General features: G+C 46.7%; 1 protein-coding gene across 1 annotated transcript; it reads right to left on the bottom strand.

Moving 5' to 3' along the window:
* Positions 1–41,724: 41,724 nt before the first annotated feature.
* On the bottom strand, positions 41,725–61,639 carry LOC120986504 (protein kinase C delta type-like). Its single transcript, XM_040415129.1, has 6 exons — positions 61,237–61,639; positions 48,033–48,316; positions 44,277–44,462; positions 43,156–43,299; positions 42,367–42,492; positions 41,725–41,853 (listed from the first exon to the last, which is right to left on the bottom strand). Exons 1-6 carry the CDS (start codon positions 61,637–61,639, stop codon positions 41,725–41,727), a joined length of 1,272 nt encoding a protein of 423 aa, XP_040271063.1.
* Between the last annotated feature and the right edge of the window lie 10,450 nt (positions 61,640–72,089).

The following is a 72,089-nucleotide window of genomic DNA, read 5'->3' as shown; positions in this document are numbered from 1 at the left end:
GGTGGGCCTCGACTTTAGATAACAGATATGGAGATCTCTTTTTATTGGCTAGACATGCCTTTAACCACCTCCGGACCACCTAACGCAGGATCGCGTTCCGGAGGTGGCAGCGCTGCGCACAGTCACGCATATACGCGTCATCTCGCGATGGCCGAGATTTCCTGTGAACGCGCGCACACAGGCGCGCGCGCTCACAGGAACGGAAGGTAAGAGAGTTGATCTCCAGCCTGCCAGCGGCGATCGTTCGCTGGCAGGCTGGAGATGTGTTTTTTTTAACCCCTAACAGGTATATTAGACGCTGTTTTGATAACAGCGTCTAATATACCTGCTACCTGGTCCTCTGGTGGTCCCCTTTGTTTGGATCGACCACCAGAGGACACAGGTAGCTCTGTAAAGTAGCACCAAGCACCACTACACTACACTACACCCCCCCCGTCACTTATTAACCCCTTATTAGCCCCTGATCACCCCATATAGACTCCCTGATCACCCCCCTGTCATTGATTACCCCCCTGTCATTGATCACCCCCCTGTAAAGCTCCATTCAGATGTCCGCATGATTTTTACGGATCCACTGATAGATTGATCGGATCCGCAAAACGCATCCGGACGTCTGAATGAAGCCTTATAGGAGCATGATCAATGACTGTGGTGATCACCCCATATAGACTCCCTGATCACCCCCTGTCATTGATTACCCCCCTGTAAAGCTCCATTCAGACGTCCGCATGATTTTTACGGATGCACTGATAGATGGATCCGATCCGCAAAACGCATCCGGACGTCTGAATGAAGCCTTACAGGGGCATGATCAATGACTGTGGTGATCACCCCCCTGTCATTGATCAACCCCCTGTAAAGCTCCATTCAGATGTCCGCATGATTTTTACGGATGCACTGATAGATGGATCGGATCCGCAAAACGCATCCGGACGTCTGAATGAAGCCTTACAGGGGCATGATCAATGACTGTGGTGATCACCCCATATAGACTCCCTGATCACCCCCTGTCATTGATTACCCCCCCTGTAAAGCTCCATTCAGACGTCCGCATGATTTTTACGGATGCACTGATAGATGGATCCGATCCGCAAAACGCATCCGGACGTCTGAATGAAGCCTTACAGGGGCATGATCAATGACTGTGGTGATCACCCCCCTGTAAAGCTCCATTCAGACGTCCGCATGATTTTTACGGATGCACTGATAGATGGATCCGATCCGCAAAACGCATACGGACGTCTGAATGAAGCCTTACACGGGCGTGATCAATGACTGTGGTTATCACCCCATATAGACTCCCTGATCACCCCCCTGTCATTGATCACCCCCCTGTCATTGATCACCCCCCCCTGTCATTGATCACCCCCCCCTGTCATTGATCACCCCCCCCTGTCATTGATCACCCCCCCCTGTAAGGCTCCATTCAGACATTTTTTTGGCCCAAGTTAGCGGAATTTTTTTATTTTTTTCTTACAAAGTCTCATATTCCACTAACTTGTGTCAAAAAATAAAATCTCACATGAACTCACCATACCCCTCACGGAAACCAAATGCGTAAAATTTTTTAGACATTTATATTCCAGACTTCTTCTCACGCTTTAGGGCCCCTAGAATGCCAGGGAGGTATAAATACCCCACATGTGACCCCATTTCGGAAAGAAGACACCCCCAGGTATTCCGTGAGGGGCATATTGAGTCCATGAAAGATTGAAATTTTTGTCCCAAGTTAGCGGAACGGGAGACTTTGTGAGAAAAAAATTAAAAATATCAATTTCCGCTAACTTGTGCCAAAAAAAAAATAAATTCTATGAACTCGCCATGCCCCTCATTGAATAACCTTGGGGTGTCTTCTTTCCAAAATGAGGTCACATGTGGGGGATTTATACTGCCCTGGCATTCTAGGGGCCCCAAAGCGTGAGAAGAAGTCTGGTATCCAAATGTCTAAAAATGCCCTCCTAAAAGGAATTTGGGCCCCTTTGCGCATCTAGGCTGCAAAAAAGTGTCACACATCTGGTATCGCCGTACTCAGGAGAAGGTGGGGAATGTGTTTTGGGGTGTCATTTTACATATACCCATGCTGGGTGAGAGAAATATCTTGGTCAAATGCCAACTTTGTATAAAAAAAAATGGGAAAAGTTGTCTTTTGCCAAGATATTTCTCTCACCCAGCAAGGGTATATGTAAAATGACACCCCAAAACACATTCCCCAACTTCTCCTGAATACGGCGATACCACATGTGTGACACTTTTTTGCAGCCTAGGTGGGCAAAGGGGCCCACATTCCAAAGAGCACCTTTAGGATTTCACAGGTCATTTACCTACTTACCACACATTAGGGCCCCTGGAAAATGCCAGGGCAGTATAACTACCCCACAAGTGACCCCATTTTGGAAAGAAGACACCCCAAGGTATTCCGTGAGGGGCATTGCGAGTTCCTAGAATTTTTTATTTTTTGTCACAAGTTAGTGGAAAATGCTGATTTTTTTTTTTTTTATACAAAGTCTCATATTCCACTAACTTGTGACAAAAAATAAAAACTTCCATGAACTCACTATGCCCATCAGCGAATACCTTGGGGTCTCTTCTTTCCAAAATGGGGTCACTTGTGGGGTAGTTATACTGCCCTGGCATTCTAGGGGCCCAAATGTGTGGTAAGGAGTTTGAAATCAAATTCTGTAAAAAATGACCTGTGAAATCCGAAAGGTGCTCTTTGGAATATGGGCCCCTTTGCCCACCTAGGCTGCAAAAAAGTGTCACACATCTGGTATTGCCGTACTCAGGAGAAGGTGGGGAATGTGTTTTGGGGTGTCATTTTACATATACCCATGCTGGGTGAGAGAAATATCTTGGCAAAAGACAACTTTTCCCAATTTTTTATACAAAGTTGGCATTTGACCAAAATATTTATCTCACCCAGCATGGGTATATGTAAAAAGACACCCCAAAACACATTCCCCACCTTCTCCTGAGTACGGAGATACCAGATGTGTGACACTTTTTTGCAGCCTAGGTGGGCAAAGGGGCCCATATTCCAAAGAGCACCTTTCGGATTTCACAGGTCATTTTTTACAGAATTTGATTTCAAACTCCTTACCACACATTTGGGCCTCTAGAATGCCAGGGCAGTATAACTACCCCACAAGTGACCCCATTTTGGAAAGAAGAGACCCCAAGGTATTTCGTGATGGGCATAGTGAGTTCATAGAAGTTTTTATTTTTTGTCACAAGTTAGTGGAATATGAGACTTTGTAAGAAAAAAAAAAAAAGAAAAAAATCATTTTCCGCTAACTTGTGACAAAAAATAAAAAGTTCTATGAACTCACTATGCCCATCAGCGAATACCTTAGGGTGTGTTCTTTCCGAAATGGGGTCATTTGTGGGGTGTTTGTACTGTCTGGCCATTGTAGAACCTCAGGAAACATGACAGGTGCTCAGAAAGTCAGAGCTGCTTCAAAAAGCGGAAATTCACATTTTTGTACCATAGTTTGTAAACGCTATAACTTTTACCCAAACCATTTTTTTTTTTACCCAAACATTTTTTTTTTATCAAAGACATGTAGAACTATAAATTTAGAGCAAAATTTCTATATGGATCTCGTTTTTTTTGCAAAATTTTACAACTGAAAGTGAAAAATGTCATTTTTTTGCAAAAAAAATCGTTAAATTTCGATTAATAACAAAAAAAGTAAAAATGTCAGCAGCAATGAAATACCACCAAATGAAAGCTCTATTAGTGAGAAGAAAAGGAGGTAAAATTCATTTGGGTGGTAAGTTGCATGACCGAGCAATAAACGGTGAAAGTAGTGTAGGTCAGAAGTGTAAAAAGTGGCCTGGTCTTTCAGGGTGTTTAAGCACTGGGGGCTGAGGTGGTTAAAATAGATGTCCAAGTTTGGCTTCAGTGTAATGGTGGATTTTCAGGCAGATTATCGGGGACAAACATTAAAGATGCAGCCGATGAACGAGTGAAACGCGCGTTCATCAGGTGAAACTGTCATGAGTGCAGGGCAGCAGATCGTGCTGCCCAGTAACAATGCAGCTCTATGAGAAGCGATGGCTCATACTGTGTAGGTTACATGCAGCGCTACACCCCCACTGAACGAGCAGTCAGTTATCAAGAAGAAAGCTTCGTTCCAGATAATTTGCTGCTCCTCAGCCCGTGTAAACCCACCTTAAAGAGGACCTTTCACCTGGAAAAACATTGTGAACTAAGTATGCTGCCATGGAGAGCAGCGCCCGGGGATCTCACTGCACTTACTATTATCCCTGGGCGCCGCTCCGTTCTCCCGTTATCCCCTCCGGTATCTTTACTCACTAAGTTATAGTAGGCTGTGTCTTCCCTTGTCCTGTGGGCGTCTCCTTCTCCTAGGCTGCAGCGCTGGCCAATCACAGCGCACAGCTCACAGCCTGGGAGGTTTTTTTCTCCCGGGCTGTGAGCTCTGCGCTGCGATTGGCCAGCGCTGCAGCCTAGGAGAAGGAGACGCCCACAGGACAAGGGAAGACACAGCCTACTATAACTTAGTGAGTAAAGATACCGGAGGGGATAACGGGAGAACGGAGCAGCGCCCAGGGATAATAGTAAGTGCAGTGAGATCCCTGGGCGCCGCTGTATATGTCATGATACTTAGTTCACAATGTCAGGATCGGTGAAAGGTCCTCTTTAAGGCCCCTTGCTCACGAGCAAGTTCCAAGCATTGGACTTGCAGCATGTGTCAGCGAGAGCACCCGTCCTGTCCTCCCAGCACTGATGGGGTTGCATAGAATTATATTGATTTATGATGGTATGTAACCCTTACAATTCTGGAATGTATTGGATAACACTGACATAATGCCGTCAGTGTTATCCAATACATTCCAGACCTCTAAGGGTTACACCGCATCATAAATCAATATAATTTTATGCGACCCAGTCAGTGCTGGGAGGTCAGGACGGGTGCTCTCGCTGACACATGCTGCGAGTCTAATATGTGGAACTCGGTCATGTGAAGTGGGCCTAATAGTATCAACCTGCAGAATAAAGTTAAAAGGGTTGTGCAGTCAAAAGATATTGATGACCTGTCCTCAGGATAGGTCATCAATATATCAGGTCGGCAGGGGTCAGAATCCTGGCAGCTTCACCCATCAGCTGTTTGAAAAGGTAGCATTGCTTGTGCGAGTGCCGCTTCAAAATTACCTGCCTGTAAGTTCACTTGTAGAGGGAGGACAGTGTAATTACAACTGATCATCTCCTTTAACATGTCAATTATACCACACAAAGAACACAGTAATTAAATATTTTTTTTTATAAAATGACAAAACACAATTGACATATTTAGTCCATCTCTCTGCCCCTCCCAAAAAAAAAAAAAAAAAAAGTGATCATAAAGTCATACCTGCCTTTATTGAATTAAATGGAGTATATGTTTGTATATTATTTTTGAAAATTCAAATGTATGGCAAAATGTTGATCTCTGACTTGCTTGCCGGTGATTCAGTGTTTCATCCTGGATAGTCTACCATGCTAATCTGTCTGTCAAAAATAGACAAACAACTGACCTCCAATGAGGAGTCGGCACCTACCTGTCCTGATTCCTCTGGTTGCCTCCCCTCCAGTCTTCAACAATAGGTGGTTGGCTTTCTGGCATTTTCAAATATTCCTGATACTCAGCATCCTGTGCTGTGAAGCGGTGAGAAAACATGTTCTCATACGTCTGCTTTATATCAGAAGTGTCTGTCATTCTGAGAAAGAAAAAGATGACCAGATTAAGAAATAAAGTTCCCAAACCTTATTAAAGATCAGGCTTCTGTAGCAACCCCTCAGCACCCTGTGATCACATAGCAGGGGGGGGGGGGTCCAATGGGGTAACAGAGGAAGCGTCCTCCCTCTCTCTAACCACTTAAATGCTGCAGTCAGCATTTACCACAGCATCTAAGTGGTTAAACAAACAGAATTGAATTCCCTCTGATCCCAGCTGTGTAATACAGCCAGGACCCGATTGTACAGGCACAGCTCCTGCGCCATCACCGTGCCGCAATAGTACAGCGCTGTGCGTTAGCAGCCTTAACTTCCTTCCAGGAATGCCTTTACTGCCACCTTCCTTTCCCTGGCTGCTAGGACCAGAAGTAATGTCGGCTATCTTTTTTAAAGGGGTATTCTCATCAAAAAATTCTGGGCATACCCACAGCATAGATACACACCCTAACCCAGCTTATGTGGGAGTCACACCACTGGCTCAGCTGCTCCCACAACTTATAAATTAGCCAAGAGAGACATGCAAGGCCACCTCTCCATTCTGTCTTTACCTGGAAGTGGCCTCATCAGGCAGGGATGTGCGGCTCCCGGAGGTGGGACCTGCATCTATCAGAGATTTATGGCACATTCTGTGGCTATGCTAGAATATCTGAGATGGGGATACCGAGACATCGGATCCCCAAGCAGCACTGAGACTTTTATATTCATGGCTGACTCTCAGGATAGACCATCAGTATTTGATGGATCAGCTGCTCTGCATTGTGTAGTGGACAGTGCTGGTAACTGCAGCGCTTCTCCCTCAATGGCCGCTCCATCCCCAGGACTACTGCAGGCCAGCAGATTGTGGGGTTGACTATGTTGAGCCCAGGAAACCTCTAAGGCCCCATGCACACAGCTGTGCCCGTTCTGTGGTCTGCAAACCAAGGCTACCACAAAACATGGCTACGGACCACGTGGATCAGGTCCCACACTATTGTAGTAATGCAAGTTTTGGAGGAGCTGCGGAACAGACATACGGATGCAGACCGCACACGCTGTGTTGTCCTCAAATGAATTGGTCCCAGGTTGTGTACATGGGACCTAAGGCCTCCTGCACACAAACGTTTTTTTTTTTTCGTTTACGGGCCATTTTTTGCGTTCCGTATATGGAACCATTCATTTCAATAGTTCCACAAAAAAAAAAACGGAATGTACTCCGTATGCATTCTGTATTTCTGTTCCAAGTGAATGGGTCCGCGATCCGTGATGTGGAATGCAAACGGCCGCTGCCCATGTATTGCGGACACGCACCATGTCTCATGCACACGACCGTTGTTTTGGTCTGCATCGGAGCCGCGGTTTTTGTGACTCGGATTCGGACCAATTCACTTCAATGGAGCCGCAAAAGATGCGGACAGCACTCTGTGTGCTGTCCGCATCCGTTGCTCCGTTCCGTGGTCCGCAAAAAAATATAACCTGTCCTATTCTTGTCAGTTTTGCAAACAAGAATAGGCAATTATATCAATGGCTGTCCGTGCTTTTCCGCAAATTGCAGAACGCAGACGGACGCCATCCATGTCCACAGGCTATAACCGGTGCTCAAGGTGAGGCCATTCTCTTGAATGGGTTAGAACTAAAACACCAGATATAGCTCATTATAAAAAAACAAAACACCTTTTTCCCCAATCCTGAATAATTATTTTCAATTTATCACCAAGCGCATATAGTCTGTCATTCCCAGGAACCACCAAACCGAGCCATTCAGTGCCACCTATGTAATGAATGATGAAGGCTGCACACGACCCTCTACTCCCCCCATTCATCCCCCTAGAAAGTAAGAAGAGATACACGGCGCTGCAGTGTGAACACTGCCCTACCTGCGATGTAAGGAGTACCGGGCGGCTTTCCCTCAGACGTGCAGCTCAGCTCTGCAGAACAACAGTGTACTCTCACACAGCAGAGGTCTAAAGGACCTTTGATGACGTCGTGAGCATGTGATCAGTCTCGTGTGTGTGTGTGTGTGGGAGGAGTCAGGACCTAGGCTGAGCCTGAGGAGTACACATCGGTGTTGCGACACAGTTAAACACACTCACAGCCCTGCAGAACAATGGAAATACTTGCACAGATGTGAAAAAAAGCCTAATTCATGTGTGAACTCCCACTGTGGTCACCCTTCAATCCCCACACAGAAATTGCCATTGAAGATCAATGGGGGAGATTTATTAAAATTGGTGTAAAGAAAAACTGGCTTAGTTGCCCCTAGCATCCAATCAGATTCCATCTTTCATTTTTTTAGAACCCCTTTGGAAAATGAAAGGTGGAATCTGATTGGTTGCTAGGGGCAACTAAGACAGTTTTCCTTTACACCAGTTTTAATAAATCTTCCATATGGTTTTAATGCAGACTTTAACACTGAAAACGCAGAGAAATCTGCTTGGGTAATCCACCGTGTGAACATGCTCTAAGGCCCCTTGCAGACGAGCGGGTGTCACGCTGCGGACTCGCAGCGCAGCACCCGTCCTGAACTTCCAGAACTGTTGGGGCCGCATAGCATTATATTGATTTATGATGCTATGTAACCCTTAGAGGTCTGGAATGTATTGGATAACACTGACAGCATTATGTCAGTGTTATCTAATACAGTCCAGAACTGTAAAGGTTACATAGCATCATAAATTAATAGAATGCTATGTGACCCTGGCAGTGCTGGAAGTTCAGGACGGGGTGCTGCGCTGCGAGTCCGCAGCCTGACACCCGCTCGTCTGCAAGGGGCCTAAGGCTTGTGAAGTGCACACATCTCTGTAACCTAAATATAAGAGCAGTGTCATAAATTCAAGAAAGAACTACAGGAACTCAGCAGCGCAGTCTGACAGCCCCCGCACATAGGTTCTATAGCCCCCAAGGATATAGCATTCTGAGTAAAAATGAACTAAATTGATCAGATTAGTCCCAAATTTCACAAACATTCTTCTGCCAAACGATTCTGAAGTGTGGGTGACTTACTTAGGACAAACTTTTAAAATGTGAGGGAAACAGGGCAGGGAGGATGAAGACAGAGGATCACATGACCTCCGCAGGGGCCCTGGCTGACCTGGGCTAGCCGCAGTGCTTTGCAGGCAGCCTGCCAGCCAATCAGGAGTCAGGATATTGGCTGGTCTATCAGGCTGTGTGCTAGGTGTGAAGCACAGACACCATAGTGAGCTCAGCCAGTGATGTGGGAGGATGTGTCTGCCATGTTTGTGACACCAATTACAGAAAATGCAGCCATCTTAGGGTCTTGCAGGGAAAGTGTGAGGATATATTCAGTAAAGTAGATTGAATTACCAGGTTGAAACTCAGGTTTTATCAGTAGGGACGGCATAGGAGCAATTAGTGTACTGGGACTGGGTGTCTTACAGGGAAAGCAGCTGCTGGAGCTGTTCATGTTTTGCACAGCCTGTACTATGTATGAGCCAAAATTTAAAGGGGTTTTCTGAGATTTTGATACTGATGCCATTGGTCATCAGCATCTGATCGGTGAGGGTCTGACACCTGGGGCCCCTGCCGATCAGCAGTTTGAGAAGGCATCGGTGCTCCTGTGAGTGCCACGGCCTTCTCACGGCTCACCAAGCACAGCGCCGTACATTGTATAGCTAATTGAAGTAAATGGGGCTGAGCTGCGATACCAAGCACAGCCACTATACAATGTACGGCGCTGTGCTTAGTATGCTGTACATTTCATATACACATAAGTGTACCAAACGTGTGACTTGTTTAAATAGGTCTTATAATAAAATATCTGGTAAATAACAAAACACCATTTCTGCCAATAAAGGAAAATTTTTGGAATGTTTTTTAATTTTAAAAAGCATAAATCCAAAGGCGCAGTGTGTTTTTTAACATGCTGTTTAACACTATCAACCATGCACTTTACCCATGGCAATATTTGTCAGTGTCACAGAAAAAAAAGAGAGAAAGATTAGATAGAAAAATATGGGTCCTAAGTGTCAAATACCAATTTCCAGGCCAATTGGAGCACTTTTGATTCAGGTAGAATTGCGTTTGACCTGAAACCATTTTTCTTGACCAATTCATTCAGATCAAATTGGACCCAATCTCAAATTCTCTTTCAAAAAAATTATATTTAAAAAAAGTAAAGACGTAATGTACAACCTGTATACTTTCTCTCATTTTATCATCCACACATGGTTTTGGCTTCAAAACCTGCTTAAAACCTGCACAAATAGATATAACCGTATGTATAACAGTCTTAGGGCTCATTCACACGACCGTATGAATGTGTCCGCATCCGTTCCACGACATTTAGGTGTGCTGAAAACCGAAAGCATACGCTTTCAGTTACGTTCTAGGTCCCCCGTGCGGTGATCGGGGGAGCCGGAGCTTGTGTGCAGCAGTCCCTGTCTTTGTAAATGACAGGAGGCTGTTGTACAGTCTTTCCTATGGAGCCCTTGCCTGTAATAGGGCTCCATAGAAAAGTAGTAAAATCATCATAGACTCCAATGCTAGTGCATTGGAGTCTATGATAATAGCAATCACATGATTGATTGTTATAGTTCCCTATGGGAACCATAAAAAAGTGTAAAAAAAAATATTAGTTTTTACAAATAAAAAAATTCTAAAAGTTGAAATCACTCCCCTTTCCCCAAAATGAGACAAATGTAAAAAAAAAAAAAAAATCACTGCATGCATAAATGCCTGTACTATCAAAATATAAAAGTATTAATAACATACTGAAAAAGGCGAAACAAAAAAAGGGTTAAAATGGCTGATTTGCCATTTTTTGGTTGCTTCGCCTCCCACAAACAAATTAAATTAAACGTAATCAAAAATCTGAATGGCATCGATAAAAAGTACAGTTTGCCACACAAAAAAAAAAAATCAGCCCTCATACAGCTCCGCACACGTAACTACAAAAAAAATTATAGCGGTCAGAAAATTCAATATTTCTTTCAAGTTTTAAAAAAAATAATTCAGCATTAAAACGCAATGCAAAAAATACAAATGTCATATCGCCGGATTCATAGTGACCTGGAGAATGAAGATCACAAGTCAGTTTTACTGCATAATGAATGCCGTAAAAAAAAAAAAAACGTAAAACTGTGGCAATATTGCATTTTTCCACTTCCAACTACATTCTATTTAATATTAAATGGTGTAGTTGAAAAGTACAACTTGTCCCGCAAAAAAATAAGCCGTCACACAACTATGTGAACGGAAAACGAAAAAAGTTATGGCTCTGGTAAGGCGGGAAGCGAAAAATGAAAATGCGAAGTCAAAAAAACTTCCGGGGTAGAAAGGGTTAAAAAACCTTATTCACATGCTGCAGAAAATGTCCAAATCCACACATAACTTGACATCAGTGTGGATCTTAAGGCTAGGTCTACACGACGACATTTGTCGCGCGACAATAAGTCGAGTGACAAATAGGGCGCAACATTTGTCGCGCAACATTTTGTTGCACCAATGTCGCGCGACAATTTTTATAATGGCAGTCTATGGTGTCGCACTGCAACATGCGACATGCTGCGACTGCGACGCAACAGTCGCAGAAAAATCTATCTCGAGCCTAAATCTACAGTGTGTAAACTTATTTCTCGGATCTGCAGCCAAATTTGATGTAGAATCGACATGGAATTCATGCAGATTTTTCACTACAAAATACCAGTGTGGACCTAAAGTCCCAGGGCAGTTGCGCCCATTTGGAATAGCATGAGGCACATTTACTAACTCTGGCCATTGCGAAACGCTTGCCAAACAATGCTGAAGCAGTATTCCAATCTGCGCAAAAGTTTTTAGTTTTTTTACATTTCCCTCCCCCTATGGATGTGCACTTTCAGCTTACACACGGCTGCACACCTAACGGACTAATGAAGCCACCAGGGAGATACACAACTAGGGACCTTTGTGATGTCATAGTCCCTGGATGCTGAGGGGCCCAATTGTGACACGCATAGTGTTCCCTCTATGCACTTTTTTTTATCGGGGATGCCATACTGAGGCAGCCACATCGAATTAGCACTCTGGAGAATGGATTGGATTTCAACAACAGAAGCCAGCAAAGAGGCACCCTAGTCTCCATACATGATTACTTTTAGCTACACCAATGTGCTGGGCGGGGTCCTGCTATCGGAAACCTGGACCCGGTAGGGCAGATGCAGTGGTCCTGGTGAAGTGTGGTACTAGTACAGTGCATAGATTGTACAGACATGCTCATTCTCCGTGTCCCTGGATTAAAAATTCATAGAATGTATAATATCCCACAGAACGGTGGGGGGTACAAGCACTAAACTTATGTGAATCTGCAACCTATGGGCCAAGAAGCAACAAACAGGAATTTTTCCCCACTAGAAGTCGTTGCTCTAGCTCCCTCATTTAAGGGGCAGGGGCAATCCTAGGAATGGACTGGGACCCATAACACATTTTTGAACTGAGCACTGAAGGCAACTACCCTACCCCAGGCAACTACTCAAGAACCCCTCCAGCAGTGAATCAAGACCACCAACATTCCCCATACAACTTCACAGTAGGTTTGCCCCCTTAGTCCCCCCCACATAGTAGTTATGTCCCCTTAGTGTCCTCACACGATAGTTATGCCCCCTTAGTGACCCCTTCACTGAAGTTAGTGCCCCCACATAGTAGTTATGTCCCCTTAGTACCCTCACACAGTAGTTATGCTCCCTTAGTGCTCCTTTAAAGTAGCATGCACCCTAAGTTTCCCTCTTCACAGTAGTTTTGCCACCTTAGTGCCTCCACAAATTAGTTTTGCCCCCTTAGTGCCCCCACATAATAGTTATGCTTTCTTAGTACCCCCATAGTAGCATGCCCCATTAGTTCCCCCTTCACAATAGTTTTGCCCTGCTGGGCTGAGAGATCGCACAATCAGGGGAGAGGGGAAATGATCCTCGACTTCTACACGCTTCTACTCAGTCACTGCATCACGCCTGCTAGGGGGAGCACAGGCCGGGAATGAAGCCCAGGCTTTAATGGATGCCAGACACCTATTACAGTCTGGGCTCCCCTGCCACTGCAGGCTCTGTACCAGCCGTTTGCTGCTACGCATAGTTCTGCCCCTGGACAGGGGTGTATCTGTGCACTCTCGAAGTCCAGAGGGCCACTCCGTTAGAACACTGGTGAGGTGACTTTTTCTTTACTTGTCAAAATACACTGCCCCTGTAGTCCAATCTGCACGAAAGCACCTTTTTGTACCATATGGATGCACACCGTCGTCTGACACTCACAATAACCCCCTCGCCTGCTGAGCTAAGAGATGAATGAAGCTTTTATTGCTGCCACCAGAGAAGTAAACAACCGGGTACCCTTTGTGATGTCATCGTCCTTCGATGCTGGGGGGGCCCTCCTGTGACACGTGCAGTGCTCTGACTATACACATGTAAATAAGGAATGCCATACTGATTTTCTAGAGGCTACCACTTTGATTTGCATTTGGGCAGACCTTGTGAATCCATTGAATTAGCTCTGTGGTGACTGGTTTGGGTTCCAACAACAAAAGCCATCAAGGAGGCATCGTAGTCTCCACGCATAATTGATTTCAGTTGCAGTGGCGGTGTAGTGTTTCCAGGAAAGTGTGCACAGCACATGGATCGTACAGATATGTTCATCCTCCTTGGCCCAAAAATCCATAGAATTTACGGTATCCCACCGAAGGTTGGGCAGCACAGCCACAAAACTGATTTGGATCTGTAAGCCAGGGGCCAAGAAGCAAATGACATAATGGTCACTCAGGCATCCTCCTTGAAGCAACAGGGGGATGCATTGGTGCACTCTCTAAGTCCATAGAGCCATGCTATCGGAAACAAGTAAGATGGCTTGTCTGTTCTATCTTTGCCTATATATGCCATACCTGTACTCCAATCTGCACAAACGCACCTTTTTGGACCATATGGAAGCGGACCCTCAGTTGACACCCACATACACCCACAAACTTGCCCTTACCTGCTGATGTGAATGGTTGCACACCCAAACAACAAATTAAACTGAAAAAAAACAAATCCGGCACAATGGATGCTTTGCAGTAAAATCTTCCGTTTATTTCAGCAACATAACTCCACGTACAGACAATGCAGACACAAGCGGTATGCCAGTTGACGCATTTCGGACAGAGTCCTTAGTCGTAACACAGGTGGATGCTGAACTGAGACAATATATATGCTTCCTATAGAAACTCGGCCCCCTTGTAGTGGGGGTGGAAGAGAAATTGACTCAGCCAGCATCAGACACCTGGAGGCAATCCCATGCGGGTGTGGCACTGACTAGCATACCAAGGAACAAAATCTGCAATGGCAAATGGCTAGGTCAGTGCAGCAAAAAACCGCATGGTGTGAACAGACACACAATAAGACAATATATAAATTACATATTAAAATCAAAAGTGAGTCTATTGACAAACAATGGCATGATGTATTCCAGAAAATAATGTATTCCATGAAGATAGAAAACAAATTATTGATAAAGGTACATAAGTTCTCTTTTTAAATTGAGACCTGAAGGCATTCTGGTGTTCAGTCTAAATATCCAAAAGGCTTCCCTTAGCAGAATTGTTCCTTGGTATGCTAGTCAGTGCCACACCCGCAGGGGATTGCCTCCAAGCGTCTGATGCTGGCTGAGTCAATTTCTCTTCCAACCCCTACTACAAGGGGGCGGAGCTTCTATAGGAAGCATATATATTGTCTCAGTTCAGCATCCACCTGTGTTACGACTAAGGACTCTGTCCGAAACGCGTCAACTGGCATACCGCTTGTGTCTGCATTGTCTGTACGTGGAGTTATGTTGCTGAAATAAACGGAAGATTTTACTGCAAAGCATCCATTGTGCCGGATTTGTTTTTCATCATTATGTCTTGGATTCCCTGGTCCTTCCGTGCACGCGGAGTATTCATGCATAAGGTGGGCTGGAACCGCAACTTAGAAAAAACTGTGTATATTGCAATAAATGATAAATATTGGCACTCCCATTGGCAGTTTGGAAATAACAGAAGTAATGGGGGAGCTTAAAATATAACTTTTACTAATATAGTTAAAACATAGCGCCAGATACAAATAAATGGTGATAATGATAAATATAGCTTAAGAGATAAGGAACAGTCTTGCCATTCCGACGCAACACTGGTTGGGATCAACCGAGCATGGTGAAGAGGATGCACCACGTCTAGGCTGGTATTTAGGTATGGTCGTTGGTAATTGCTAGGTGTAGACAGCGCAGGGAACCGATGTCCCTAGAAATCCCTGGTTGGGGATGGGGCCATCGCTAATGCGGAACCGCAACTGTGACAAACTGCCATTTGCCACTGGGCATTGTAGAAAACTTATGGCTAGCCTCCTGCCCTACAACTATGGCCCCGGGACATATTACCCTTCAAGAACAGTGTAACAGAACTATGCCGCATGTCTGGACTGTTAATAGGACCGAACGCGGTTGGAATTTGTGACAGACCCATCCGTATGGATTAAACAAAATGGCACCCAGATAGCTAATTTTATTGTATTTGTGTACTCTGAGCGGCATTCACCTAATGATATGCCCTCAGACTTGAGCCATCTGGGAATAGGTTAAATGTCTGTGTTTGCTGTGAGGGTGTGACATTGTGTGTTGGGTGGTGATTCCTGTCCTGTTGTTCCCACATGTGTATTGGTGATTTCCCTTTGTCCTGAGAGATAATTGAATTGCTCTTCGGGTGTCTCCAGGGCAGAGAGGAGGAAACCATGATGCATTGTGGGGATGTGTTGTGTCTGTGTATCCTGAGTGCTACGTGTCTGTCTTGTGTCACAGTCCTCCTTCTGGTCCCCTAGGGGCGTGTCCACCGGATGGGGACATGCATAAATACGGGCGGGTAGCCCTCAATAAAGTGTTCATGTTTTTCTAACCCTTCAAAACGAAGCCTTGTCTCGTTATTGGAGGGAATTGCTGTATCACGCTGGGGATTGCTGTGCTTTGCATATTACCTGGAGGAGAGATCTTTCCCACACGGTCCTGAATGCTGGAGGTTCATTCAGGGTGGAAGGAAGACGGCGCGGCTCCAGTTAAGCTACAGCGGTTGTGGAGTCTGCGGTGGTTGTGGTGTCCAGTGCAGTGCTTGTGGTCCTCGGCGCAAGCTAGGAAGCGCCCATTAACGGAAGCGGATCCGTTACAGCAACTTACTTTCAACAAATTAAACTGTCATGGCTGCTGCCAGGGAGGTAGACAGCCAGGGCCCCTTGTGATCTCATCATCCCTGGATTCTGAGGGGCCCCACTGTGACACGTGCAGTGTTCCATCTATGCATAGCTTTAAGGGGGAAACCATATCGATTTTCCATAGGCTGCCACTTTGATTTGCACTTGGACAGACCTGTCAATCCACTAAATTAGTGCTGTGGTGAATGGCTTGGATTGGAACAGTGGAAGCCAGTGAGGAGGCACTTTTGTCTCCTTGCATGATCAGGGCTGCATCTGCCATGGGCATCGTGCCACAGGCGGCTGAACTGCCTCTATGGAGGCAACAGTTTATGGTGGGGCACGGGAGTCTATGGCCACTAGGCCTAAAGCCTCAGTAGAACAGTGCAAGAGGTTGCAATGACATCATCATGACCTCCTCTGGCAGGTCTCAGGCAGGGCAATTATGTGGTCACGAACGCCTGAGATCCAGAGCAGGAAGCGGCAGTAATGTCATCGCATTATGGAAGTTGGAAGAGAACGGGAGTCCACTGAGTATTTAGATTTTTTTTTACTATATTGGGACACTACAGGCTGGAGCTCTTGTGGGGCTTGGCATTACAGGCTGATGTACTACAGAGAGGCTAGGTGCATCTCTGTGCATGATTGTTGCAGCTACCCTGGAGCTTGGACCTGGATCCTGCTTTTGTTTTCTAGTGATTTATACTGTGTTACAGCATAGGCTGTAAGCTAAATCATAGATTAAATCCTGTCTCTGAGATACTGTTTCAAGAGGGAGGTGGACCTTAAACTCTTGGGCTTGGTTTCCTGTCTGTGAAGCCAGTGACCCAGATTTAATAATGTGTCTGTGGCAAAAATGCAGTATGCCAGACAGCAGGGGCAATATGTGAGTGTAATGGTGCGCCTAATGGGTGTAGTAGTTGTACTCACTTTTCTGTTGTCCCCTGGGCCGGCGTGCAGAGGAGGGGAAGACAGCACTAAATCATCCGGGGCACTCTCTATTGCAGGGAACACCAGCCAGATGGAAGTTGAGGTGTCCTTGATGGTAATGGGTATTTAAGGTGCTTTTGTGGCTGGGCCTCTGTGTTAGTGATGCCAGCACCGTTAGGTGCAAATGTTGAGTGTAGTAGGGGAAATGATGAGGAGTCAGTTGTTATGAAACAGTTGAACATTTACTAAATCAATTGTCTTCAGATAGTCAATACAGACACAGTTCATTTGGATGATATAAGTGATGACTCAGAAATAGGTTAAGTAGTATTCCTTTTATCAGGTTTAGGCAATTGTCAGTTGAGGAGTTCTCTTTAGGGTTGACACTTTACAGGCAAGACTTCTGTAATTATTCTGAGTCCAAACTAAAGCACTCTGGTACTAAATATACGGTTTTCTACTTATCTTGAGCTATCCAATAAGGGCGTTTCTCCCTCGCGGCAGGCAAACTCTTTGCATCATTATTTTCAGGATGCTCTCCTGAAGTATTCAGGTTTTCCACTATGTCCTGGAAGGCATTTAGTGAAATGGGATAATTCTGCGCACTAATCATCCGTTCGTGTCCCGGCACTTGGAAAGTTGCTCTCAGGCACTGGTGCTTGTAAAGGCCATAGGCTGGGTTCAGCCTTAATCTTCACTAGGCTTGCTTTATATTTAGTTATAAACTCACTGTTTGGTGCTATGCTACTGTAGATAGATGTTTTCTGTACTCCCTTAGCCCGGCCATGACCAAGGGGTAGAAATAGCAGACTACATGATGGAAGATACCTGTTTCTCTCCTTCATACATTCTCCTCTGATACACACACTACTTCACTTCCTGTTCTTCTCTCTTCCTCTCTACAGTTCTAACACCCCCCCCCCCCCAAGCTATGTAAATTAGTGGTGCCAGCACCACCTAGGGGCGAATTGGTGAAATGACATTGCCAACCTGATAAATAGGAAATACCATACAATGCAAATAATACATAAATAGGCAGATGTTTAAAGTGTCCCTTTTACACACATATGTGGGACGCTGCATACACCACTGCTAAAAGATAAGTCGTCCTCGACATTTGCATTGATTGAAGATGTGGATCTCTACGCCGACACCTAAAATACACCAAACAACCTCCTCACACACAAATATGCATATGCTCATTACAATGTACTATCATGAAACTTTGATAACCTCCTGTAATAAAGGGTTACATGGGTGTAGTAACCCTCAAAAATCTGGGGGGGACAGCATTTGTGCTCGCCGGGTATAAACTTACAGTTCTGAAGACTCAGGGGTGCTGGCTTGGCCGGGCAGAAGGAGTGTGGGAGACTGTGAGGCCTTTTTCTCCAAGCTGCTCCGGATCAGTGCTCTGGGCTCCGGGCTGGAAGTGGGCACAATAAGAAAAAAATATTTTTCATTACACCTCAGGTCAGACCACCAATCAGACCCCCAATGTTAATCAGACCTCAGCTAACAGCCCCAATAAGATCCCCAATGTTAATAAGACCTCAGATCACACCTCAGCTCAGACTCCAATATGAATGACCCCCAATCAGACCTCAGATAAGAGCCCCATGCCTCATAGCAGCCCCCAGTGCCTCTCATCAGCCCCCCAGTGCCTCTCATCTGCCCCCCAGCGCCTCTCATCAGCCAGTAATAACAGCCCCCCCTCAATCATGTGCCAGTAATAACAGGGCCCCCCCAATCATGTGCCAGTAATAACAGGGCCCCCCAATCATGTGCCAGTAATAACAGGGCCCCCCCAATCATGTGCCAGTAATAACAGGCCCCCCCAATCATGTGCCAGTAATAACAGGCCCCCCAATCATGTGCCAGTAATAACAGGGCCCCCCCAATCATGTGCCAGTAATAACAGGGCCCCCCAATCATGTGCCAGTAATAACAGGCCCCCCCAATCATGTGCCAGTAATAACAGGCCCCCCCCCCATCATGTGCCAGTAATAACAGCCCCCCCCCCAATCATGTGCCAGTAATAACAGGCCCCCCCCAATCATGTGCCAGTAATAACAGGGCCCCCCCAATCATGTGCCAGTAATAACAGGGCCCCCCCAATCATGTGCCAGCAATAACAGGGCCCCCCCCATTATGTGCCAGTAATAACAGGGCCCCCCCAATCATGTGCCAGCAATAACAGGGCCCCCCCCATTATGTGCCAGTAATAACCAGGCCCCCCCATTATGTGCCAGTAATAACCAGGCCCCCCATTATGTGCCAGTAATAACCAGGCCCCCCCCATTATGTGCCAGTAATAACCAGGCCCCCCATTATGTGCCAGTAATAACCAGGCCCCCCCATTATGTGCCAGTAATAACAGGCCGCCCCCCCCCAATCATGTGCCAGTAATAGGGCCCCCCCATTATGTGCCAGTAAAAAAATAATTAACACTTATACTTACCTCTTTGGAGCGATGCGATGCAGGACTCTTCTGGCCTGTGTCCCGACTCCAGCGCTGTACGGCTCAGGCGGCGCGATGACGTCATTGCGCCGCCTGCGCCGGCCTCTGATAGGCTGCCGGCCTAGTAGTGCCGGCAGCCTATCAGAGGAACAGGAAAGGGACACACCTCCCTGCCCTGCTCCTCCGCAGCCTTCTGTTTGTATCGATGTCCTGAGGACGGCGATACAAACAGTCAGATCACTATGGAGATGAGCGCTTCGCTTCCACAATGGAAGCGCTCATCTCAGTGCCTGCCCCGCCGCCGCCGCACACACTGCCGCTGGGGGGGATTTGACCAAACCTGTCCCCCCTGCATTATTTCCTGGGGGGGATCTGTCCCCCCCGCTTCCTACGCCCATGAAGGGTTATGCACAACAATACAGATTAGGCAATTTATCACATATACATTCTGCATATTATTGCATTTTTAAGTTAATTCTGGTGGCATATTATTGCATAGGATAACCAAAAGGGATAATGGGCGTCGTTCTTCTTAGTTACTTGACGGGGATAAAATGGGCTGTGATCTCACATTTGGGGCAATGCAGTCCATGACATAGTCCTGAGACAAAGTCCATCCCTGATTTGGGGGTATAAATATTTTTTTTTAATCCATTGGGTAAAGTGCAAATGTTTTTAAGGCACATAAAAATGTCTTTCTGGGTACAGTTCCTTGAACGTTGCATACATTTTATTCAAAGTCCCAGACAACCTGAGAAGGGGGTAAAATACGATGCAGCGGTATAGCGCAGTTCGACGCTGTGACCTGCCAGGACCTACGTGGCGTCCCACGTGGTTCACTGTTCGGTCATGTGATTTTGAAATCTTTGAGCGGAGAATCGGATCACTCTGCGAACTGCCTGAGCGCCTGCACTGCTGAACACAGTGAAAGCAGCCCCCACTCCTGTGTGCTCGTTTCTATCAGGAGCCGGGCCTGCATTCCCTGTGTTCAGCAGTGCAGGCGCTCAGGCAGTTCGCAGAGTGATCCGATCCTCCGCTCGAAGATTTCAAAATCACATGACCGAACAGTGAACCACGTGGGACGCCACGTAGGTCCTGGCAGGTCACAGCGGCGAACTGCGCTATACCGCTGCATCGTATCCGTAGGAGCGGATATCTCACCTGGAAGCTTGTCCGGACGATTGTGAAGATATATACCACACTACACAAAGTAACTGGCGATAACAGATGAAGATTTGGTAACGTAAAACAAACCAATACAATAGCATCAACTCTGTTATTTATACTCCATGCCAGTACATATGAATGTATGACTCTGAGACCTAGCTTTATTGAACTGATACCAACCCGACACAAATTGGATTGATACACTTCCTGGGTTATTTTTACCCCCCCTCATATTATGGGCATCGGGACATTGCTTTGATAAGTGCGGTATTTTTACCTTTTATGATATGTTATAATCTGTATGTGACACTTTTATGTTTTATGCTTATTTGCTATAAATTTTATTGTGGATACCAATCAACCATGTGTATGCTTGATATTGAGTGACCCCCTACCAAAGCCTTTTACTCTATTCTCTACGAACCAGCATTTGGGAGTGCTGTGGGGTAGTGCACCTTTCCAAAAGTGGAACAGTGAGAGAGCCACCATCTTTTTTCTTTTTTGGATGACAAGAAAGCAGACAACCTCCAGAGTTCCAGGATGAAAGCATTCCCTGAGAGCCTATCTGTGAGTCAAGTCCAGAGACCTAGGAGAAGCCATATCCTCCTCAGCCAGTCTGTCCCCACAAGCAGAAGATATAGAGAAGCGCAGAAGATAAATTCCTGCCACAGTTACAGAGCTACTAAGCAGATGTCTTCTCCTGCAAGCTCCAGATTTATAGTGCAGAAGATTTATTCCTGCATCATTTCTGCTGCAAAATTCCTCTATTACTCCTACTATCACTACACTAAAATTTATTGCAAGTGAGCCAGGAGCCAGGAGTCCAGCCGTACCCAGGTAGGAGACACCGTTGACACAATTATCACCACTTATAGAGACATTATAGGCCATTACACCCCTCTGGCATTCCTAACCTGGGATGTACGTTATAACACCTTGGGAGGACCCTGTGATAGTACATTGCGCATGCTGCAATTGGCGTCACAAACAAACTACAAACTATTATCCACCCATATCCTGACCCACTGCATAAGTGGCGTCAGCGCGTACCTGTATCCTGCTCATTGCATTTTTTGACATCACGAACAGGATCGGATTGTGTGCCTATCCCTGCCATAGCAGGATTGAATTGTGTGCCTAACAGGATCGGATTGTGTGCCTATCCCTGCTACAAGGCCTACAGAACTGTGCCAAAACCCTGAAAATTGACTTTGTTGCTTTATTGCAGTGCCAGACAGCGCTAAACCGTGCGCACCAGCACTTCAGGGGTTAATTTTCCATATTTGTGTAATGGCGCAGCTTCTTCATGCCTTTTGGAAGCGGGAAAACTCAAGAACGCCCTCTCAGGAGCGCAAAAATGATGACTATGCCCCCCTAGAAGCGGGAAGACTAAAGACTGCCCACCAAGAACTTTGCAATGTGAGCCAAAGGAGTGAAGACTCCTCCCCATGAGCTCCACCCTAATTTCCTGCACTGATTGAGAGAGAGGACGCAAAGAAGATGGTGCAGCCCCCAAAGCCAAGATGGGACCAGATGGTCATCGGAGGAGAGCAAGTGTATGAAGACCACCCGCCAGAGGTTAAAGTCTCCCAGCTGGTGAAGAACAGTGGCCCCTCTGTCTTTGCCGCGACCCCGGAGGCAGTGGATCCCTCCGCAGCTGCCAAACCAGCAACCAAGATGGCCGTCGCACCTAACCCCGCTCCCGCGGAAGACGTTACCTGCCAAGCCATCCAGACACCGCCAAGTGCTTCGTCATCAATGACCAACGTCCCAGCCCAGGAACCAGTTTCGTCCTCAGAGGAGTTGTCCATTTCCGCAGACAGCCGCAACCGCCCGAAGATGACCAGCAGGAGGCACCGGAACCGTCCGGCTGGCCGCGACATGAGGTAGTAGCATACCCACTCCGTGAGGCCCCGATCCAAGCCAAGATGACCAGCAGGAGGCACCGGAACAGTCCGGCTAGCCGCGACATCAGGTAGTAGCATACCCACTCCGTGAGGCCCCGATCCAAGCCATAGCTGCCCCTGCACCGCACCCGGTAGGTCCCGTCACTGCCACTAGGCCCGAACAGGCTCCGCTCCGCACACCTGCTGGTGCGGCGGAGGCAGCCAGAGCTTCCACTCTGTCGCCGAGATGAGACAGCCCCAGGCCAGGCCACCTTAACCCAGAGGTCCCGCTGGAGATAACCGGTCATGCCAAGACCCCATGGGAAAACAAAACCACAGTAGAGGAGTGGGTCAAGCAGGTCCTAGATGATCCCCGGCCTGGCGACCCTAAGCTCACCAGACGCACAGGGTCAGTCCTCTGGTTTTCTGTGGAACGAGGAGGGTGCTCCCTCTAAGACAATTATTCTGGAGCTTAAATATTTGTGGGCCGCTCCGTTAAACGTCCCTACCTGCCCCAGGCCTGCCACAGGCTGTATGTGGGGGCGATCAAGTGGAGTACACCTGTCATGGTCTTACCTGCTTGCTGCTCTCCTTCGTTTGACATGTGCTGGCGGCCATCTTGGGTCCTGGGTTTCTTGTAGCCTTCCACCCTGCGGCTCCTCCTTCCCCTGGGAGGAGCTGGATGCCTAGCTCACATATATAGGAGGTCTGTGGCTTCAGTTCCTTGCTTGGTCCTCTTGTGTTCACATGCTTCTAAGACTGCTGCTGCTTCTGGTTCCTGATCCTGGCCTCGTCTGACTACCCTGCTGGTTCCTGATCCTGGCTTCGTCTGACTACCCTGCTGGTTCCTGATCCTGGCTTCGTCTGACTACCCTGCTGGTTCCTGATCCTGGCTTCGTCTGACTACCCTTCTGGTTCCTGACCTCTGGCTTCGCAAAGACTCTGCTCGGTTTCACCATCCGTTTGGACTTTTGCTTCACAGCTTTATTTTCAATAAAGCCTTCTTATTTTCACTCTCTCTTGTTGTACGTCTGGTTCATGGTTCCGTGACATTAGGACCAAGCCATGAATTCTGACGGTACAGGGCCATCCTCGCTACCCACGCTGGTTGCCAGACTTGATCAGCAGGATCACCTGTTGGGTCGGTTCGCTGTGGCGTTGCAAACCCTGCTTGAACGCACGGCTCATTTCGCTCCCGTTGCCGATGGGTCGGTTGTCGCTCCTGGGCTCGCTCCTACTGCCGCTCCGGTGGTTGCGCCAGAGTCTACCCCGACACCTGTTGTTGCGCCTGCGGTGTTTCGGGGTATGACCGGTTCTGCCCCTCTTCCACAGCGCTTTGGGGGAGAGCCAACTCAGTGCCGAGGTTTCCTTAACCAGGTGGGCATTTATTTCGAGTTGCTGCCACATGCCTTTCCTACTGAGAGATCAAAGGTGGGCTTCTTGATCTCGCTGCTCTCGGACAAGGCCTTGGCCTGGGCCAGCCCTTTATGGGAGAACAACAATCCGGTGGTTGCCGAGTTTTCCGGTTTTGTTGCTTCTCTTCGGAAGGTATTCGATGTGCCGGCTCGTGCTGCCTCTGCTGCGAAGCTCCTTATGTCCATCAGACAGGGTTCACGATCCGTAGCTGAATACGCCATTGAGTTTCGTACCCTGGCAGCAGAGGTGGGCTGGAATAATGAGGCTCTGGTCGCTGCTTTCTCTCATGGTCTCTCGGATGCCTTGAAGGATGAGGTTGCAGCTAAGGACCTACCAGTTGAGCTCGAGTCTCTTATTTCTTTCCTGATTTTGATTGACACCAGACTCAGGGAGAGACCTTCCTTTAAGGAGAACCTGCGGAGGTCTTCTAACAGATTGGTGCCTACGTTTGCTGTCCCACCCGTGCCTCCCTCTCCTCCCACGCCTCCTGGGGATGACTTGTCTGGGGGTGAACCCATGCAGCTGGGGTTTGCTCGCCTGTCCGAGGGGGAGAGGGCACTCCGGAGACGCGAGGGCCGATGCATGTACTGTGGTCTCGGTGGGCATTTTCGGTTGGCATGTCCGAACCGTCCGGGAAACGCTCGTACCCTGAGATCCTGTCGGGGGCAGATCTTGGGTGGAGTCTCCTCGTCCCCGGTTTCCCGTGTTGACAAACCACTGATCACTGTTGTCCTCTCCTGGGTCGGGGGCTCGGTGACGACCCAGGCGTTGGTGGACTCTGGTGCTGGTGGTTTGTTCATTGATAGTGTGTTCGCTGCCGCCAATTCCATTCCTCTGCAGGCTCGAGGTTCCCCACTGGCTCTTGAGGCGATAGACGGCAGACCCCTTCTGCCGCCACACGTGACTCATGAGACCCTTCCAGTGGGAATAGCCATTGGTGCCGTTCACAGAGAGTCGGTCTGCCTTCAGGTTATTTCGTCTCCACACTACTCGGTGGTCTTGGGGTACCCCTGGCTCCAGAAGCATAATCCGACTTTCGATTGGAGATCGGTCGAGATCCTCTCGTGGTCACCGCAGTGTGGGGCTAGTTGCATCCATGGGTCTGTCAAGTTGCTGTGTACTTCCTCGGACTCTCTGTTGCCTCCTGAATACGAGGAGTACCGGGATGTATTCGATAAGGTGCGCGCGGTTGCCCTACCTCCGCACCGCCCATACGATTGTGCCATAGAGTTACAATCTGGTGCCGTTCCTCCTCGTGGCAAAGTCTATCCACTGTCGGTAGCGGAGAATGAGGCCATGGAGGAGTACGTGAGGGAGGCGCTTTCACGCGGACACATTCGCAAATCTTCGTCCCCGGCAGGGGCTGGATTTTTCTTTGTGAAAAAGAAGGGCGGTGAGTTGAGGCCTTGCATCGATTACAGGGGTCTCAATCGCATCACGATCAAGAACGCTTACCCGATACCCTTGATTTCCGAGCTGTTCGATCGCCTTAAAGGGGCCACGGTCTTTACCAAACTCGACCTGAGGGCGGCATATAACCTGGTAAGGATCAAGGCGGGCGATGAGTGGAAGACCGCGTTTAACACTAGGACCGGTCATTACGAATCCTTGGTTATGCCCTTTGGGTTGTGCAATGCGCCCGCAGTCTTTCAGGAATTCATCAACGATGTTTTCCGTGACCTGTTGCAGCAGTGTGTGGTAGTCTATTTGGATGACATCTTGGTATATTCTGAATCCATGGAGGCCCACATTCTGGATGTCAGACGAGTGTTGCAACGGTTACGAGAGAACAAGCTGTTCGGTAAGCTTGAGAAATGCGAATTTCACCGATCCCAGGTAACCTTCTTAGGTTACATCATTTCCGCTGAGGGGTTCTCCATGGATCCTGAGAAGGTTTCGGCTGTCTTACAGTGGCCCCAGCCCAGTGGTCTTCGTTCCCTGCAGCGCTTTTTGGGCTTCGCCAATTATTATCGGAAGTTCATCAGGGACTTTTCCATGCTGGCCAAGCCTCTCACGGATCTGACCAGGAAGGGCAGTAATTCCCAGGTCTGGCCGCTCGAGGCCATCCGAGCTTTTGAGGCCCTAAAGTCCGCCTTTGTGTCGGCTCCGATTCTGTTGCATCCCAACCCTGGGTTGCCCTTTGTCCTCGAGGTGGACGCGTCTGAGACGGGAGTAGGCGCCCTTCTGTCTCAGCGTAGAACACCAGAGGGTCCTCTGCTTCCTTGTGGGTTTTACTCCCGGAAACTGTCTTCCGCGGAGTGCAACTATCAGATTGGTGACAGGGAGTTATTGGCCATCGTGCAGGCCCTTAAAGAATGGAGGCACTTGCTCGAGGGTTCGGTGGTTCCGGTTCTCATCCTGACGGACCACAAGAATCTGACCTACCTTTCTGAGGCCAAGAGATTGACACCACGTCAGGCCAGATGGGCTCTGTTCTTGTCACGTTTTAATTACGTGGTCTCCTACCTACCCGGTTCCAAGAACATCAGGGCGGATGCCTTATCACGGCAGTACTCCGAGCTGTCCAGGGAGGAGTCGATTCCGACTTCGGTCATACCTCCGAATCAGATCCTGGCCGCCATTCGCACCAGCCTGACCTCTCCCCTGGGTGAGCAGATTTTGGCGGCTCAATCTGGTGCTCCCTCTGGGAGACCCAACGGCAGATGTTTTGTGCCTGAGGAGTTGCGCACTCGGTTGTTGCGAACCTACCATAACTCCAAGACCGCGGGGCATCCTGGAAAGAATCAGCTGTCCTGGGCTGTTTCACGTCTGTTCTGGTGGCCTTCCCTACGTTCCGACATCGCCGCATATGTAGCGGCATGCTCCGTTTGTGCCCAGAGTAAGTCCCCTCGGCACCTTCCGTTGGGCCTTCTGCAACCCATAGCCACCGGGGAGCGCCCATGGTCACACCTGGGGATGGATTTCATTGTGGACCTCCCTGCATCCCGAGGCCATACGGTCATTCTCATGATTGTGGATCGGTTTTCCAAAATGTGCCACTGTGTTCCTCTCAAGAAGTTACCCTCTGCACAAGAGTTGGCCACGATTTTTGCCAGGGAGGTCTTCCGGTTGCACGGTTTGCCTAAGGAGATTGTGTCGGATCGGGGGAGTCAGTTTGTGTCCAGGTTCTGGCGCGCCTTTTGCTCCCAGTTGGGGATTCATCTCTCCTTCTCCTCGGCCTACCACCCTCAGTCCAATGGGGCCGCAGAACGATCCAATCAGGCCTTGGAGCAATTCCTTCGTTGCTATGTCTCCGATCACCAAGACAATTGGGTTGACCTCCTGCCTTGGGCTGAGTTTGCCAGGAACATGGCGGTGAACTCTTCCTCTGGGACGTCTCCCTTCATGGCCAATTATGGGTTCCAACCTGCCGTGTTACCGGAGGTATTCTCTCCCCAGGATATTCCGGCTGTGGAGGATCACCTTTCCGTCCTACGTGCTTCTTGGGTACAGATCCAGAAGTCCCTTGAGGTCTCTGCGCAGCGCCAGAGATTCCAGGCTGATCGCAGACGAGCGCCTGCTCCTTCCTACCAGGTCGGAGACCGTGTATGGTTGTCCACCCGCAACCTCAACCTTCGAGTGCCCACTCCCAAGCTGGCGCCTCGCTTTGTTGGTCCCTTCCGAGTGCTTCGCAGGGTAAACCCGGTAGCCTATGCCCTTGCGCTTCCTCCTGGCATGCGGATCTCCAACGTGTTTCATGTCTCCCTGTTGAAGCCACTGGTGTGTAATCGTTTCACTTCCTCGGTTCCTCGGCCTCGTCCGGTCCAAGTGGGCAATCGTGAGGAATATGAGGTGAGCAATATCCTGGACTCACGCCTGGTCCGCGGTCGGTTGCAGTTTTTGGTCCATTGGCGTGGTTATGGTCCAGAGGAGCGTTCCTGGGTTCCCTCCGCAGATGTCCATGCTCCTGCCTTGCTCCGAGCCTTCCACGCACGCTTCCCTCAGAAACCGTTTTGTGCTCCGCGGAGGAGGGGCCCTTGAGGGGGAGGTACTGTCATGGTCTTACCTGCTTGCTGCTCTCCTTCGTTTGACATGTGCTGGCGGCCATCTTGGGTCCTGGGTTTCTTGTAGCCTTCCACCCTGCGGCTCCTCCTTCCCCTGGGAGGAGCTGGATGCCTAGCTCACATATATAGGAGGTCTGTGGCTTCAGTTCCTTGCTTGGTCCTCTTGTGTTCACATGCTTCTAAGACTGCTGCTGCTTCTGGTTCCTGATCCTGGCCTCGTCTGACTACCCTGCTGGTTCCTGATCCTGGCTTCGTCTGACTACCCTGCTGGTTCCTGATCCTGGCTTCGTCTGACTACCCTGCTGGTTCCTGATCCTGGCTTCGTCTGACTACCCTTCTGGTTCCTGACCTCTGGCTTCGCAAAGACTCTGCTCGGTTTCACCATCCGTTTGGACTTTTGCTTCACAGCTTTATTTTCAATAAAGCCTTCTTATTTTCACTCTCTCTTGTTGTACGTCTGGTTCATGGTTCCGTGACAACACCCCAATGCGGTCCCTTCAAGGCCCCTTTGCCGCAGGAGTGACTTTACTGGCCAATCCATTATCCCCTGTACTTACCCCAGAGACCAGGCTCTGCAGGGAGGGTCAGATGTCTACAAGTGACCCCAGACGGCAGTACGCGATTCAGGGAAAGGGCCCAGCCAGAACCGGAGCCCCATATCCCTGACCTGGCCGCACCCCCAACACTACGGTTGGGCCAGATCAGCAATTCTATCTTGACCTTTAACCCCAAGGTGCAACCCTACATTTTTCCCTCAAAGCTACCACAGGCACCCCCAGTTTGCCTGCCAGAATCCCTTCAGCCAGAGGTTTTGTCCACCTCTGCACCGGCTAGGGATCCCAGCCATTACCAAAGGACACCACAAGAGGGCAGTGGCGCACCATTACGGCTGCTAAAGTGAGCTATCAAAGGCAAGAGACCCCCTGATGAGATTCAGTAGCTCCAGCAGCGAGCAGTACCTGGAAGTCCTTCTCTAAATGCCCTTCTCATTCAAAAATAAAGGACTATTGGGAGCCACAGTGTGGACTGGTCTTGAAGACTAAGGCCCCTTTCACACGAGCGAGTATTCCGCGCGGATGCGATGCGAGAGGTGAACGCATTGCACCCGCACTGATTACCGACCCATTCATTTCTATGGGGCTGTTCACATGAGCGGTGATTTTCACGCATCACTTATGCGTTGCGTGAAAATCGCAGCATGTTCTATATTCAGCGTTTTTCACGCAACGCAGGCCCCATAGAAGTGAATGGGGTTGTGTGAAAATCGCAAGCAAGTGCGGATGCGGTGCGATTTTCACGCACGGTTGCTAGGAGACGATCGGGATGGAGACCCAATCATTATTATTTTCCCTTATAACATGGTTATAAGGGAAAATAATAGCATTCTGAATACAGAATGCAAAGTAAAATAGCACTGGAGGGGTTAAAAAAAATTTTTTTTTTTTTTAACTAACCTTAATCCACTATAATTAATGCTCACCACAGGTCCTTCAACAAAGGAGACACAAGGAGATGCCGGGCTACGCGAGCAAGTGGATTAGGGTGAGTTAAATTATTATTATTTTTTTTAACCCCTCCAGTGCTATTTTACTTTGCATTCTGTATTCAGAATGCTATTATTTTCCCTTATAACCATGTTATAAGGGAAAATAATACAATCCACAGAACACCGATCCCAAGCCCGAACTTCTGTGAAGAAGTTCGGGTTTGGGTACCAAACACGCAAGATTTTTCTCACACGAGTGCAAAACGCATTACAATGTTTTGCACTCGTGCGGAAAAATCGCGGGTGTTCCCGCAACGCACCCGCACATTTTTCCGCAACGCCCGTGTGAAAGAGGCCTAAGACTGTTGGCCAGTTTTGTTGTTTCCGGTTGCCACAAGTTACAGCCTCAGCTGGATGGCCACTCTTATGAGGACTCCCCTCATCATCAACTACTGTTTTATGCCCAAGTTCACATTGTTTTATCCCCTTTCTCAGGTTACTCGAGAGCCTCATGGAACTATGGTTCTCATTATGCTGCTGTTTTATGTGCTTTTATATAACATTTTATACCTTCCATTGGATTACAATTAACTTTATTTGTTCCTGTTGATTACAATTGACTTTTATCTGTTTCCAGGGGATTCCAGGAAACTTATGGACTTTTCTATAGGTCCACATCAAGCACTTCAAAGAAAAAGAACTCAAGTCATATTTGAGCGTATTATTGCACTAATAAATGCATAACGTTTTTGCACTGTCTTTCCAATATGTCTACAGGTTATGCAATGTTACAAGCTTGCACCCAAAGAAAGGACTCAAACATCTACCTGAGCTCTTTGTGATCTCTATGTGATATTTTTGCACTATGTTTTTGCACTCAAGTTTACAGGTTGAGCAACGTTCAAGTATCATATGCCCATTGTGTGTATTCTCTTCTAGGTGCTGCAATGTGACCTTCATGCACTTTTTGTGATATTGCACTTAACTTTTGCAGTTAGTCAGATATGTAGCGTCTTACTTTTGTGCCTTGCTTTACAGCTCTTGTCTCCCCCCCTTTAAACGGGCTGCCTATCTGGACGCTTAATACTAATGGCCTACACCGGTGTTATATGCCCATAGGTACCCAGGGTAGGACCAAGTGGTAAGTCCCAGGCAGGTCCATAAACTACAAGGGTAACCCCGCTGCTTCGGGAATGGTTAGAGGAGTTTTTGACCCCTCCTTCCCATTTGTTATTTGTTCAGGATTGCTCCCACCCTGAGGTGTCTTCCAGGAGTTTCATTGGATTATCATACCCTCCTCCTGTGACTGCCAGAAGTGTATGGAGAAGCTGATACCTCCCCTTCTGTGCCTTTGCCTAAGGTGTAGGCCGCAACCTTAGAGCCACTTTTAGCTACCCCTAGTCACCATAGTGATCGTGCTATAAGCCTTATATTTTGACTTTGGTGCAGGGAAGGGAATACAGGATAAAGCCACCCTTCCATTTGCTGGAATTTCATTACATAATGGTGGGACTACAGAGTAAAGACACCCCCATGCTTTCTTTGGTGTTTACAGAGCTCAGAACACTTCAAAGTTAGTCAGTAGTGATTGCTTAGTGCAGACCTTTGGTTCACTGGGTATACCGAGAGAGAAACTGTTACTTAGGACACCCTACTCATGCAGGCAGGAACCTCAGGGTAGCCGTTTTGTGTTTGTCTTTGTATGTCTTTATGTGTAATTCATGCAGCACTTTGCATTAATTTAGGTACCCCAGAGCTTGTTCTCTCCTCCTAAGCATAAGCCGAGGGCGGCTTAAGTCAAAGTAAGGAAGAATGTAACACCCCACAGTTGTGTTACTACACTCTTCTACCCTGCTACTATCTTCCTGTATATTGTCATCTGATATGATTTTGCTCATGTCTTCACAAATGTGCATGTAAAACCTATGTTAAATCCCATTTCCTTGTAATTTTCCATGTTCACCAGCAGGTGGCAGCAATGCATTGGTAAGGAGCTAGTTCCAGTTTTGTATATCTAGGCTGGAATGGATTATGTCTGTGAATGGATTCTGTGAAGGTGTGGACTGTTCCCACATCCTTCAGCTTGGGTGTAGAAGGAAGTTAAAGTCAGTGTAGCCCACCCCCTGCTAGCGGTAGGGTGTGTGTGTCAGGAGTCCCCCTGTATAGGGAAGAAAGCTAGGATCTTGTCTCGGCTGAGACATTGATCATATTCCCAGTCTGAGCCCTGCAGCCTCAGCTAGATGACAAGAAAGCAGACAATCTCCAGATTTCCAGGATGAAAGCATTCCCTGAGAGCCTATCTGTGAGTCAAGTCCAGAGACCTAGGAGAAGCCATATCCTCCTCAGTCAGTCTGTCCCCACAAAGAAGATAAATTCCTGCCACAGTTACAGAGCTACTAAGCAGACGTCTTCTCCTGCAAGCTCCAGATTTATAGTGCAGAAGATTTATTCCTGCCAACCATTGCCAAAACATGCTGGGACCAAAGACCAAAGCTGTATACTGCTTGGATACAAGTTATCTTCAGTAAAGAAAAGTTTGAACTTCATCTAGAGATCTGGACATTATTTCTGCTGCAAAACACTCAAATTCACAACACTCAAATTTATTGCAAGTGAGCCAGGAGTCCAGCCATACCTAGGTAGGAGACACCGTTGACACAATTATCACCAACTAAAGAGACATTATAGGCCATTACACCACTCTGGCATTCCTAACCTGGGACATGCATTATAATACCTTTGGAGGACCCTGTGATAGTACCCTGCACATGCTGCAATTCGCGTCATGAACAAACTACAAACTATTATCCACCCATATACGAGTGTACAGTGGCTCACCCCACCTCTTACAAGGACCCGGTGCTCACTCCGCGGATTCACCCAAATCCGTTAAGAAAAAATGCAAATAGATAAAGTGGTTGGAGGGCACTCAAATGTCTGACAACATTCAAGGCAGGATATCAATAATCCTATTTTATTTGCATAAAGCTAATATAATGGCATAAAACTCATAAAATCTACATACATATAATATAAAATATTGGTATAAAACATATACACATGTCCATGTAGTAATACTCAGTCATCCCTGTGACCATATAAAATCACCAGATCGGCGTCACTCGTGAATGTCCACACTGGATATAATCGCCAGATCGGCGTCACTCGCAAATGTCCACATGACACTAGATAATAATCGCCGAATGGCGCGTGAGTCACTTATGATTGTCCGCACTAGATCACCCGTTCAGGCGTCCACATGCAATAGGAATCACTGGTGAAATAACTTCAAATAAGCCCCATAAGGCAGAGTACTTTACCCCTCTTCTGTTCCTGTGGACTCCTCCAGCAGCAGCCGCTTAAACTCACCCGGCGTCCCGAGCGGTTAACAGGTCTCAAAGCATCCTGAGACCATTGATGTATGGGGTTGCTTCTCATCCAAGGGAGTGGGCTCACTCACAATTTTGACCAAAAACACAGCCATGAATAAAGAATGGTACCAAAACACCCTCCAACAGCAACTTCTTCCAACAATCCAACAACAGTTTGGTGAAGAACAATGCATTTTCCAGCACGATGGAGCACTGTGCCATAAGGCAAAAGTGATAACTAAGTGGCTCGGGGACCAAAACGTTGACATTTTGGGTCCACGGCCTGGAAACTCCCCAGATCTTAATCCCATTGAGAACTTGTGGTCAATCCTCAAGAGGCGGGTGGACAAACAAAAACCCACTAATTCTGACAAACTCCAAGAAGTGATTATGAAAGAATGGGTTGCTATCAGTCAGGAATTGGCCCAGAAGTTGATTGAGAGCATGCCCAGTCGAATTGCAGAGGTCCTGAAAAAGAAGGGCCAACACTGCAAATACTGACTCTTTGCATAAATGTCATGTAATTGTCGATAAAAGCCTTTGAAACGTATAAAGTGCCTGTAATTATATTTCACTACATCACAGAAACAACTGAAACAAAGCTCTAAAAGCAGTTTAGCAGCAAACTTTGTGAAAACTACCGTATTTTTCGCCCCATAAGACACACTTTTTCCTCCCCAAAAATGGGAGGAAAATGCCCCTGCGTCTTATGGGGCGAATGCTGACAGTTTTAACATCGCTAGATGCGATGTACGAAGCGGGGGCCGGGGGAGGGACTGGGAGGAGGAGCTGGGGGCCGGCAATAGCGGCGGGGCGGTGCGGTCACTGTACTATAGCCCCGCCCCACCGCTCCGGTATTCTAATATAAAATGTATTATTGAATTAAAAGTTATTAAACATGCCCCCCTCACTCCTAATAGTACCGTATATCCTAATTGCTTCTGTATAATGCCGGCAGGCGGGCCGGGCGGGTGGCAGCGTAACTCACTGATGTCACGTGCCTGCGCCGCCTACTTTATGAATGAAGCAGGCGGCGCAGGCAAGTGACGTCAGTGAGTGACGCTGCCGCCCGCCCGGCCTGCCTGCCGGCATTATACAGAAGCAATTAGGATATACGGTACTATTAAGAGTGAGGGGGGCATGTTTAATAACTTTTAATTCAATAATACATTTTATATTTGTATACTGGGGGGGGCGGCGGCGGCGGGGGGGGGGAGCACACGGAATCTGTGGATGGCACAGTTAAGGGGTGGGGGTCTGTGGATGGCTTTGTTATGGGTCTGTGGATGGCACTGTTATGGGGTGGGGGGTCTGTGGATGGCACATATATAACAGTGCCATCCACAGATCCCCCCCCTGTAACAGTGCCATCCACAGATCCCCCCCCTGTAACAGTGTCAGTCATCCACAGATCCCCCCATAAGTGTCCGTCATCCACAGATCCCCCCCATAAGTGTCCGTCATCCACAGATCCCCCCATAAGTGTCCGTCATCCACAGATCCCCCCATAAGTGTCCGTCATCCACAGATCCCCCATAAGTGTCCGTCATCCACAGATCCCCCCATAAGTGTCCGTCATCCACAGATCCCCCCATAAGTGTCCGTCATCCACAAATCCCCCCATAAGTGTCCGTCATCCACAGATCCCCCCATAAGTGTCCGTCATCCACAGATCCCCCCATAAGTGTTCGTCATCCACAGATCCTCCCATAACAGTGTCCGTCATCCACAGATCCTCCCATAACAGTGTCCGTCATCCACAGATCCCCCCATAACAGTGTCCGTCATCCACAGATCCCCCCCATAACAGTGTCCGTCATCCACAGATCCCCCCCATAACAGTGTCCGTCATCCACAGATCCCCCCCATAACAGTGTCCGTCATCCACAGACCACCATTAGTTCCAAACCCACCAAAAGCACACCTTTTGGTTAAAAACATTTTTTTTCTTATTTTCCTCCCCAAAAACCTAGGTGCGTCTTATGGGCCGGTGCGTCTTATAGGGCGAAAAATACGGTAATATTTGTGTCATTCTCAAAACTTTTGGCCACGACTTTATATACACTCACCTAAAGAATTATTAGGAACACCATACTAATACGGTGTTGGACCCCCTTTTGCCTTCAGAACTGCCTTAATTCTACGTGGCATTGATTCAACAAGGTGCTGATAGCATTCTTTAGAAATGTTGGCCCATATTGATAAAATAGCATCTTGCAGTTGATGGAGATTTGAGGGATGCACATCCAGGGCACGAAGCTCCCGTTCCACCACATCCCAAAGATGCTCTATTGGGTTGAGATCTGGTGACTGTGGGGGCCATTTTAGTACAGTGAACTCATTGTCATGTTCAAGAAACCAATTTGAAATGATTCGAGCTTTGTGACATGGTGCATTATCCTGCTGGAAGTAGCCATCAGAGGATGGGTACATGGTGGTCATGAAGGGATGGACATGGTCAGAAACAATGCTCAGGTAGCCCGTGGCATTTAAACGATGCCCAATTGGCACTAAGGGGCCTAAAGTGTGCCCAGAAAACATCCCCCACACCATTACACCACCACCACCAGCCTGCACAGTGGTAACAAGGCATGATGGATACATGTTCTCATTCTGTTTACGCCAAATTCGGACTCTACAATTTGAATGTCTCAACAGAAATCGAGACTCATCAGACCAGGCAACATTTTTCCAGTCTTCAACAGTCCAATTTTGGTGAGCTTGTGCAAATTGTAGCCTCTTTTTCCTATTTGTAGTGGAGATGAGTGGTACCCGGTGGGGTCTTCTGCTGTTGTAGCCCATCCGCCTCAAGGTTGTGTGTGTTGTGGCTTCACAAATGCTTTGCTGCATACCTCGGTTGTAACGAGTGATTATTTCAGTCAACGTTGCTCTTCTATCAGCTTGAATCAGTCGGCCCATTCTCCTCTGACCTCTAGCATCCACAAGGCATTTTTGCCCACAGGACTGCCGCATACTGGATGTTTTTCCCTTTTCACACCATTCTTTGTAAACCCTAGAAATGGTTGTGCGTGAAAATCCCAGGAACTGAGCAGATTGTGAAATACTCAGACCGACCCGTCTGGCACCAACAACCATGCCACGCTCAAAATTGCTTAAATCACCTTTCTTTCCCATTCTGACATTCAGTTTGGAGTTCAGTAGATTGTCTTGACCAGGACCACACCCCTAAATGCATTGAAGCAACTGCCATGTGATTGGTTGACTAGATAATTGCATTAATGAGAAATAGAACAGGTGTTCCTAATAATTCTTTAGGTGAGTGTATATATATATATATATATATATATATATATATACACTGCTCAAAAAAATAAAGGGAACACAAAAATAACACATCCTAGATCTGAATTAATTAAATATTCTTCTGAAATATTTTGTTCTTTACATAGTTGAATGTGCTGACAACAAAATCACACAAAAAAAAAAAAATGGAAATCAATTTTTTTAACCCATGGAGGTCTGGATTTGGAGTCACCCTCAAAATTAAAGTGGAAAAACACACTACAGGCTGATCCAACTTTGATGTAATGTACTTAAAACAAGTCAAAATGAGGCTCAGTAGTGTGTGTGGCCTCCACGTGCCTGTATGACCTCCCTACAACGCCTGTGCATGCTCCTGATGAGGTGGCGGACGGTCTCCTGAGGGATCTCCTCCCAGACCTGGACTAAAGCATCTGCCAACTCCTGGACAGTCTGTGGTGCAACGTGACGTTGGTGGATAGAGCACATGAGGTCTAGCATTGTCTTGCATTAGGAGGAACCCAGGGCCAACCGCACCAGCATATGGTCTCACAAGGGGTCTGAGGATCTCATCTCGGTACCTAATGGCAGTCAGGCTACCTCTGGCGAGCACATGGAGGGCTGTGCGGCCCTCCAAAGAAATGCCACCCCACACCATTACTGACCCAATGCCAAACCGGTCATGCTGGAGGATGTTGCAGGCAGCAGAACGTTCTCCACGGCGTCTCCAGACTCTGTCACGTCTGTCACATGTGCTCAGTGTAAACCTGCTTTCATCTGTGAAGAGCACAGGGCGCCAGTGGCGAATTTGCCAATCTTGGTGTTTTCTGGCAAATGCCAAACGTCCTGCACGGTGTTGGGCTGTAAGCACAACCCCCACCTGTGGACGTCGGGCCCTCATATCACCCTCATGGAGTCTGTTTCTGACCGTTTGAGCAGACACATGCACATTTGTGGCCTGCTGGAGGTCATTTTGCAGGGCTCTGGCAGTGCTCCTCCTGTTCCTCCTTGCACAAAGGCGGAGGTATCGGTCCTGCTGCTGGGTTGTTGCCCTCCTACGGCCTCCTCCACGTCTCCTGATGTACTGGCCTGTCGCCTGGTAGCGCCTCCATGCTCTGGACACTACGCTGACAGACACAGCAAACCTTCTTGCCACAGCTCGCATTGATGTGCCATCCTGGATAAGCTGCACTACCTGAGCCACTTGTGTGGGTTGTAGACTCTGTCTCATGCTACCACTAGAGTGAAAGCACCGTCAGCATTCAAAAGTAACCAAAACATCAGCCAGGAAGCATAGGAACTGAGAAGTGGTCAGGTCACCACCTGCAGAACCACTCCTTTATTGGGGGTGTCTTGCTAATTGCCTATAATTTCCACCTGTTGTCTATCCCATTTGCACAACAGCATGTGAAATTGATTGTCACTCAGTGTTGCTTCCTAAGTGGACAGTTTGATTTCACAGAAGTGTGATTGACTTGGAGTTACATTGTGTTGTTTAAGTGTTCCCTTTATTTTTTTGAGCAGTGTGTATATATATATATATATATATATATATATATATATATAACTTGAAAAGATGAGGAGGCAGCACACTATATGAACAAGGGGTGCACGTCCGGCTGATGTGGACCAGCACCTAGGTCCAATGAACTAGAAGTAAAAAATAGCCAGCAGCACTCCAGGAAATCAAGGCAAACGGTGGTTTATTGGACCCAAAGTCAAGCGACGTTTCGACAGCTTGTTGCTGTCTTTGTCAAGCATAGTGCACATGTGACATAGACGTGATTTAAATAGGGATGTCAATCCACAATACATTAACATCAATCAAATACATTGTAGTATAAATATACATCTTACAATCTAAGAGTGATTCCAAATTACATATGGATTAAAGCGCCATAATCTGGCAAACATGGTGCATAAAAGATAGTAGAGCATAAATAGAATATATCCTGTTTACTGTGAAGGAAAACATAATTGGTGCAGGTGATAAAAAGGAGCATCGGTGATGCTAACCACCGGTCCACAGGACAGAGTCCGTGAGACCGCTGGGCACAGCGCCGAGCACCATTGCGATCTCGATTAGATACAAAAATTGGTGAGATGGTGCATCGCCCAATAGTGATGGATCAATTAAGAGCCATCAGTGTAGGAGGGAGAGATGACCGTCACCGGGAGTACCCACGGACTATCATCAATCCCTCATAGGGGGGCGCCACCATCTCACACATTCACAAGAATGTCAAAAAAAGGGAAAAATGCGGAAAAAAAAGGGGCTCTGTATGGCACGTCATATATCGTGATTGCAATAGGTCATTCCTGCTCTGCCTATTTTTGTTAGAGATAATGTATTTTGTTCTTGATATATCATTTATGCGTGTTGTCGTCCATTATGCATCGGAGGTCCACCCATTTAGTGTTTATACATTTATATTTCTTGATATTTTTCGGTATTTGGATCTGTATATCAAATTTTCCCCTTTTTTTTTTCTCATTTTTTCTTTTTTTGACATTCTTGTGAATGTGTGAGATGGTGGCGCCCCCCTATGAGGGATTGATGATAGTCCGTGGGTACTCCCGGTGACGGTCATCTCTCCCTCCTACACTGATGGCTCTTAATTGATCCATCACTATTGGGCGATGCACCATCTCACCAATTTTTGTATCTAATCGAGATCGCAATGGTGCTCGGCGCTGTGCCCAGCGGTCTCACGGACTCTGTCCTGTGGACCGGTGGTTAGCATCACCGATGCTCCTTTTTGATCATATGATCTGATACCAGCGTCTATTTAGATTACTTTGTTATTACTTGTTTCTATGACTACGCTAGTGTAGTGATTATTGGGCGGCACCGAGCACTTACCGGACATGCGCACATCACAAGTGAGACCACTATGGCCATTTTGGTATAGGCTGTTTTTCCCATCCTTGGCCATCGCGGCTATCGCGAGACTTACTGCTCTCGCGCATGCGCAGTGTGAGAACCGAGACGCCACCGCACACGATCCATGCAACATACAGTTCCCCACCGGACAGTGAGTTTTTTAATTCACCTTATTAGCACTATCACCTGCACCAATTATGTTTTCCTTCACAGTAAACAGGATATATTCTATTTATGCTCTACTATCTTTTATGCACCATGTTTGCCAGATTATGGCGCTTTAATCCATATATAATTTGGAATCACTCTTAGATTGTAAGATGTATATTTATACTACAATGTATTTGATTGATGTTAATGTATTGTGGATTGACATCCCTATTTAAATCACGTCTATGTCACATGTGCACTATGCTTGACAAAGACAGCAACAAGCTGTCGAAACGTCGCTTGACTTTGGGTCCAATAAACCACCGTTTGCCTTGATTTCCTGGAGTGCTGCTGGCTATTTTTTACATATATATATATATATATATATATATATTATATATGTGAGAAAGCTACAGCTTCAGACTAGGCTTTGAAGTAATAAAAGTCCCTGGCTGGTAAAAACTCTTGCCTGATTCTAACCTGACTTGAAGGTGGTTTTCTGAATCCTTGAACTTCTATTTTCCAGTGTTTTCTGACAGATGGCTTATCTGTCCTCAGAGTTAAAACTGGAGATGTGGATTTCAGAAGCTTTATCCTACACCTGCTTGCAAATGTGCCTTGGAAGCCCTTAAGTATGGCCATGTGCTATCCTTTGACTTTAAGACAATATAAAAATCCCCTTGAATACTTGCTTCAGTAGCTGGACACTGGTCACCTCAGACGAGTGAGCTGTAGAAGTGGACTTCTCACCTCTGGGTGGAATCTTGTGGCTTTAACCCTGGGATGTGGAGCCAACAGGGAGAGAGCAGAGAGGCAGGAGGCCTCCCTCCAGCAAGCAGCTACTTCATGGCTGCTCTCTGACTAGAAACTAACTCTACTCTGCCTAACTTGGGCCTGAGCTAAGCTATATATACACTGTAACACTGCCCCATCTTGTGGCGAAACTAGTGTAGTGCACCCTAACTAGGCCTCTGTAAAGGATCTTACATGAAGAATCACGTTGTGACATGGGAGAATATGACATGAGATGAAATACAGCATGCAAGCATAATATATGATAATAAAACACAATAAAACAAGTTTGCGGTGCCCACAATCACATAGTGGGACACTGCACTTATAAGTATTTAAACGTGTGTCGTCTCTGTGAATGTATATCTGTCTGTGTCTGTCTGTGTCACTGCACAGTACCACTTCTCTAGTCCTGTATACTGGGTGTAATTCTCAGTATTTGCTCTTATCCTGTATATATGGACACTGCACAGTACCACTTCTCTAGTCCTGTATACTGGGTGTAATTTCAGTATTTGCTCTTATCCTGTATATATGGACACTGCACAGTACCACTTCGCTAGTCCTGTATACTGGATGTAATCCTCAGTATCTGCTCTTATCCTGTATATATGGACACTGCACAGTACCACTTCTCTAGTCCTGTATACTGGGTGTAATTTCAGTATTTGCTCTTATCCTGTATATATGGACACTGCACAGTACCACTTCGCTAGTCCTGTATACTGGATGTAATCCTCAGTATCTGCTCTTATCCTGTATATATGGACACTGCACAGTACCACTTCTCTAGTCCTGTATACTGGATGTAATCCTCAGTATTTGCTCTTATCCTGTATATATGGACACTGCACAGTACCACTTCTCTAGTCCTGTATACTGGATGTAATCCTCAGTATCTGCTCTTATCCTGTATATATGGACACTGCACAGTACCACTTCTCTTGTCCTGTATACTGGATGTAATCCTCAGTATCTGCTCTTATCCTGTATATATGGACACTGCACAGTACCACTTCCATTGTTCTTATACTGTGTGTAATCCTCAGTATTTGCTCTTATTGTATATTTGGACACTGCTCAGCATGGTTGTAAATTGTCAGTACATTTACAGACAGTTCACAACCAGGTTTATTTTTCTGCTCTCTGTGTCCCTATCTCAATTATGAGGATGTTTTTGTATAAATGTGAAAACAGATGAATATTGGATATTAATTGTCTTTACTATGAATTAACTTACAGAAAGTAAAGAGCAGAAGCTTAAAATGTGATCATATGATAAGACCAGCGATATCCAGCCCTGAGCACGTGGTAGTCAGTGAAAATAAAACCAGGCACACAACGATATAGGGGGGAATAGAGAATTTTATTTCATTTATAATTTTATTAATAATGGGACAGATGTTTTGGTGTAAATTCTAAATTAAAGTCAAGGATATGTTAAATCTGTTGACTTGTATTGATTCAGGGGAAGGCGAAAAAAAACCCTGTAGGGGGAAAAACTCCTTCCCGACTCCGCTTAGGGCAGTCAGACTATTTCCCTGGATCAGATATTATTAATCCAGAGGAAGGCGAAAAAACCTCATTGAGCCTCAGCCATCAGCTTCTAATGAGGAAAAATTCCTTCCCGACTCCACGCATGGCAGTCAGATAAGTCCCTGAATCAATTACTAAATAATATGTCCGCAAAGGGTTGGCCAAATTGTACTTTGAATTAGGTGAATGGCTGAACTGAGGGGAGGGCAACTGAGTTGATCCAGAGGAAGGAGAGAAAAAACCCCTTTATGACATCTGCCAATTTGTCCTAATCTAAGGGGAAAAACACTCCTTCCTGACTGCAAATCAGGCAGTGGGAAAATAGTCCCTGGATCAAATGCCCGTACACATACTCACATCGTCCAGTGGGAATAGCTTCAGGATCAGTGTCCGTCCTCAAGATGTTTTCCTTTAGTCCAATTGCAGGGGATTTCCAGGGTCCAGGTCTTCTCCAGGAGCTCAGGAGGACATTTTGCTCTGGTGACATTAGAGCTGGTGGAGGGTTTACCGGGTGACAAATGAAAACCCTCTGAAAATGGCCTGATGTTTTAATGGTAAAGGTCCCTTCTTGGCCGCTGCTGCCTCTATACTGTCCAGCTTGAATCGTCTGGAACAGCGTTGAGGTTTAGATGGCTACAAGAAAAAGAAACAGATAAAAAATGAGGATACGATCATCACAATTGGTCATTGACCTGATATGAAGCTTATGCTGGCTGTATTTTCAACATGTAATATGATCACCTTATGTACTCATCCTCCACCGTAATAAGATATACTTTTTCTAGAGAAGTATAAAGCATATTAAATGCCAAATTAGGGTAGTAGTCTACACTCATTACAGGGGTCTGCCTCCAACCAGCTTCATTCAAGAATTATTTGTTACAAATATAATTATTACTTTACCTGCAAAAATACATTCAAGGTGTGAACTAGTGAAAGCACATAAAAGATCTGTATGCTAACATGGATTCCTGGATCTGGAGTTCAGTAGCCCAATCCCTAAGCCTCCATGTTCTGTGACAATTGCTACTGCTTGGTGGCTCTGCCCCCCTTCTTATCACCTGCCAACATGTCCCCATATCAAGCCCCTGACATTGAGAATCATATACAGTGTATGAAGTGTAGACGTTCTGTTCATGTACTTACTACAGGGATGTGTGGTGGGGACATCCGAAGGGCTTCCACAGAGACCCAGTCAATATGCTGGAAGAAACGATGGCCTCGGATGTTACCGTGGACTCCTAAGCGCTTGGCAGGATCTCTCTGGAGGAGCTGAAAATGAGAAACGTAATTATAACTTAGTGACTATAACAATCTTTGAGCACAATGACCAATCACATTCCAGATCTTGCATTTTCAGGGAATAGCTGGGAAATAAAATCTGCAATCTGATTGATTTCTATGGGCAACTTCTCCACTTTTCTCTTAGGCTAGTTTAGATAAATCTGCCCCAGTGTTTATTCTGTGTAAATGCTGGTCTCAGGCTGTAGTGTCCGCAATGGGAGATTTTATAAATCTGTGGCTGCTTGTTACATAAGCTCTGAGGGGTGGACTAAGTTATTCTAAAAAATGTTATCATGGGAGACAGACTATAATGTCTGCCTCAATGCTAACTCTTGTCAGACATTGTGCTATTGCCGATGCCGAGTCTGTGTTGGCTCCGGTCAGGTTGTGGGTCCAGGGGTGACTACTCGGCATCCCCTCTTGTGGAGACCAGTATTTTCACCATGTATACTACAGAAATGATGGTTGTTGTATTGTTATCCTTCTAGCAGCACCTCTGAGGGGCGGCCCCCTCCTAAACACTACAGTAGTGAGTATTAGTGAAGGAGATCATGGTGCACTATGGAGTATTATAGGTGGAGATGTCTTCTATCACAGGTTGTCATGTAACATTGTATAAAATACAGTAGTATTATGCAGTAACATACTGACCTCTTTAATGATGTCTTTAGCACTGGAGTGTGTTGTGTCAAATAGTCTAGGATGGTAAGTACACTGACTGGTAATCATTTCATTTAAGATGACACCAAATGAATACCAGTCCACTCCGACACCATACTCCTCCTTAGCCAGCATCTGCCAGGAAGGAGAGAAGAGTGACTACACAGATTATACTTAGACTACTATTGTAGGGGCTCAGGCTTCGGCGATTGCCAGCATAGTGTAGAATGGAGTCACACAATGGGCCAGATTTATCATTAGCTTAGGTCAGAATAATAGAGTGAAAAAGTCCCAAAAAAAGTCCCAAACGCTAAAACTGCGCACAAATTTGCGACTTTTTTCTGCTCTGCACTATGCTCGCCAGTTTTCTGAAAGTGGGCGTGTTTTCTTATGTAAATGAATCTCTAGACAGATTTACTATTGGGACTATTTAAAAAGTCACAAAAAAGTCGCAATTTCACTCCAGTGAGGACCATGCTTATCTTATGAGACTTTTTAATAGAACATGCGACTTTTTCATAAAAACGTGTGACTTTTTCGTAAAGATGTGCGAATTTTGTAAAGCTGCTTACTGACGGATAGACTGCTACCGTCAAACCACATTTATTACAGTCTTAAAGGGCCGATCATAAATCTGACTTGGCTAAAACTGACTTTAGCCATATGTGAAAGTGGAGTGAGCTGTCAGAGTAATGATAAATCTGGCCCAATGTGTTTAACTGGATGAGGCCAAGATGTTCTGCCTCCATCCAGCAGCAGATAAACTGCAACCACAAAGTCATCTGAAGGAACCTCACTCATTCATTCATTTGAATGGGCCTATTGCAATATTAGGTTTCTCCACCAGAATCCACTGCAGTGGAAATGAATGGCCACCCTGAGCTTCCCCTGGCAATAACAGCTGATCCCTGAGATCAGTAGATGGTGTGAAGGTAATAAAGCCCTCACACAATCAATGTGGCCCCATCAAACAGGTAAAGTGCAGGGGTGCCAAAAATCTGACTTCCACCGATCTGATATTGAAGACCTATCCTAAGGATGTGCGATCAGTATTCTGAACCCCTTCAATACAAATATATCAGTGAAAATGATGAAAACTCCCTTTTCCTCACCTCAGGAGCCACATAGCCTTCTGTCCCAGCATATTCGGTGGCTGTGCGGTCTCCAAGCATGTTCTCAAGTGCGAGACCGAAATCCGTGACCTTAATATGGCCGGTCTCAGCCACCAGGATGTTCTCAGGCTTGAGGTCTCTGTGGACGATGCCCTTAGAATGGAGATATTGGATGCCACACACAAGCTCAGCGGCATAGAATATGTCAGAAAAGTAAATAAATGAATATAATGCGAGGATAACACATAAGACTCTTTCCTAACAGTCACTAGAATAAGAGACACAAAATGTTTCTTATCACTGTCAAATGTGTCTTATGGCCAGGGCTACAGGGTGGCTTAAAATCACATGAACTTCTATTCCAGGGTTTTAAAGAGCAACCAGTCCTAGTCATGTTCTAGAATGGGCTGCTGATGGTCATTAATAACCATTCCCGGAGAACTCCTTTAATACCTTGGAATGTGATTAAGGCTCCTTCACATCAGACTGGGGGGGATCTGTTCTCTTCTTTGTCTTTTACTATCAGAAGAAGGATCACAGCACAAGGAAGAGGAGAAACATTCCCTGACATTTCTGGAGGAACGTTTCCCCTCTCAGTCTTCCATTCTTCTTTTGAAGAGAGCAGACAAACAGGGGAGCAGATCTCATCAGCGTGATGTGCATGAGGCCGGACACAGGATCTAATATTTTATGTCATTTCCTAACCGTTTAGCTGAGGTTTTTATTCAGCCTTACTTTGCACTGGGGATGTCAAGCCGCCCCTTCATCTGTAGGAACTGATCAAAGTCCCCGCAGCTCATGTATTCCAGCCCAAGTAGAACAAGCATCTGTGACATAGAAGACGCCATTACTGAACCATCAGATCACATTTACACATTTACTGGACAGAATATAGCTGTGGCTTCTGTAATCCTTCAAGGGATATTCCTCTTTCAGCATGAAAAGGTTATTCTTTGTATATAGTGAAAGAGTCTATAATTTTACAATCTTGCTATATCAAGATCTCAGTTATTAGGATCTCTGCTATAAATCTGCCCTAGACACAATAAACAATGAAGGATCTTGTTACATAACTTCAATACAGTGTTTATGGATAAGCGGTGCAACCAGCAGAGGTGTGTGGATGAGCTGTGTGTGTAGCAGAACTGAGTGTGTATCAGCTGTGCATGCAGCAGTGCTGTGTATGTATAATTGGTTTGCTGCATAGTCAGGGCCGGTGCAAGGATTTTTACCCCCTTAGCCAAGATAAAAATTGCCGTCTTCCCCCTTATTAGATGATCTGCCCAATATCATGACATCACATATGTTCCACCCCTTTCTCAGCATTTAAATTAAAAGAACTGCTATGTTTCCCTTAGGGTTAATCAAGCTTCTTGTAGCTGTCTCCCTGACAGCCGCTAGAGGTGCTTCCGCGATTCTCACTGTGAAATCTACAGTGGGAAGACGCGGAACATAGTTTTGAATGTGTGCGCATGCGCATTCGCAGCTGAGAGGAGGACCGGGGAGAAGAGTTCCCAGTGCCGGCGCTGGAGAAAGGTAAGTGTCACTCTCATTCCCCCCCTCCCTTGTCACTCTCATTCCCCCCCTCCCTCCCTTGTCACTCTCATTACCCCCCCTCCCCACCTCCCTTGTCACTCTCATCCCCCCCCCTCTCTTGTCACTCTCATTTCCCCTGCCCCCCTCCCTTGTCACTCTCATTCCCCCCTCCCTTGTCACTCTCATTTCCCCCTCCCTCCCTTGTCACTCTCTCCCCCCCTCCCTCCCTTGTCACTCTCTTCTCCCCCCTCCCTCCCTTGTCACTCTCTTCTCCCCCCCTCCCTCCCTTGTCACTCTCTTCTCCCCCCTCCCTCCCTTGTCACTCTTATCCCCCCTCCCTTGTCACTCTTATCCCCCCTCCCTTGTCACTCTTATCCCCCCTCCCTTGTCACTCTCTTTCTCACCCCCCCGCCCCTTGTCACTCTCTCCCCTTCTTGTCACTCTCATTCCCCCCCTCCCTTGCCACTCTCATCCCCCCCTTGTCACTCTCTTCCCCCCCTCCCTTGTCACTCTTATCCCCCCTCCCTTGCCACTCTTATCCCCCCTCCCTTGTCACTCTTATCCCCCCTCCCTTGTCACTCTCTTTCTCACCTCCCCGCCCCTTGTCACGCTCTTCCCCTTCCCTTGTCACTCTCACCCCCCCCCACCTCTAATGTAGCGTGGCCGAGCTCTGTTCGGACCGCGGTACAGGAGCTTTTGTTTCCTGTACCCGGCCGGACTGAAAGGAAGTGCACACTAAGTGAGCACTTCCTGTCAGTCTGGCCGGGTACAGTAAACAAAAGCTCCTGTACCGCGGACCGAACAGAGCTCGGCCACGCTATATTAGAGGCGTTACCCTCCTGTCAGTCCTTCTCTTCAGGCTGCGCCCGGGCACAATCATAGACGCGCTAGCCCGGGCAGTGCGTCAGCCGCTCGGTGCGGGGGAGGGCCCGCCGCCGTACTTTTGAAAAAAAAACTGGGGCAGGACCGGCCCGGCCGCCACTTAACCAACGCTTTTTTTTTTTGACCGCACGGTTCCGGCGGCCCCTGTTAAATTCTGCCCTAGGCGGCTGCCTAGGTCGCCTTACAGGTGGCGCCGGCCCTGTGCATAGTTCATTGTGTATATACTGTGTATGTAGAAGAGCTGTGTATATGTGTCTACTGTGTATGTAACAATTCTGTGTGTGTATATATATGTAATGTGTATGTATGTATAATGTATGTTCTGCAGAGCTGTGTGTGTGTAATATGCACCTTGAAGAGTTGGGCATGTGTACTGTATTTCTACAATGTAAAGATCACAGAGGGTAACAAAAAAAAAATAAAGAAATAATACAGCAGAAGAAGCATGGCAGGACACTGCAGAGCAATGACAGGAGACACTTGGGTAGGTATATTTAATAAGGTGATCACATGCACCATTGCTGTTTGTTACTATGGTCAGCAGATGACACACTGACCAAATCTATTAACCCCATCTACACTAGACCCCAAAATAAGTCACCTCTACCAGGGAAGGTTTGATAAGTGCAAAATTTGGTTTTCTAATGGTCTGTAATCTAAACCCAGGGGCGCCTTATATTCCACAGATATAGAAAATTAGAAAATGATATAATTTGTGATCATATAATAAATAACCTTTATTTGCTCCTTTAAAGAGTTTTCTCTTTAGGGCCACTGGTGGGTGATCAGTGGAGGTCTCAGTCCCGGGAGCAGTGGATTTTGCTGGGGTGCCATAGCCCCTGAATGCTTATTTTCTCCCACAAGGAACAATTTTCCCTTTTCCACAGGATAGGTGATAAGTGTCTGATCACTGGGTCCAACTGCTAAAACCCCCAGCAATCCTGAGGACAGAGGCAGTGGGCACCTACTGTGGAGGCAAACCACACAACTGCTATGGGGCCTGGGGGAAGGGGGCCCCAGATACTACGTTTTGCTATGTGGCCCTATGAGATCTGTGTATGCCCCTGACCAGAGGTCTCCAAGTCTGCAGTGATAGCTTCACATCTGACAGTCCCATATAAATATGTAACTGGAGCAGTGGTCATGCATGCAAACTACTACTTCATTCAAATGGGGACTTAGGGACCTCCATTCTTCTGATTACTGGGGGTCCCTGCAGTCCTACCAGACCCATTTGCTCTCACATAGATGGTCGCTCTGTCGGCTGCTGCCCCCTTTTTCGGTGGACTGGGTTGCAAGTGGAGACATTTGAAAAAAGTGAAGTTGTCAGTAGTGTACCTTGGTCTGGAATGCAAAGTCCGCGTGGATGAGGAAGGGGCTCCCAGATGCCAGCTGTAAGACTCGGTGCTCCACCAACACATCCGCCTCATCACAGTCGGCAAGCATGGCTCTCTTGCTGATGATCTTAACAGCATACTTCTGATGGTTAGAAGTATCCTCCGCCAAGACGACCTTCCCAAAACTTCCCTGCCCGAGCACATGATGGAATATTAATCTCTCCCTGATGTTATCGGAGATTATTATGCTTCTAGAGCAGGTTGGCCGAACACCGCTGTCCTCGACTAGGGGGAAAGTAATAGAAAAACAAGTGAAAGGATATTCCCATCTTAGGCATTTCTACCATATGGATTGGTCATATTGATTTGTCCTTCTGTTACTCTGATAGACACTCCCGAATTTATATAGCCAAGTATAGAACTTGGCCATCTCCAGCAGTCCCATAGACTCTAAATGGTGATCAGTGAGGGTCTATACCAGTGATGGGGAACCTTTTAGAGACCGAGGGGCCAAACTGCAACCCAAAACCCACTTATTTATCCCAAAGTGCCAACATGCCAATTTAACCTGAATATCAATATAGTATATCTTCCATGTACTTTATCATTTAGCTATAATAGCCTGCCTACATTCAATGCACTGGCTGAGCCATTTATATTGCGCCCTGTGCTGATGAATGGCAGGAAAGGTCTAAGGCATATTGGTATACCATAGACTTTTTCCAGGGCGCAGGTGCCCACAGAGAGGGCTCTAAGTGCCGCATATCGCTAGGATATATCCCCATTGTCTGATAGGTGCGGGACATAGGTGCGGGACCCACCACTGGGACCTACAACTATATCGAGAGTGTGGAAAGTGGTGACTGGAGGGCTCCAGGTTTCCCCATTTTCGGCCACCACCAAGCGTTTTCCCCATAGAAGTGAATGGGAGTTCACCACCCTTGCGCAGCCAATGGTCCCATTCTTTTCGATGGGGCTGAGATATTTGTATGGGGCTTGGCTATTTTTGGCAGCAGCCCCATAAAAATTAATGGAGGCAGCCGTGCATGTGTGGTGCACCCTCCTGGACTTTGCCGGCTACGTTTACGAGATAGGTGCATTTCCCCGAGGTGGGTCTCCCACCTATGAGACAATAAGGGCATATCCCAGTGATATGCCCCCATTGTCTCAGATGGGAATACCCCTTTAACAGAATCCAGCACTGTAGATAAATACAGACTTAGACCAGACTCCAAAATAAATGCAGAAATCAGATCCATTAATAAATACAGACCCCAGACCAAGTGCGTTAACCCCTTTAGGACTGGAATGATTTTACTTTTGGGGTTTCTTGTTTGTTTTTTTATTATACATTGCAAGAGCCTTAACTTTTTAAAATTTCCTTTCACATAGCCATATATATGTAAAAATAATAATAATAATAAAAAAAAAATTACAAATATTCTTTGTATCATCCTTTTCTGACACCCATATTTTTTTTTTCTTCTGCAAAGCCATGTAAGGGCATATTTTTGGGGTGTAGTTTTTTTTTTGTACCATAATGTCAAACTTTTTGGCCATTTTAATGTATTTTTGGGCAGCTAGCCATGACAGGCCTGGGACCTTTCACAAGGACACAGGCTGTCATGACAATCAATAGGAGCCCTGCGATTTTTCCACAGGGGCTCCGATCGGAAGACTTAGGGAACACCTTCCCTCTGTCCAACTCCATAGATGCTGCAGTCGCGATTGACAGCGGCATCTGAGGGGTTAAAAGACATCCGCATCATAATCAAGGTATCAGTATTATCACTGTTCTCGGTCACTGTTGGCAGGTGTCTCCTGTATTATACAGCCGGCATCCACCATATATAGAGAGCGACCTCAACGTGTGAGCTTGATCCATATAACCCTTTAACACATATGACATACATGTAGGTGATTATGCATTAAGGGGAGAGATGATAAAAACTGCAGCCTATGCGCCATTTACTTGCTATTACTCCCATGGAGAGATATGACATTTACTTATACAGTATGGCGCCACCTGGTGTTTAAAGCGTATAACAATGTGCATCTACTGAGCTGAGTGCTGCTGGTCAAAGGTCAGTCGCCCTCCTCATAGCCAGGTCTCTTCACAGTGCTCCTCTCTGGTCACTGCAGAGCAGCTAGAAGAAATAGCTTTCTTCCCTGTGTTCTCTGCAGAGGACCTAATAAAGAAAGGCTTCTTCCATGCAGAAGGTTATTTCTATTGGCTCTTCTGCTGGGAACACAGGATCACTATGCAGAGACCTGGCTCTGGAGGATGAGCATGTGTGATCGGTTCCCTGAGGTCAGTAGATGGACCTGCACATTGCTTTACACTTTGAACACCAGGTGGCGCTATACTATGTAAGTAAGTGTCATAGCTCTTCATTAGATTATTTTTACAGAATCTGAAAGGCAATTGTGCTCTATTTTTATAATCAATAAATGAATATGACATATAATAGGGAACCAACTCATTTCCCCTTCCTGACATATCATATACCTATACACTATGCCAAATGCTGCAGGAGAGTGTATGGAGCAAGCTCCACAGTGGGTGCCAAATGTTTAACCACCTCCGGACCGCCGTACGCAGCGACACGTCCTGGAGGTGGTTGATTGATTCCGCCTGGACGCGCCGGCGTGTCCTCTCGCGAGACGCGAGATTTCCTGTGAACGCGCGCACACAGGCGCGCGCGTTCACAGGATCGGAAGGTAAGCGAGTGGATCTCCAGCCTGCCAGCGGCGATCGTTCGCTGGCAGGCTGGAGATGTGATTTTTTTTAACCCCTAACAGGTATATTAGACGCTGTTTTGATAACAGCGTCTAATATACCTGCTACCTGGTCCTCTGGTGGTCCCTTTTGTTTGGATCGACCACCAGAGGACACAGATAGCTCAGCAATATGTAGCACCAAGCACCACACTACACTACACCCCCCCTTGTCACTTATTAACCCCTTATTAGCCCCTGATCCCCCCATATAGACTCCCTGATCGTCCCCCTGTCATTGATTACCCCCCTGTCATTGATCACCCCCCTGTAAAGCTCCATTCAGACGTCCGCATGATTTTTACGGATCCACTGATAGATGGATCAGATCCGCAAAACGCATACGGACGTCTGAATGGAGCCTTACAGCGGCGTGATCAATGACGGTGGTGATCACCCCATATAGACTCCCTGATCACCCCCCTGTCATTGATTACCCCCCTGTCATTGATCACCCCCCTGTAAAGCTCCATTTAGACGTCCGCATGATTTTTACGGATCCACTGATAGATAGATGGATCGGATCCGCAAAATGCATACGGACGTCTGAATGGAGCCTTACAGGGGCGTGATCAATGACTGTGGTGATCTCCCCATATAGACTCCCTGATCACCCCCCTGTCATTGATTACCCCCCTGTCATTGATCACCCCCCTGTAAAGCTCCATTTAGACGTCCGCATGATTTTTACGGATCCACTGATAGATGGATCGGATCCGCAAAACGCATACGGACGTCTGAATGGAGCCTTACAGGGGCGTGATCAATGACTGTGGTTATCACCCCATATAGACTCCCTGATCACCCCCCTGTCATTGATTACCCCCCTGTCATTGATCACACCCCTGTAAAGCTCCATTCAGACGTCCGCATGATTTTTACGGATCCACTGATAGATGGATCGGATCCGCAAAACGCATACGGACGTCTGAATGGAGCCTTACAGGGACGTGATCAATGACTGTGGTGATCACCCCATATAGACTCCCTGATCACCCCCCTGTCATTGATTACCCCCCTGTCATTGATCACACTCCTGTAAAGCTCCATTCAGACGTCCGCATGATTTTTACGGATCCACTGATAGATGGATCGGATCCGCAAAACGCATACGGACGTCTGAATGGAGCCTTACAGCGGCGTGATCAATGACTGTGGTGATCACCCCATATAGACTCCCTGATCACCCCCCTGTCATTGATCACCCCCCTGTCATTGATCACCCCCCTGTAAGGCTCCATTCAGAAATTTTTTTGGCCCAAGTTAGCGGAATTATTTTTTTTTTTTCTTACAAAGTCTCATATTCCACTAACTTGTGTCAAAAAATAAAATCTCACATGAACTCACCATACCCCTCACGGAATCCAAATGCTTAAAATTTTTTAGACATTTATATTCCAGACTTCTTCTCACGCTTTAGGGCCCCTAGAATGCCAGGGCAGTATAAATACCCCACATGTGACCCCATTTCAGAAAGAAGACACCCCAAGGTATTCCGTGAGGGGCATATTGAGTCCATGAAAGATCGAAATTTTTGTCCCAAGTTAGCGGAAAGGGAGACTTTGTGAGAAAAAAAAAAAAATATCAATTTCTGCTAACTTGTGCCAAAAAAAAAAAAATTCTATGAACTCGCCATGCCCCTCATTGAATACCTTGGGGTGTCTTCTTTCCAAAATGGGGTCACATGTGGGGTATTTATACTGCCCTGGCATTCTAGGGGCCCTAAAGCGTGAGAAGAAGTCTGGGATCCAAATGTCTAAAAATGCCCTCATAAAATGAATGTGGGCCCCTTTGCGCATCTAGGCTGCAAAAAAGTGTCACACATGTGGTATCGCCGTACTCAGGAGAAGTTGGGCAATGTGTTTTGGGGTGTCATTTTACATATACCCATGCTGGGTGAGATAAATATCTTGGTCAAATGCCAACTTTGTATAAAAAAATGGGAAAAGTTGTCTTTCGCCGAGATATTTCTCTCACCCAGCATGAGTATATGTAAAAAGACACCCCAAAACACATTCCCCAACTTCTCCTGAATACGGCGATACCACATGTGTGACACTTTTTTGCAGCCTAGGTGGGCAAAGGGGCCCACATTCCAAAGAGCACCTTTAGGATTTCACAGGTCATTTACCTACTTACCACACATTAGGGCCCCTGGAAAATGCCAGGGCAGTATAACTACCCCACAAGTGACCCCATTTTGGAAAGAAGACACCCCAAGGTATTCTGTGAGGGGCATGGCGAGTTCCTAGAATTTTTTATTTTTTGTCACAAGTTAGTGGAAAATGATGATTTATTATTATTTTTTTTTCCTTACAAAGTCTCATATTCCACTAACTTGTGACAAAAAATAAAAACTTCCATGAACTCACTATGCCCATCACGAAATACCTTGGGGTGTCCTCTTTCCAAAATGGGGTCACTTGTGGGGTAGTTATACTGCCCTGGCATTCTAGGGGCCCAAATGTGTGGTAAGAGGTTTGAAATCAAAATGTGTAAAAAATGACCGGTGAAATCCGAAAGGTGCTCTTTGGAATATGGGCCCCTTTGCCCACCTAGGCTGCAAAAAAGTGTCACACATGTGGTATCTCCGTACTCAGGAGAAGTTGGGGAATGTGTTTTGGGGTGTCATTTTACATATACCCATGCTGGGTGAGAGAAATATCTTGGCAAAAGACAACTTTTCCCATTTTTTTATACAAAGTTGGCATTTGACCAAGATATTTATCTCACCCAGCATGGGTATATGTAAAATGACACCCCAAAACACATTCCGCAACTTCTCCTGAATACGGAGATACCAGATGTGTGACACTTTTTTGCAGCCTAGGTGGGCAAAGGGGCCCACATTCCAAAGAGCACCTTTCGGATTTCACTGGCCATTTTTTACAGAATTTGATTTCAAACTCCTTACCACACATTTGGGCCCCTAGAATGCCAGGGCAGTATAACTACCCCACAAGTGACCCCATTTTGGAAAGAAGACACCCCAAGGTATTCCGTGAGTGGCATGGCGAGTTCCTAGAATTTTTTATTTTTTGTCACAAGTTAGTGGAAAATGATGATTTTTTATTTTTTTTTCTTACAAAGTCTCATATTCCACTAACTTGTGACAAAAAATAAAAACTTCCATGAACTCACTATGCCCATCAGCGAATACCTTGGGGTGTCTTCTTTCCAAAATTGGGTCACTTGTGGGGTAGTTATACTGCCCTGGCATTCTAGGGGCCCAAATGTGTGGTAAGGAGTTTGAAATCAAAATGTGTAAAAAATGACGGGTGAAATCCGAAAGTTGCTTTTTGGAATATGGGCCCCTTTGCCCACCTAGGCTGCAAAAAAGTGTCACACATCTGGTATCTCCGTATTCAGGAGAAGTTGGGGAATGTGTTTTGGGGTGTCATTTTACATATACCCATGCTGGGTGAGAGAAATATCTTGGCAAAAGACAACTTTTCCCATTTCTTTTATACAAAGTTGTCTTTTGCCAAGATATTTCTCTCACCCAGCATGGGTATATGTAAAATGACACCCCAAAACACATTCCCCAACTTCACCTGAGTACGGCAATACCACATGTGTGAAACTTTTTTGCAGCCTAGGTGGGCAAAGGGGCCCACATTCCAAAGAGCACCTTTCGGATTTCACCAGCCATTTTTTACAGAATTTGATTTCAAACTCCTTACCACACATTTGGGCCCCTAGAATGCCAGGGCAGTATAACTACCCCACAAGTGACCCCATTTTGGAAAGAAGACACCCCAAGGCATTTGCTGATGGGCATAGTGAGTTCATGGAAGTTTTTATTTTTAGTCACAAGTTAGTGGAATATGAGACTTTGTAAGAAAAAAAAAAAAAATCATCATTTTCCGCTTACTTGTGACAAAAAATAAAAAGTTCTATGAACTCACTATGCCCATCAGCGAATACCTTAGGGTGTCTACTTTCCGAAATGGGGTCATTTGTGGGGTGTTTGTACTGTCTGGCCATTGTAGAACCTCAGGAAACATGACAGGTGCTCAGAAAGTCAGAGCTGCTTCAAAAAGCGGAAATTCACATTTTTGTACCATAGTTTGTAAACGCTATAACTTTTACCCAAACCATTTTTTTTTTACCCAAACATTTTTTTTTTATCAAAGACATGTAGAACAATAAATTTAGAGCAAATTTTCTATATGGATGTCGTTTTTTTTGCAAAATTTTACAACTGAAAGTGAAAAATGGCATTTTTTTTGCAAAAAAATTGTTAAATTTCGATTAATAACAAAAAATGTCAGCAGCAATGAAATACCACCAAATGAAAGCTCTATTAGTGAGAAGAAAAGGAGGTAAAATTCATTTGGGTGGTAAGTTGCATGACCGAGCAATAAACGGTGAAAGTAGTGTAGGTCAGAAGTGTAAAAAGTGGCCTGGTCTTTCAGGGTGTTTAAGCTATGGGGGCTGAGGTGGTTAATAAAAAGATCAATAACATCTAAAAAAAATATATATATATATAAAGAAGCTAAAAAAGGTTCTTTCCTTTTTATCAAATACAGTAAAAATAGAAGCAATAACAAAATAACCATAATTGGTGTCACCATGTCTGTAAACTTCCAACCTAATAAAACATCCACGTGATAAATGCTATAAAAAACCCACACACAATGCGAGAAGTTTTTTATTTTGTACATGTAGTAAAACATAAGAAAAACAATGTACATTTATTACCACCATGACTGTGCTGATCCGCAGGATAAAGGTAACATCATTGTTACTACACACTGAACGCCATAAAAACAAAAAGCTTACAAACTTGCAGAGCAGACCCCTGAATACAAACCCTGGAATAAATACACCCCATAATAAATACAGACCCCAAATCAACTAAATTAATACAGATTGTGTCAAAGCTGCTGCAGAACAGCATTACACAGCTCAGATGCTGCAGAACATCTTTCAGCTCATTACTGGGGGGCACTTTCCCACTTATATATTCAGGTCAATATTTGGGATCAGTATTTGTAAGTCAAAACCCAGAGGAAGCTACACAGAGAGAAAGGACGATGGAAACCTCTGTATTTCTTATGTGTTCTGTATTCCTGGGTTTGACATACAAATAGTAACCAAAATACCCCAGCGACAGTGGCCTAACTCTTGAGAAAGAGGTTCTGCAGCAGCTGAAAGGTGTATCACAAGGAGTAATGCACTTCCTATAATATATTATTAAGAATATTAGAAGTCACCTTGGAGGTCAGTGATCTGTAGACATGAGCTCGGCATGTGACCTTTTACATTTATATGGACCTGGAACTCCTGATGACTTCTAATCATTTACAATAGGGGCACATTGTCGCATCACTTCTATGCATGCAGGGTTGTTACAATGTTGCACTATACACAATATAGGCTGCTGTTTATGACAGCCTGTATTCTCTCCATGCACAGGCTCTGCTGACAACTCATATAGGACACTATTGGGGGATTAGAAATAATTCATATAATAACATTAAGGGGGTCATTTATCAAACTGGTGTAAAGCAGAACTGCCTTTGTTGCCCATAGCAACCAATAAGAGTTCATCTTTCATTACTCACAGCTCCTTTGAAAAATGAAAGGAGGAATCTGATTGGTTGCTATGGGCAACTAAGCCAGTTCTACTTTACACCAGTTTGATAAATGACCCTCTAAATACTTAAAATGGAACTGTGTACAGCGTAATTCACACTTCACTGCCCTAGCCCAGTATCTATAAAGACAGAATGCTTGTTGCTGCCCCCAAGGAACTGAGCACCCAGGGTATATGCCGGCTAGCACCCCTCCCCCACCCTTAGTAACACCCCAGCTATAAATGTGGACTCCACTTCCTTCTGCTTGTCTCAGGTCTCAGCTCTACAGAACAGATTAATGTAAAGTGCAGCGTACTCAAGTTGTGTGTAATAGAGTTTCTGGGTGTAGTAGTGCAATGACACTAATCTGAGACGGCTGACTCTCTGCATAGGCAGGTGATGGTAAGAAATTGTTTGTGACGCCAGTGCCAATTAAACGGTGGCACGCCGTTTGCGGATAGCAGGAATAAATTGAGGAACACGTGGTATTAGAACAGAACTCCAACTTTAGTAGTTTTCATGCAGAGACAATATTGGAATCGCAGTTCCTTGGCATACAGTCGATTTTGCAATACGGTTGATGCAGGCAATGACAGATTTAGCAAGGTGATTACAGAGTGTTGAACACAGGACTTGCAGTACAGGAGCTTGCACTCTATTTCTGTCTGATCCTGGAATATAGCAATTCTTCACCAAGGCCCAATAACCTAGTTCTGGCTTTATATCCTTGGCTATAGCTTTAGAAAGTACCTCCTCTGTTATTTTGAGTACCTCTTGCTTCTCTGCACTTTGCCTCGGTCTCTCTCAGCTGCTTCCTCAGGCTCTTTATCTAAGATATTCCTGTTTCTGCATATGGGAATTCAGGAGGGAATCTTCTCCTGGACAGCAGGCTTCAGGCCTGGACTTGTCTCCGACATTGTCTAATCTCCAACTGTAGATTACAGACACTAGACTCCGTCTCCCTTTCCCTTCCCTGACTGGGCCTTATATAGACTAGGGCTCCCTAGCTCCCTCTAGTGACTAGAAGCTGGAATGACACCCCTAGCAGGCCTGTACATGCAAGTGTCATAGTAACAGGGAAACACATAGCATTGCATTACATGACATTTTATAAAACTGACATATACCAACTTCTCCATAACTAAGGAGGGACGACAGCACACCAAGTGACACTTTGGTAGTGACGGGTATTACAGTCCCCGTACACTACATACCCCACTGCTTTAAGCTAAGTACGACCTCGTACTCCATCATGGGTCGCCCAACTGGAATCTCTACCTGAAATAGAAAATAGAGACATGCAGGCATACATACATGTAATTCATCTGCATTTACATTTACATCAGGTCCAATTGGCAAAGATGAAGGGTAGTGACAAGGGGCGTCGTTCTCTTCTCTCAGGATAATGAATGGAACGGGGGCGCTGACCTGGCACAGCGTAACATTATAACCAGGATAGTCCATGACAATGAATAAGTCCATGATAGAACAGCAAAATAGATAAAACAGTATAAAAGTTCTTGGAGGCTCAAAGAACAAACATGAGTCCGTACCCAGGTTATTTTTCTATTAAATCACAGAGGCTCTCATGCGGTGGAGTCCATCTCTGGGCACATTTCCTTTAAAAGAGCAAAAATCTCAGAGGCTCAGGTTCTTTTGAGTCTGTCTCCGGGCACGGTTCCTTAGTATGAAGTTGCACAATAAAAGGACAGCAAAGACAAGTGCTGTAAGACCCCTGATCAACCTGAAAAGGGGGTGAAGGGTAAAAGGTGCAACTAAAGGAACAGGCACAACTTGGCGTGGGGTAGCAAAAGCAGGCAGGAGGTCCTGGAAACAAACGTGGCCTTGATGACTTTGTGATTTCAGTGGTCAACACCTACCACTGAGCCGTGGACAAACTGGCAGCCGCAACAAAGGACCAGAAACATAGGACTCCTGTCCTGGAAGGGTTAACATCAAACTTCTGCAGTGAAATAAATCAAAGGCCTAGCAGGCTGATTCACAGTGGCATATCATAACCACTTGGCTCTGCTGGCAAGTACGGCCTGTAGTAGTCCTCTACAGGAGGATGGGCCCACATAACTATATTGGGGGCAGCTGTAGGGTGAAGGGGCCCCTAATAGGTATTGGCCCCATGGGCCTAGGGGTAAACCCTTGGGTGGACCGTACCGGTCCCGGCATAAGGATTGTGGGATGGAATGGCGTGGTTACCGCCGCCTCAAGCGGTCCGGTGGGCTCGGCGCGGCTATTCACAGCAACCGAGGGTCTCCTTTGGGGCACTGACGGAGCGGTGGCAGCAGAAGGTGGTCTACGGGTGGTGACAGGCACCCTTACCTCGTCCTTCTTTGGCGACGTCTGGATCCTAGCGGTCGCGATCTTGCGCAGCTCCCGCAACTTCTCCTCCAGCCGGACAATCTGCTCACTGATGCTCTCTGTGTCGGAGTCGCTGTCATCTGCTGGCGCTGCCGGCGCAGGTACAGTCACCGATGGCGCGGACTCGGCCTCTGCAGGTTCTGGCGATGCGTCTGGTCTCCGACCCCTCTGGATGTTCTCCAAGGTAGCATGAAGTCCTTTCAAGTTTTCCATATCTTGTATGGTCTTCTCCCGACGAGGCAGCTCAGGGGAAGGATAGGGGCTCACCCATTTCTCCAACACGGTTGGCTGCCAGAAGACGTTAGGCCCAATGAAGGAGCTCCGCTCCTGAAAGGCGTGATGGGCCGGCTCTGGAGAGCGTTCAGGTTCCCGCTCGCAACCAGAGTAGTCTTCTCCTTCTTCTGCCTCCCAGTCCTCAGGTGCTCGTTTGGGACGGGTCACGGCAGTGGCATAAGGGCCTCGCAGGCTCTCGGCAGGGGTGTACTCCACTTCCTCTCCCTCACGGAGGCTGTGCTGATAAGAAGGGAGGTAGTCTCTTTTGACAGACCTTCGATTCACATAGAGGTCTCTGCCAGTTAGATAGTCCTGGATGAACCCGTAGTCACGGGTTTTGTCGAATGACAGCACCACTCCCTTTCTCCTTTCCAGGCGGGGTTGGGTGTTAGCATGCTTTTCATGGATTGTTTTAGTCAATTCTTCATAAACGATTTTGGTCTTCGTATTCCGCTTTATAGCGGCCTCCCGGATCTCCGCCATAAGTGATGACCACTTGAACGAGGGCTGAAAAAAGTCTCTCCACGAGCCATAGTAGGGCTCTGGTTCTTTCTCCCTTGGGCGGCAGGCGGGCGTCTCCGGTCCCGGAGAGTAGGCCGGTGGAGCCTCCTCTGGCTCTACACCAACATCAGGCACTTGCGGTATTTTAGGCGTAGACATTGCAGCACAATGATGCTCACTTTCCAACATGCTCGATCCTTCTGAGGAGAGCGATAGGGTCGCGTCAATTACAGCAGCCAGCTCCTCCCACTGGACTGGGAGGCCGCCCCCCAGGTATTCCAGTATATGGAAGGCGGTGTCCATGCTGGCAGACATGCAAATGTCCAGATAAGCAGTGGCGCCTGACCTTGAACTCCTTCCCACTCTTTTCTCGGAAAGGCGCCAATTTTTCCCGCCTTTTCGGGATGAAGATGACGCAGCAGTTATTTCAGCAAGCCCAGCAGCCATCTTTGGGTATAAACGCTGTCTATTCACTGACAGCAAGCAGGATTGTAAAAAGTCCACAAAACCACACTCCAATGTGGCGTTTTTCTTCCTCTTGATAGCGCAACACTACACAGCGCTTTTTAGAGGTTTTAGGAACACTTTGGGTATATTTTTCAGTCCACAAAGTCCACTTTAAATAAACAGGTAATTTGTCACTTTGGTCACAGGGCAACTGTATAAGGCACAAAGTTCACGCTTCTTGCACTATAAAGCGTGCGTATCCTGTTCGTGACGCCAAAAGAGAGTTGCAGCGTACTCAAGTTGTGTGTAATAGAGTTTCTGGGTGTAGTAGTGCAATGACACTAATCTGAGACGGCTGACTCTCTGCATAGGCAGGTGATGGTAAGAAATTGTTCGTGACGCCAGTGCCAATTAAACGGTGGCACGCCGTTTGCGGATAGCAGGAATAAATTGAGGAACACGTGGTATTAAAACAGAACTCCAACTTTAGTAGTTTTCATGCAGAGACAATATTGGAATCGCAGTTCCTTGGCATACAGTCGATTTTGCAATACGGTTGATGCAGGCAATTACAGATTTAGCAAGGTGATTACAGAGTGATGCACACAGGACTTGCAGTACAGGAGCTTGCACTCTATTTCTGTCTGATCCTGGAATATAGCAATTCTTCACCAAGGCCCAATAACCTAGTTCTGGCTTTATATCCTTGGCTATAGCTTTAGAAAGTACCTCCTCTGTTATTTTGAGTACCTCTTGCTTCTCTGCACTTTGCCTCGGTCTCTCTCAGCTGCTTCCTCAGGCTCTTTATCTAAGATATTCCTGTTTCTGCATATGGGAATTCAGGAGGGAATCTTCTCCTGGACAGCAGGCTTCAGGCCTGGACTTGTCTCCGACATTGTCTAATCTCCAACTGTAGATTACAGACACTAGACTCCGTCTCCTCTTTCCCTTCCCTGACTGGGCCTTATATAGACTAGGGCTCCCTAGCTCCCTCTAGTGACTAGAAGTTGGAATGACACCCCTAGCAGGCCTGTACATGCAAGTGTCATAGTAACAGGGAAACACATAGCATTGCATTACATGACATTTTATAAAACTGACATATACCAACTTCTCCATAACTAAGGAGGGACGACAGCACACCAAGTGACACTTTGGTAGTGACGGGTATTACAGTCCCCGTACACTACAAAAGTTTTAACAATGTGTCCAGGATGTATAGCTTCTGTATTACTGTATGTGTGGATCTACCTGAGACTCCCTGGTCCTCCTGCTGGTCTTCTTTCTTCAGGATGTCATCTTCCCTCTTGATCCGTGACTTCTTTCCATCTGTTGAAGAGATGAGGATGAGTTTTCTCTTCTTCCCGCACTTTGGCTGTTTAGTCACTTCTTCCACTGGAATGATGGGTTGATCAGGAGACATCTTCTCAGAGGAGCTGGACGTTATCCTCTTCTTCCTCTTCTTGCTCCTCTTGGGTGTCTCCGTGTCTTCATCAGGTGAGGTCAGGATGGTCCGACGCTTCTTTCCTCCTTTCCTCCTGATGATAATCTTCTTTTCTTCCTCCATCTTCTTCTGCTCATCAGCCGATGAGTCAGAAATGTGTCTCCTTTTCTTCGCTCCTCTCGTCCTCGCAGCAATCTTCTCTGAATCCATCGTAGCGCTTTCCATCAGGTAAGCAGATATGTCCACCGTCGCCAGTCAACTCTAACTGCCACTTCCAACTGCCACCTGCCATTCAGACCCGGGCACCACGGTTGCCTTGGCTACATGGATTGTGATGTGCCCAGTAACTGGCCAATAGCGTTCAGCCATTTGTGCCAGGCTTTTTTTTACTGTGAGCTTTGAGGAACACATTGGAAACTTTTATGAAATGTGAAATTTGCTGTATAAAAATGGCAGGAGACACATGTGCCATATTGATGAAAAAATTATGTCTTTATGATAAATCTCTGCATTATGCCATTCCTCTGGAAATTTATGAACACATTGACAACCTATATAGTTCCTACATAGTCTGATTGTAGGGACAAGAGGAATAGTACCAGCAGTTGTCAGGCTGGGGCTACACAGAAACATTTTGTAGCTCTACTGATTGATTTTTTATTCTGTCACATGGATTATCACTAATAAAGTAAAACTATTCCCATGTAGAACATAACACCTCCTTCCCTGATGTACCTTCCATTCAGCATTTCTCATATTCTAGCTTGCGAAAATCATCTTTGTATTATATTCAAATTAGGCAGTAAGGTGCCCAGATTTTCTTTCAACGGTGCCCAGGAACTCGCCCATCCAGTGCCCAGGCCCTCCAGCAGAGCCCAAACATGCCTCTCCTGGGCTGAGACTCCACACCCCCATCAGCGCCGTTGCTGGCCCCCCTCCCCCGCTACATCACTGACAAAAGGTAACGCCGCCCCCACACTTGCTTTCAGCTTCACAGAGGGCATCAGCCTAGGCGAGATTTCTCAGCGAAGCTGAAGACAAGTGTGGGTGGCGTTACTTCGCATCAGTGATGTAGGGGGTGGGGCGGAGGCAACGGCGCTGATGGGGAGTCTCAGCCCAGGAGAGGCGTGCTTGGGCTCTGCTGGAGGGTGGGCCTGGGCACTGGAAAATAACGCCCCTCTGGGCAACTTACTGACTAATTTGCATATCATACAAAGATTATTTTCACAAGATAGAAAACAAAAAACACAGAATGGAAGGTGCATCAGGGAAGGAGGTGTTATGTTCTACATGGGAAAAGTTTTACTTTATTAGTGAATCCTTTAAATCTTATTTCCTTAAAAGGACATTTCCATCTGCCACATTGATAGCATATCGCTAGGACCCACTCCTTTCTCCAAAATGGGCTCCCCTGTGAACAGAAAGCAGCCCCACATGCACAGCCACCCTCCATTCACCACTATGGGAGTTCTGTAAATAGCCAAGCACTGGCGCAGCTACTTCTGGCACTGCCATATAGATGAGGGCACTTGACTGTTTGTGGAGCTCCCATAGTGATGAATGGAGAGCACACATGTGTCAGGCTCTGCTTCTTTTTTGGATCTCTAGATAGGAGCGGGTGTCAGAGGTGGGACCCACATCAATCAGACATTGGTGGCACATCCTAGCCATATACCATCAGTGTCCCAGATGGGACAACCCCTTTACTTTAAATTACCAAGTGACAGCTGCAGTCCACATGATTAAAGGGGTTATTCAGACCTGGAAAAATCACCCACAATACTTGGGTCCCTCATACAGAGAGCATTTAGCTGGATCCGACACATGACTCAGGGTCGTGGCCTGCTACTGGCTGCAATCCTCCTCCACGACGGTGTTATGATCTGCGCGCCGGGAGATGCATCGACAGCCATGGAGTGATCCAGGAGGACATCCGCATCGGGGACCAGGTAAGTATTCTCTGTAGGAGGAGCACGGGCATTGTGGGTGGGATTTTCAGGTTTGGATAACCCCTTTAAAGTGGACCTCTAACCTCTCGTAACATATCATGCTCCATGTAATAACAATTCTGCAGCATCTATTCCTATGACTCTATTTTGTGTCATTCCTGACCAGCAGTGGCTTACCTAAGGTATTTGGCACCCGGGACAGGTACTTTCTCTTAAAACTCGTTTGACCTGCACATCAGAAGTGCTCTGTCCCCACAGATGTTTTGGATAATCACTCTCAGCATGTCCTGGCCAGTACTAGTTGTTTGACATCATCTGCAGAATTACGTGACCTATAAAGAGAAGCCGTGTGTAGAGGATTACCTGGGGATTACCACAGCAGCAGCAAGAGGATGAGGCCGGAGTGGTCGCTGATTGGGATGGAGGAGCAGTAAGTGAGTGCCACGTAGAAGTCTGCCCAACCCTTCACAACACCCCCTCCTACCCGACTCTGCTGATCCTCACACCTCCACTGCCAGCACAACCAGCATAGTTCCGCTATACGTCACTCCTAGGGCACCTCACCGTATCCGCCACTCTTCCTCCTGGCAGGACCAGTTTTAGACAAATCATGGCCCTGGACAAAATCAAAAGTGGGGCCCCAAATCTTGTAATAATGTGGTAACAACACAGTCACATTCCGTCGATTCCGTAAATGAAAACAAATATGTGAACATGTGTTTATTTAACTATATTGAATGCGCCAAATCGAATTGAAATACATAACTACAACATTCAATTTTGCATTCTAAGTTTATTGTATACATAATACTAGCAAGCAGTATCTTGTCATTGTAGTCATTTAATTTACTTGAGAGGCTACTATGGGCCCTGGGCTGTGCGAAAAATGTGGACTCCACCTGTTTAACATATAGACATGGTAACAGAACCATGCTCACTACAGAGATACGATATATGTACAGTGTATGGAGTACAGGCCCGACTGGGGAGCGGAGCATTTAGGGGAGGCCAGCATGACAGGGGGTTGGTTGATATGCAGCATACGGGTAGGTTACCCGACACTGCTATATTATAATGTGTATCTCCCTTTAAGAAAGTTAGGCCTGTAGCAGGCAATTCATATTCCAGCCAGCAGAGGGAGCCCCCAGTTTAGTATAAATAGGCCAGGGCCTAGCCTAGGGAGTCAGTTGGAAGTTTCTAGTTCAGAGTTAGTTCTGAGAGATTCAGGACTCAGTAACTAGTACAGAAATTGCACCACTGGTGTGGAGGATCATTCGAACCCAGTTTTCCAGGTTAATTATACCTGAGGTACTCTAAAGATAGAGCCTGCCATCAGGAGAGAAGAAAACCTCTACAAAACCTCTGCTCAAGGGTTATCACCGTGATTTGGGTGTCTGGACCTTGAGGGTATTGCCTACAGCCAGGAACTAAAGCAGGAGAAGAAATAAGTATACCCCTGCAGAGAGAATAGTTGCCTGAAGGGTATTGCTGCATTTAGCGTAAGAGGAAATCCCTGATCCTAGGAGGCCTGTCTTGAAGTTAGTCCTTTTGCGACTGTGAGTAAAAGCCTGAACCACTTCTGTAACTGTATGGTAACGTGTGGAATAACTCTGGAACTGTATTCACTGACTGTTCATCCATCTTCAAATTCGTTCAGTAAAGTTAACCTGTTATATAAATATCAGGATTGCTCAATTATTCCACCTATCACTACACGGTGTGTCACCGTTCAATTGGCACTGGCGTCACGACATTTATCAACTGCCTGTTCCAGTGTTGACCCGACTGAAGACGACAGTGAATCCCAGGTTAGTGGGTTGCCCTGCACTACAAAGCCCCGCATACCTAAAGCTACACTACTGACCCCCTGGGATACTGCATCGCTCTTTTTGGCGTCACGAACAGGATCCGCATGCTTCTGGAGTGCAGAGAAGTGTGAACTGTGTGCTTTAACTATTCCACCACCGTATTGCAAGGACTGTACCCTTTATTTCCAAGTCGGTGGATTACCATTGTGCCTAGGAGGAATCGGAGGCGCTGTGCTGTGTTGCGCTACCCCCAGGGAGAGAAAATCGTGTTTGTGGATTACAATTTATTAACTTGTCAACACCCCTGCTTGCTGTCAGGGAATGGTGACCAAGATGGCCGCCGGCCGCCTGGAGTAAAGTTTCCCGCGCTGCTGAGGACCTTCGTGGGCGGATCCCTTCAAAGACACAGAGAATCCCGCCCCTCTTCATCATCGCACCGCCGCGGCCCTGCTTCTCCTACGTCAGCAACGTCACCGCGTACACAGGACGTCCAGAGTCTCGCGGGACTTGGCCTGCGCAACCCCGGCGATACCGGTAAGGACTTGTAACCGGAGGGAAGGGGATTGTTCCGGCCCCTCTAGTCGCCAGCAGCCGCCTCTTAATAAACTAATATGTCAGAACCGGGAGTTCCCGAGCAGCCGTCCCCAGGAGAGCTTGCGGCTTCCAACCATCCTATAGCCCCCAGCATGATGCCCTTCACTATGCCTTACTATTTTGGGGCCCCATGGTTTCCCCGCTATAAAGGGGAGGCCCATACCTTAAGAGACTTTAAGGAAAAGTTGCTGGCATTATTCAAACTGTACCCCATAAATGCCGAACAGCAGATGGAAATTCTGCTAGCACAATTGGAGGGAGCTGCCCGCAGAGAGGTATTATCCTGGCCTGCTGCTGAGCGGAGTACTCTAGAGCAAATATTCACCCGCCTCAGGGCCACTTTTGAAACAAGGACTGCCTCAGAGATAAAGATGCACTTCTTTGGCAAGAAACAGAAGTCCGGTGAGTCCCTCCGTGACTATGCCCTATCACTTCAGGAGGCTTTGGGGGCTGTAATCCAGATAGATCCCAAGGAGGCTGATAATCAGGACCAGACCCTGAGGGAACAATTTATCACAGGGGTGTCTAGTGAGCAAATAAGGACTCAATTAAAAATGCTGTCAGCCCAGCACCCTAACAGTACCTTTCTGGATTTTAAAGAGCTGGCTATAAGAATTCTGGGGTCAACAGTATCTACGGAGTTGAGCACCCCTCCTGAGTCACCAGCCTGCAGGCCAAAACCGCTTATCACTAACCAGGCTGAGGCCGGTCAAGCTGTTCAAGCTTCAGCTACCGATACTATTGCCATGCTGACAGAACAGGTAAACCACCTCACTAAAAGTTTAGAGAGAGTGTGCAGAAAGATAGAGGAATGGGAAAAACCCCTAATGTCAGAGGAAGAGTTCCTGTCACCTCCTAAGCCATTCTCACCTCCATACCAAGAGACTCACCCCAGGGATCCTGGGAGGCGTAATAGAGATCGCTCCAAAGATCGCAAGCGGCCCGTGTGTAAATACTGTAAAAAGGTGGGACACACAGAATCCACGTGCTGGCAGTTAAACGGGCTACCCTCGAGGCTGAGGACCGCCCCTTGGGAGGTAGAACATTAGGTCCAAAGGATCCAAGTTGGATGCCCCGGTATGTAGGATCCCATCCTAAAATCAATATAGAGATCAACGGGGTCCCCTTTGAAGCCCTACTAGATACTGGGTCCCAGGTCACTACCATTCAGCTGCCCGCATTTGAAAAATTCTGGGACATCAACCAGTTAACCCAGCCGCCTGAATCTTGGGTGGAGATTATCGCCAGCAATGGCAAACCAGTAAAGATTCATGGGTACTGGGAACCCACTCTGCAGGTGGGAGAAGCAACCTTGCCTCAACAGGGGGTGATAGTAGTACAAGCCGGCGACAGAGGAGGACATCCTGTCATTCTAGGCACCAATGTCTTCAAAAACTGTTATTCTGAAATACTTGCCGCATTACACCAGACTTTGCCCACTGCTTCCTCTGCATCCAAGAGGGTGATTCAGAAGACTATTACCGTGTTAAGTGCTCAGCAGAGGTTTGCTAATGGGAAAGGAGAAATTTGTACTGCCAGGATCCGTGATAATAAGCCTGTGACTTTGCCTCCTAATTCTCAAACTCTTTTATGGTGTCGTGCTATCCTGGGAGTCCAAGGACAAGATTATCCAGCCCTGGTAGAACCAATCCAGATGGAGAACTGCCCTTATGTGAGAGCTGCCAAGTGCCTGGTGAACGTCTCCCAAGGTAAAGTACCTGTCCGTCTGATTAACCTGAGTGATCATCCTGTTGCGCTTACTAAGCATTGCCCTGTTGCCCAGCTTTCCCAGGTGTCCTTCCAAGACATCATTCGTCTTCCAGTGACAGAAAAGCTGCCAGCTGCAGTCAGCGGACGTTCGCCGGTAACCCAGCCACAAGTGCCCTGGTGGGAAGAGCTCCATGTCGGGGACGAGACTACCCCCCAACATCAACAAGAAGGGATCCTACAGCTTGTCAAAGAGCACCACCAGGCCTTCAGTAAACATGCTACTGATTATGGAGAGGTTAGTGCCATACAACACACCATACCTACTGGCTCTCATCCTCCTATCAAGGAGAGATACAGACCCTTACCGCCGACTTCATATCAGACTGTAAAAGAAATGATCCAAGAGATGAAAGACTCTAATGTAATCCGGGACAGCCGTAGCCCGTGGGCTGCACCCCTGGTCCTTGTAAAGAAAAAGGATGGTGGTATCCGTTTCTGTGTGGATTATAGAAAAATTAACCAAATAACCCACAAAGATGCATACCCACTGCCCTGCATTGAGGAGTCACTAACTGCTCTGGGCTCCTCCTCTTATTTCTCCACATTGGACTTGACCAGTGGCTACTGGCAAGTACCCATGGCCCCCGAGGATAGGGAAAAGACTGCTTTCACCACACCCATAGGCCTGTTTGAATTCAATTGTATGCCGTTCGGGCTATGTAATGCCCCAGGGACTTTCCAGAGACTAATGGAGCGGTGTTTGGGCCACAAAAACTTTGAAACGGTGCTGCTGTATCTAGATGATGTCATTGTGTACTCAAAAACATATGAGGACCATCTGAAACATTTAGCAGAAGTATTTGAAATCCTTATCAAATATGGCTTGAAAGTAAAGCCATCCAAGTGTCACTTGCTCAAACCTGCAGTAAAATACCTGGGGCATGTGGTAAGCGCAGAGGGCGTGCAGCCTGACCCGGATAAGCTAGCGGCTGTCCGTAATTGGCCGGTCCCCACTACCGTCAAAGAGGTGAGGAGTTTCCTTAGCTTTGCAGGCTACTATAGACGTTTTATCCCCCATTTTGCTCAAATAGCTGATCCTATCCAGGAACTCCTGAGGGGGCAACCCAAGAAAAGTCCTAGAACTCATGTGCCCATTGAGTGGAATGAGGAAAGGGAAATAGCGTTCCAATTGTTAAAAAAGAAACTGACCGAGCCTCCTGTGTTAGGTTATCCAGACTACAGCAAACCATTCCATCTTTATACAGATGCTAGCAAGCGAGGCCTGGGAGCTGTGTTGGCCCAGAGAGAGGGTGATAGCTTATGCAAGCTGCTCCCTGAAAGGGGCTGAGAAAAATGATCAGAATTATAGTTCCTTCAAACTAGAGTTCCTGGCATTAGTGTGGGCAGTGACGGAGAAATTCAAAGATTATCTAGCCGCCACCCCGTTCATTGCATTCACCGACAATAACCCTCTGGCGCATCTAAATACAGCTAAATTGGGGGCCTTGGAGCAGAGATGGGCCTCTCGCCTCGCCAACTATGATTTCTCTGTAAAATACCGTGCTGGACGTACTAATGACAATGCTGATGCTTTATCCAGGCTTCCCACAGAGACAGCTCCTGATGATGGGCGGGATGCTTGGGAAGATGTAGAAATGCCGGCCTTCTATAACAAGTTTGCTCAACAGGATCAGGCTCGAGCTACCAATGACAGAGCCGCAGCCCCTTCACCCTCCAGTAAGCCTGAGCCCAAAGAGGAAAGGTGGGTGAAATTACAGTCTGAAAGTAGAGTGCTGGGTAAGTTGTTGGATTTTATTACTAGTGGCAGAGCCCCTGAGAGAATTAGGCGTAAGAGTGCAGATCCAGAGCTCATCAAACTGTGGAGACAGCGCCATCAGCTCTTCATACAAAAGGGCCTATTGCTACGGAGAAGCCTAGACCCAGTATCCAACGAAAGAGTGCATCAGATTCTCATACCCCGACGAGATGCAGGTATGGTGTTGGAGATGTACCACAATCAATCCGGTCATTTTAGGGTCCAAAAGACTGAGGCTAATATCCGCCAGCGGTTTTATTGGGTGGGCATGAGAGAAGACATTGAGAGGTGGTGTCGGGAGTGTATAGCCTGTGCCTTAAAACGAAGTGAGCACCAGGACCAGAGGGCACCACTGCGACCCATTGTAAGTACCCGTCCTCTTGAACTTGTGAAGTTGGAGCCTAGTCGCTCAGGGTATGCTTATGCCATGACTATTATTGACCACTTCACTAAGTTTGTTGTAGCGGTGCCTGTGAGGGACCAGACGGCCAAGACTACAGCCGAACTGTTCTGGAAACACTTCCTCCTGCCCTACGGATGTCCAGAAAAGATCCTCACCGATCAAGGACCTGCTTTTGAGTCCCATCTGTTCCATGAACTGTGCCGCTTACACAACTGTAAGAAGATCCGGACAACGGCCTACCATCCTCAAGGTAACGGGCTGTGTGAAAAAATGAATCAGACCTTGATAGAGATGCTGAGGGCTGTGCCTCCTGAAACCAGAGGGGATTGGCCCAGCCTGTTGCCACAGCTCATGTACACGTACAACCATACCATCCATTGTTCCACTGGGTATACTCCTTTTTATTTGATGTTTGGGCGCCAAGGGACATTGCCTGCTGATCACTCCTTGGACATACACGTACCTGATTGCATCAACCCATTACCTAACACCGACTGGGTTGCTGAGCACCAAAGGCGATTGAATACGGCCAAAGCCATTGTTCAGGAACGTATGGGTTATGCTAGAGACCGACAGCAGAGAGACTATGATCAAGCAGCCCATGCAGAACCCTTGACAATAGGGGCTGTGGTGTGGTTGAAAAATAACCGCCGTACAAGTAAACTGGACAGTAAATGGGAGCAGAGTCCCTATGTTGTCACTGCAATCCCAAATGCTGGGACCCACACTTATGAGATCACCCGGGAAGGCAGGGGATCCCAAATTGTGCACAGGAACCGGTTAAAGCTCTGCCTGACGCAAGAACCCAGTGCTGAGAGTTCTAGATCCGAATCACCCGTGTCAGAGACATCAATACAGCCCGAGGATCCTATGCAGGCTGTCAGTAATCTAATGTATGACACTGATCCCATGCATTGGCTCCTGACACCATGGTTGAATTTGTTGGTGCCCGCTCCGGCACCTACTGTGTCTTCACCTCCAGAAGAGCCGGTTCAAGATGCCCCGGATCCAGTCCCCCCTATAGGGGATCTTGTTGTTCCTGTTGTTCCTGACCAGGGTCTTAATGATGGAGACCCTCCTGTTGCTCCTCTCTCTTCTACCTCGATGCTAAGGGAAGAGGAGACCCCTGTGTTGAGAAGGTCCACCCGGATGAACAGGGGACGTCCGCCAGTCCGTTTAGGGGACTTTGATTATGCTGGTGGTGTCTCCCCCCAAGCAGTTACTACTGGAAATAGCTTGCTTGACGTTTGTGCGCAAGAATGGACTCCTCCACGTGAGTCCTTGCCTGTTATACACACGCAGGAAACCCCTGTGTAGTTTCTTTATTATATTTAGGCCAAGAAAAATGGACTGATGTTGAACTTTTATATTTGAAAAAGTGATATATCTTTGCATTCTCTAGTTGCACGTACAGAGACTTGAAAAAAAATCTTATTCTTGACATGTGTTACTATGGACTAACCTAGTTCACCTTAAGTCCGCTGTGCCAGGTCAGCGGCCGTGTCTAAGAAGCAAGAAGATGCCCTTTTCCCTTGCGTCGTTTGTTCATTAAGTTACAAATGTTATATCTTCTGTGTGAAATAATTATTTATCATATTTATAATGTAATGCTTAAATTATGTACCATTTTATGCCGGTTCAGGAAGGCATGTGTGTGAGTACGAGGCCTTACTCACGTTAAAGTCTGGGGGTGTGCAGCATACGGGTAGGTTACCCGACACTGCTATATTATAATGTGTATCTCCCTTTAAGAAAGTTAGGCCTGTAGCAGGCAATTCATATTCCAGCCAGCAGAGGGAGCCCCCAGTTTAGTATAAATAGGCCAGGGCCTAGCCTAGGGAGTCAGTTGGAAGTTTCTAGTTCAGAGTTAGTTCTGAGAGATTCAGGACTCAGTAACTAGTGCAGAAATTGCACCACTGGTGTGGAGGATCATTCCCACCCAGTTTTCCAGGTTAATTATACCTGAGGTACTCTAAAGATAGAAGTAGGATTGGATTGGCTCACCCTCCAATTAATACGGAATGGGTGCTCCCCCTAAGAGAAAGATATCCTCAATCTTCTAGGTAGGTAAAATAGACTAAGTAGAGGAGAGGGGCACACCTACATATGATAATCAAATGGAGCTGCAGCCAATGCGTTTAAACTATTTATTTGTCACAATAAAATAATATAAGGTACCTTAATATCATAAAATACATTCAATAAAATACAATTAGTACATAAATAACCATCTGTGTGGACTCAAATAACCAGTATGGGGTGTCACTGGTACCCAATACGAAATCGTGGGGTTGATAATAAATAAATCCAAATGCGCAATGGTAAATGCGCTATGTCTCTGCTATTGTTGGATAGTAACTAGCAGCTGTGGCTAGTATGT

Source organism: Bufo bufo, chromosome 1 (assembly GCF_905171765.1).
Source record: "Bufo bufo chromosome 1, aBufBuf1.1, whole genome shotgun sequence".
Lineage (NCBI taxonomy): Eukaryota > Metazoa > Chordata > Amphibia > Anura > Bufonidae > Bufo > Bufo bufo.
The sequence above is the reverse complement of the archived record's forward strand: the minus strand, read 5'-3'. Positions and strand labels throughout refer to the sequence as shown.

What these genes read in the sequence shown, in the direction of transcription:
- LOC120986504 (XM_040415129.1), bottom strand. Translation starts at nt 61,639, where the DNA reads ATGGATTCAGAGAAGATTGCTGCGAGGACGAGAGGAGCGAAGAAAAGG. An exon ending in CTAAAGACATCATTAAAGAG is followed by an intron (nt 42,493 to 43,155) that starts GTCAGTATGTTA and finishes TCTCATTTTCAG; the next exon opens with CTCCTCCAGAGAGATCCTGC. An exon ending in CCCCACCACACATCCCTGTA is followed by an intron (nt 41,854 to 42,366) that starts GTAAGTACATGA and finishes TTTTTCTTGTAG; the next exon opens with CCATCTAAACCTCAACGCTG.